Genomic DNA, 72089 nt, shown 5'->3' on the forward strand with positions numbered 1-72089 from the left:
GGACTGAGAGAGCAAGCAAGGTGTTACATTGGTTTTCCTTGTGTATATCAGATGCTATGGTTATACAAATTATTAGATACAATTTCCTAAAGGATACATGGGACATAGTCATGAAGAATTATGGAAATGTAACACATGCAAGAAAGATTCAACTGAAGCAACAGTTCAATAACATGTCTAGGAATGGCAAAAGCATTCAAGGCTACACTACAGAGATCAAGAACATAGCAGATTAGCTTGCCACCATTGAATCTTCAGTGTCTGAGGATGACATGATTGCAATGACATTGAATGGACTTGGCAAAGAGTATAAAGCATTTGATACGTCTATTTCTGTGAGAGCTGAATCCCCTGATTGGGATGAGCTTATTGTTTTGCTGCTACATGAGGAACTTAAGCTTGTTTGAATACAAGTTCTATTACACGTCTCAAAGCAAAGACATTGTTCTTTACTCTAGCCAGTGTGGCAGAGGCAACAGAGGCCGTGGTTCTTTTCAAGGTCAAGGAGACACTCGAAACACTTATGGATAGCAACAACAAAATGCCTAGCATGGCACGAATACACAGAGCCAGTGTGTATTTTGGTGGTTTTTGAGGCAAGGGGATATTCCCTATAGGCACAAGAGGATCCTGGTAGTCAAATGATCAGTCTAACAGGGCCAAGGAATGTCATTATTACGATAGATATGGACATATAGCCAAAGATTGTCATAAGAAGCAAGTTGACATGAAAGCCAAGGGTAGACAGCATGGAGATTATGCTTCATCTATCTTAGTTCCTGATGATCAGGGTGACAGGTTGTTTACCATGTAGCATGTGTCTAAGAATGCATCTAGGCAGAACAGAGATGAGAGATGGTACATTGATTCAGAGGCTTCAAATCATATGACACCCCATGGAGAATGGATTGATGATATGGTTGCAATTTTGCATGGACATGTTTGTACTTGGGATGACACCCAACATACTATTCAGCATAAAGGAGTTGTACCTTTGTTGATGCCTGATGGCAAGAAAAAGAGCCTACATGATGTACTACATGTACCTACAATAACCAAGAATCTTTTGTCAATTGGACAAATGATAGAATAGAATCTGCAGGTGAGATTTAATAGAGATTGATGCTTTGTTGAAGAATATGGTAATGGTTACAAATTGATTGCTAGAGGCCGAAGAGATGGCAGAATGTTTACTCTTGATGCGTCAATTTCAGAATTGAAAGCAGCCATGTTTGCACATGAGGGTGGTGCTATACGGGATGTTGAGATATGGCATAAGTGGATTGGCCATGTGAATGTACAAAAGTTGAAATTTATGCAGTGGAAGGAGATTGTGCTTGGACTACTTAAGTTCAAGTATCATGACTTTGGACATGTATGTGATGCATGTCAGTTTGGAAAGCAGACACAATTTCCATTTATAAGACATGTACGGAATAGATTATGACCCTTGCAGTTGATACATTCAGATATATGGGGTCCATCTCATAATGCTCTGTTTGGTAGTGCTCCTTACTATGTATCATTCATTGTGAAAGGTGAGAAGGATCGAAGCTTGCACTCGAGAGCTATGGCAGGAGAGCAAGAGCAAGAAAGAGAGAGATAAGAAATGGGAACTCCAACAATCACCATGTGTGACTAGACCTTCCTTTATTCAAACTGTCACTAAAAGAATAAATAATAAAGTGACGGTGATGGGCGCCCACCACCTGTAGTGTGCAGTGGCAGTGTGACTGTCAATGTAATAATACATAGGCGGCTAGGCGGAGGCACCTTTACCTCAACAGCCTCCCACTTAAAGGGAATCTGCCCTAGTGAAGAGTGAAAAGAAAAAGAAAAAAGACAGTACAACATGTACAATAGGATAAGGAACGACGTCATCTCATCCCACGCCCATCAACCTCCTGAGGAAGGCAAAGCGCTCTATAGAGAGGCTTTTCATGAGCAGATCTGCAGGATTCTGGTCAGTTGAGATCTTGACAAGGTCAACAGACTTGTCCTCAACGACCCCACGTATAAAGTGATACCTCATCTCAATGTGTTTCATCTTCGCATGGAAGATCAGGATTCTTGGCTAACTAAATAGCACTCATAGAATCCGAATGCAGTGTAGGGATAGCATCAATACCAAGGTCAGCACAACCAAATGGCCTCCTTGCAAGCCTCAGTGGTTGCAACATACTCGGCCTCTGTAGTAGAAAGAGTTGTGCGTTTCTGCACCCCGAATATCCAAGAAACAGCACCTCCAGCATAGGTGAATACATAGCCGGAAGTGGACTTCCTACTATTTGCATGTCCTGCATAATCAGAGTCAGCGTACCCCACGACTCCTGTATCCTGGCTGCCATAGCATATGCACATATCTACAGTGCCCTTCAGGTACCTCATGATACCCTTCACGGCATCCCAATGCTTCTTGCTAGGTGTAGCCATATAGCGTGCCACAACACCAACTGCAAAGGCAATATCTGGACGAGTGGCTATCATGGCATACATAAGACTACCCATTGCGGATGCATAGGGAATCTTGGCCATCTCAGCCCTCTGCTCATCTGTCTACGAACAATCAGCCTGTGATACCTTCACATAAGAAGGCAATGGACAACCAATAGGCTTTACATCCTACATGCGGAAGCACTTAAGAACTTTATGAATGTACTCCCTCTGTGACAACTAGAGGAGTCTCTGATGCCTGTTGCATCTAATGCGCATACCAAGTATGTGAGAGGCATGTCCCAGATCTTTCATCTCAAAGCTCTTCTTGAGCTGAGCCTTAAGAGCATCTAGCTCATCATGAGTTTTCCCTGCTATCAGCATATCATCCACATAGAGTACCAAAATCAATAAAGAACCATCACGGGCTTTCTTCTTGTAAAGACACGGATCCATAGCACTCCTGATGTAGCCCTGTGACTGCATAAAGGCATCAAACTTATGATACCACTCCCTAGGTGCCTGCTTCAAGCCATAAAGACTTTTCTTCAATTTGCACACTAGGTGCTCCTTGCCAGGTTCTGCAAAGCCCTTAGGCTGCTCCATATAAATCTCATCATGCAAGTCCCCATGTAAGAAAGTAGTCTTGACATCCATCTGGTATAAATCCAAGTCAAGCTAAGCAACCAAAGCCAAGACTAAGCACAGGGTGGTCATCTTAACCACAGGAGAAAAGACCTCATCAAAGTCCACACCATGCTCTTGCTTAAAACCCTTTGCTACCAATCTAGCCTTGTATGCTAGCTTGGGGTGTCCAGGGGTACTTTTCAGCTTGTATACCCACTTGCATGGCAATGCCTTCTTTGCCTCAGGCAAGGAAACTAAATCCCAAGTCTCATTCTTATACAAGGAGTCTATCTCAGACTGCATAGCCCTCTCCCAAGAGTGACTGTCACACCTGCGCATAGCCTCATCATAAGTGAAAGGCTCTCCTACATCTGTAACCAAGACATAATGCATTGAGGGCTGAAATCTATCATGTGGATGTTTGTCTCTAGTAGACCGCCGTCTCATGGCAGGCTCTGTTGCCTGCCCAACTGCCTGTCCAATACCCTGACCATGAGCATCTGCCGTAGTTGTAGGTTGTCCAACTGGCTGTGCGGGAGCTCTCAGCTCCTCCTGAAATATGACCCTGCAGATCTCAACAACTCTCTCAGGCTGCCAATGCATCTTGTCTTCATGAAAGACTACATCATGACTGCGGATGATTTTCCGTGCCTGCGGATCCCAGAGATGGTAACCCATCTCGCCTGCATCCCCATAACCAAGGAAAATGCATTTGACACTCTTAGGATCCAGCTTACTTATCTTGTCCATGGGCACATGGCAAAATGCCTCATATCCAAAGACACGGGGATGCGCATAAGAGGGAGGTTTTCCAGTCCATACCTCCTCTACAACCTGGAAATCCAAACCACTAGAGGGTGATCTGTTTATGACATGCACAGCTGTACTAACTGCATCAGCCCAAAAGCTCTATGGTAGACCTGCATGGCTAAGCATACTGCATACACGCTCTTGGATGGTTCTAAAACCTGGAAATCCTGGAAATCCAAACCACTAGAGGGTGATCTGTTTATGACATGCACAGCTATACTAACTGCCTCAGCCCAAAAGCTCTATGGTAGACTTGCATGGCTAAGCATACTGCATACACGCTCTTGGATGGTTCTATTCATCCGCTCAGCCAAACCATTCTGGGGGGGGTGTAGGGGGTGGTCAACTGACGCTTAATACCCCTCTCATCACATAACTACTCAAAAGCATGTGAGACATACTCACCCCATTATCTGTTCTTAGGCATTTTAGCCTATACTTAGACTGGTTCTCAACCAATGCAAGCCATCTCTGAAACGCAGCTAAGACATCGGATTTCAGCTTAATGGGATAAGCCCAAACTTTCAGCTTAATGGGACAAGTCTGCCACGAGTGATCTTCCATGCAGAGTCTCCAAAAGATACATGATAGCCTGCATCATCAAGCTGTCCAACTGACATGAGACTTCGTGTCAAAGCAGGTACACAATGTACAACCTGCATAACAAAACTGCTACCAAAAGGAAACTGCAACGTAACATCACCAATGCCCATGATATCAAGAGAGTTGTCATCACCCAAGCGCACAGAACTTGAAACAATATGGTATGAATGAAACCACTCTCGGCAAGGTGCCACATGAAAGGATGCATCTGAGTCCAAGAGCCAACACTGGGCATACATTGAGTGTATCTCCGTCATCTACGAAGCACTAGAAGAAGCTGCAAGGATATAATCATCATCAACATCCTTAGGCTGCATAACATTGATCTCTTCAATTTTAACACCTCTAAATATGTTGAATTTTGATTATCATACTTACGAATAGGGGAGTTCCTGATGGCTGGCTATGTAAACCCATTGTGGATGTACATGTTATACTTTGATGGAGTGTCCCGGGGGCCTAATAGAAAAGGGAGTGTTAGAGTAGTTATCTGAGATCCTCGATGTAGAGTTACCATGAAATTACCTGCTTATCTCAGGGGCCTAATAGAAAAGGGAGTGTTAGAGTAGTTATCTGAGATCCTCGACGTAGAGTTACCATGAAATTACCTGCTTATCTCAGGGTGGGATTCACTAACAACATGGTGGAGTATAAAGCCCTGATTATGGGATTGAATATTGCCAAGAAAGGTGGCATTTGGCGGTTGTTAGTAAAAGGGGATTCCCAACTGATCTTAAATCAACTTAATGGGACATATACAATCTGGAATCCTATCCTTCGCATGTATCATCGAACTACTGTAACCCTACTTGATGAATTTGAGAGCATATCTCTTCAGCTCATTCCACGTTATTGGAATCAGTTTGCGGATTCATTAGCCAATTTTGCTTATGAGGAGGACCTTTTTTTCAATTGTGGTCCTAGTTCAGATATTGTTATTGATAATGAGACAGGACATGGTCGCTTATGGGGAATGTTATTAGACCATGCGTTATATGGCAGGCGATGGTTGATATGGGTAATGAGGAGAGTAGCCGAGACCCATCTACCACTATTATCTTGTACCCATAGGTTGACTCGATGACATGTTATGTATACGCCTCTTGCTGTATATACAGGAGGTATGGGTTATAACTTGATGCATTTAGTTTAGGACTGAGCGCCCTGTCTTTCCCCTTGGAGTGGAGCGTGTGTTTGTATATCTGCCTTCTTCCAAGAAGGGATCTATATGAGTAGGTTTTCTTGATTTCTTTAGGCCAAGAGGGCCAGTTGTTTTTAGGTTTTAATGATCTATTTCCTTAGGCCAAGAGGGCCAACTAGTTTGTAGTGAAATGTGCTATCTCTTTAGGCCAAGAGGGCCATTCGTCTATTTGGTGTGGATATAGTTAATGGTTTTTTGTTGTAGTGATTGCATCATATAGGTTAACGAAGTCGTTGGAGGGAGCCTTTGCTATGAAAGAGCTTCTTATGCCATTCTAGGTGGTTTCGTCCCCTTTTCGAATCTTTTTCCTTAAGAAATTAATGATATATGTATATATGAGGGCTACTTTCATTTGTTTGTTGAGGACCAACAATCAAGGCATGAAGTCCCAGGTTTAGGCTCTGTATGTCTGGGGGAGGTTTGAGTAGCCATTGCCTCCTGCAAGGCATTGTCAGGCATTGTAAGAACTGTTTAGATGGGAATTCTAGTGACCCTATTCTGTTGACATGCTAGGCAGCCGTTCTCGGAGTTCTTGTTAGTTGTGAGGCAATTAGAGAAGCCTACTAAAATAATGATGGAAATAGAAAAAACCCTAAATATCTGAAAGACCATATATGAATATACGGAGGTGTGTCAAAAGGGGTTTTAACCCCTATAAAAATAGAAATGGAAAGAAAGAAATATCTTTGAGCAGTTGTTCATTGCCTTGCGAAGGCTGGGTAGGTTCCTGGGGACAAGTTAGACCCAAGGCCAATGCCTTGTCTTCCTAGGGGTGGCATCTAGCTGAAAAATAAGAATAAAAGAAGATTGGAGTGAAAATAAAAGTGAGTGTTAGAAAAGGATTAAGTGTCACCTTGCACGGGCTTGGTAGGTTCTTGGGTACCGAGACAGGACCTAAGGCCGATGCCTTGCTCTCCTTAGGTCACTATGCTCAGCTCCCTCCTTTTTACACACCTGAGTATGGAAAATAAGAGGCTAAAAATCCAATGTACTAAAAGATAATATTTGTTGATCAGGCTATAGGAGTTCTTGCCTGGTAGGAGCTCCTAGTTGCATTGTCCTTAGTTAGGTAGGTAGTTCAGACCACCACTGAGGATGACCTCTTTGATGGTTCTTTTTAGCTTGACTGTGTTGGAGCGGTTGGTTAGTGACTAGCTTTCAACTTTCTGTCAGATTATGCTAGGCTTACTCCTCGTGGATTTCATGCCTTGGTTTTGACAAGGGGGTAGGGTGAGAGCTATGTTGTGTTTTGTTGTGTATCTATTTTGTATCAGCTTGATCCTCTTTGTGGTTGTGGTTTTGTACAGATTTTGTTTGTAGGATTCGACGGGCTGAGTCGCCCTATCCCATGGTCACCAATGACATATGATTTTTGATACAGAGAAGTGCTTAAAAATAGCCAAAATTTCCGAATTTCAAGGGAAAAATAGACTTCGTCGAAGGCGGCGATGGCAATCAGTACGATTTTAAGCGGCAATGCCCGGTAAAGGCTTAAAAGACCCACTTGAAGACAGTTGGTGAATTTTGATAAATTTTTGGCGTGTCAGACGAGACTCTGGGAAATGCCCGGCAGTGGAGGACTTCAAGATGGACGCCCAGGATTTTTCAGACTTCGAAACGGACATCGGACGCGGAAATGGGAGTGCCCGGAAGGCCAAGGACCAAATGCCAAGTGTGAATAGGCTTTAGGGAGCCCAAGAGATGTGACTTTTGGGGGCTCCCTTTGGGGCCCCCTCATTTTTGAAAAATCATGATCAAGAAGGTGGCCGTTTTTTCCACGCCATGAGGAAGAAGGCGCCATCATTTTAATGAAGAGGAGGGGCTATGGGGACTGTAAACAACCCCCCCAACTGATCTTAGGCCTGATCTACACTCTATCTACGCTTCCTATTGCCAGTCTCTGCTCCTCCATTGGCTGCCTGGTTATGGAGATCAGATTTCAATCTTTCTCTCTCCTCCCTCTCTCTCCTGCAAGGGGCTATTCCTGCGTGTGAAGAAGAATGAAGCTGGGTTGGTGAATGCTCGTCCGACGTCGTACCGAATTGCTTCCAAACTGAAGGTGGGCTGAAGATGGCAGTGTGGAGGCAGGCTGAGCATCAAATGGGCCCTGGTTTGCAGACCCGCAACAAGTTTCAAAGCCCGAAATAATAAAAAATACACAGTAATGACATTTTTACAAAGAAAATGGCTCTTTTTTCGCATTTGAGGAGGTTAGCAATGTTCATATGGGCTGAAAATTGATGGACATGTTGTGTGCTACTGGTTTTAGTCTTTCATAATAAAAAAATCAAAAGATATACACTTAAAGTGTGGAAAATAAATGGAAAAAACTCGAAAAACATGGTTCTTTGAGTAAAAATGGGATTTTTGGGCTTAAAATGGAAAAAGCATGAAACAAAATACCAATAAAATCTACATGGTTGCTGTTTAAAGACTCAAGAGCCACAGCTCTGAAATAATCCTAATTTTCTTCCATTTCTATTGATAATAAATAAGAAAAAATAAGGAAAAATAGGAAAATTTGCTTTTTAAAATGGGAAAAAATAGAGAATGGATGAGAAAAATTATGGATGTGTCTGTGAGTGTATAATGAGGATAAAGCATAAGGGTTTGCCTTAGGTTATCCCCATTTATATGTTTTTGGTAGTATTTACTGCTTATTTCATGCGAAGTACATGAAATCGCCTCTTTACCTATGCAACGAGGCAAAACCTTAAACGGTAGGGGAGGAGAGAAGTTTGAGTGCTGAAATATAATATAAAATTTGATGTATTTGTTGCATTATTCATATAGGATGACGTTAAGTTAAATAAAGGGAAGTACAGCACGAGTGTAAGGCTCGGTGTCTTCTCTCATCACAACAATTACGCGTTAGTGTATGGAAACATGAAAAGAATGGATTTGCACAATGCATAAGGCTATTTTTCAATTATTTGAGCACTTAATCATATACACATTTGCATAGCATCGTTAAATGGTATCAATGACAAGCTCCTGGATGCATGGCACTTTGTTTCTTTAGGACTTGACCCACGTAGAGAGAGTGAGCAACCTGGCTGTAGGCCTAGACAGTGGGTCAAAGGGGATGGATAAGTGAGAATCAATACATTCCTGGAACGTTAAATATATTGACACTAAGAGGGGAGTTTGTTTTGAATGTGTCTATGTGTGGAAGCAGCACATCGAGGGGCCAATTCCCAAAATGTAAAAGAGCTGCAGTAGGGCCACGCCAATCAGCCCGTGGGGTGCCCTTGTGTCTGTGATGAGTGGCATTTATTGCCAATATATGTATAATCTCCCTCTGAGGAGACAGGAAAAAGGGAACATCCATTGGATTACAGACTATAAATGCGCGGTAATTAGTGTTTAGGATAGTGTATCCCTTGACAGACGCTCCTGGCCCGTGAGGCCGTGTGGTGTGGTGGGGTTGTCTGTTGAGTGCATGAGGTCCAGTTAGTGCCTTAGCTAGTGCCAGCCCATTTTAGGTCCCATCACTTCTTCCCCTTGTTCAGCTCAGCAAGTGTGGGAATGCCTAGGAAGCCTCTAATCAAAGGCAAGTCACCATTGAGGGTTCCTAGATTGTCTCAGATAGCAGAGGTTTCTCTCTAAAAAAGGCTCTTAGACTTTCTTCTTCAAAATGGCATGGAGTTATCTTACTATGGAACTGCAAAGGATATTTTCAACCCTGATTGGGATATTGACCATGTCTTGAACTCTTGCAATGAGTTTTTTCTAGATGAGTTTGCTGAGTTTGAAGGTCTTGCATTTCCTGTGGTTGAAAAGGATGCAAAGGAATATGTTCATATACCTATTGGGAGCTCACCTTTAGAGAAGGATTTGTTTTCAAGAAAGTGCACATCTCATTCTCTTGATAGGTTTTGTGCACTAGATTTGTTTTGTTCTGCTCGTTCTAGGAAATGTAGGATAATGTCAAAAGCAACTACATTCACTGAGCATACTCTTGTTAAATATCCTATCAAATATGATGAACAACAATTAGAGGTTCCAAAATGTTCCATCAAAGTTGAGACCATTATTGAAGAAAACCATGCAAATGCAAATATTATATGTGACTCTTCTTTCTATATTGTTCCTTCACTTCCAACTTTTCCTATCAAGGACAAGGAATGCATACTGCTATCAAACATCCAAAAGCTCTTCAATCTTAGGGAGGAGGATTATTGTTTAGTAATCATTGCAGAGCCTTCTAATGCTGCAAATGGCATTGTTAACGTCGAGAATGAATCGATGGAAGAGTTACTTAAACTTGATACTAAAATTACGGATGACAAATTTATTAAAGCAGGGGATGCCCTTTCTCTTTGTTTTAATAAGGCAAAGAACGCTGAGAAAGAGTATGGGATTACTAAAGAGGAGTTCCACGGCCTTCAAGACCAACTTGGAATTTCCAATTTTGGAAGAGAGAAGTTGGAGTGTGTTAAAGAATTGGAAGATACCAATGAGGCACAATCATCAATTAACATATGGAATCCAACTAAGCTAGAGAATGATGAAAATCAATTGGTTGTTATCTTAAATTTTGTAAGATACATTAATATGTTTGATTTCAACATTCATTTGACATTCATCCTTTTTTGCAGTTGGAGATTGAAGATTTTGATAACTTCTTGGGACGGTGGGGTAAAGGGATGAGAGCTAGTATTAGTTCATTGAAAGATATTGCACTTGGCCATTACTTAGCAAGGATTGATCTGCATGTTTTCCTGGTATTTCATAACATCTTCTCAAAGGAAGCAACATGGCCTATACTGTGAATCAAGGCACTTACAAGGCTACTTGGTTTCTCTGGGTATAGTACAATGCACACAAGGTGATGTTTTTGGAGAAGATTGCAGCAATTAGGATTTTTGGTTATGGTCCTAGTTTCTTTGCTTCTAGAGTAATATACTTTCTGGCCCTCTCATCTTATGCTTTGGTAGCAAATCGAACTAATATAAAATCAATAGTTGGCTACAAGAGAAGAAAATTTCTATGTTATAGAGGAAAGATCCCGGAGGGGAAGGAAGATGTAAAGGCTCTTGAGAGCTAGCTTTGTACTTTTCTTTCTTGAAATTTACTATGAATTCTCAAGTTTCATTGTCATCTTTAGTATTCATTCTTTGAAGCTGTCGTCGAAAAAACCAATTGAATAGCTCCTCAAGAGCATTGCTTTTTGTAACTCCTCCTCCATGTCTTGTGCTTCGAAAAAAACATATGCGTGCTTAATAGTGAGATTTTTCCATGTCTTGGCCGCTATAAGTTGCTAGGGAACCTTGCTTCTCCACAAAGTAAGGCCCATGGATATGAGGATATGTTGCAAATTCAAAAGAGTAACGATCATTTTATGCCATTGGAAATTTTATCATGGATTAAATATTCTCTCTTACCAAATAAAATGTGATATCTTTTTCTTCCCATGCCTCCTTTATTGCTTGAACAAGATTTGTAATCGAACATTTGAACTCTTCTGGATACGTGTAGGTTGTCTTTTGTTGCTTGAGGAGCTTTAGGAAGACATCGAGATGTCTCCAAACCTCCATCCTTAGAAATGCAAGTCGTGGTGTGCTTGCAATGTTTTTCGTTATCCCACACAGCTCTCTCCAATGCTCCCAAGTAATGCTCACATGTTTTCCTGTATGGTTTCCTAAAAGCGTCTAGCTTTTGAGCCTCCCATTGAGACATCAACCAAGACATCTCTTGTTTTCCCCGAAAGTGTTGGATATTTTCTTAAGTGAATTTGACCTCCATGAAAACCCATTCTAGAGAGTAATGCCTCACATTTGTCAATATACTCATCCGATAAAGACAATGGCTTAATTGAGTATGCATAGTTGAGATGCAACTTGAGAAGTTTATCAATGATTCTAATCTCTACATGAAAAGTACATATATGAACATTTGTAAGAGGAATTGAAAGAATGGGATCTCATATATCTTCCTTGTTTTCATTTTTACTCAGATCTATAGAGTCTCTAGTTGGGGCTCTTCTTGTAGGATGCAAGTCTTTAGACCCAACACTTTCCATACAATAAATACAATGATATTTTACATTTATCCCATTACATATTCCAACTATACATTTGATAGTTTTTAAGTCAGCGCTCATGTGCCATTCCACATTAAAATTACCAACCCCATCAACAACCAACATTTCTCCTTCACTTTGAGACTTAATAATGTTTGGAATACTTGTATGAGTGAACAACCATTTCAGTATTTGATGATTCTCAATTCATACCTGAGTTGCATCAACCCACCAATAAGGGCTCAAGATAACCCAAATGCAGTTATTCTGTTATATTTAAGATTTTTAAACCATAATCTTGAGATAGCACGATAAAATTTTTGACTAATACCCATAGTATCACATGTCTCTACAATTTCGGTTGGTTTTACTATGTCCTTTAAATCCTTGACTAATTCTTTGAGAGTTGGGCCTCTTAAATCCATATTTTGAGGTGACTTAAGAATCCTCAAAATATCATTCTTATTCATGGTTTCTTTTAAAAGACCGATTCTCTCCTCACTCTCTTGAATATGATGCATGACATGTTAGATACATATTTCTTTGCAAGATTCAATCTTCTTTTCTTTACTCTCTCACACAAGCTAGTTTTATTTTTTTAATGGTCTCCTTCTCTCTCTGAATCCTATTGGATTTTTTTTTAAATGTGCTAGCTTGTCTTGTAATGACTTATTAGCATTTTCTAGAACGTTAATCTTATTTGTAAGCTCAAAAATGCTTGTCTGTGCAATAAGTAATGCTTTTCTCATTTCATTCATTTGAGCCATGCATGTGTAAGTTACAGAGTATAACCTTTTACAATAGCTAAGCATCCTATTATAACCTTCCCCAACATATCTCATGTAGTCATGAATATTTAAAAATTTAGAAAGTTTACCTATTGAAGGATCCTTGGGATAAATATTTCCATCCACCCACAAATCTATATGTTTATTTCCTTGAGTTCACAATCTGTTGGCCTCCATCTCATATGTTAGTACTCGATGATGTATACTTTTCCAAGATGAATAAATTGGATTTAGTTGGATGATAAGTTTGTACTTGCATGTGCTTGCATCTATATTACTTGCAAAGATATTGCTAAACATTTTAGTACATCAACGACAAATGAATCTCACAATGATAAGAAAGTGAGCACAAAGAAGAGAATGGCAAAAGAGAATGGAAAAAGAGCGTGTGAAAAGAAGATGCGGGAGTAGATAAATGCGATATAGGTGGACATTTCTCAAAAATACAAATTCTCCCAAGTTCCAAGACAAAAACGGCCGAAAAGGTGACCTGGACATAAATTAAAGACGAGGGACAATTAATGCTAACCTCTTCAATGTATTCAATATTCTCTCATTAATCACATCTGAGCAACCAAATTTGGCGGTTTCATTCTTCCAAAATCTCAACTAATTAGCAACTTAATCATTTTCTTACAAGCACCTTTTTTGAAGCATTTTTAGCCCTAATGTGCAAACAGTCTAAGGGCTTTGAGAAAAAGGGAAAGGAATACCTAGTATGTAAGTTAAGGAATATCATTTATGGACTTAAGCAAGCACCTAGGGAATGATATCATAAGTTTAATGTATTTATGTATTCACAAGGTTATTCTCATAGTGACATGGATCCATGTCTTTATACAAAGGATGGAAATGTTATCATTTTGGTGCTATATATTGATGATATGATGATTGTTGGGAGTGTTTATGATGAGTTGGATGCTTTGAAGACTAGTTCAAGAAGAGCTTTGAGATAAAGGACATGGGATATGCCTCTCACATACTTGACGTGTGCATATATGCGAATCATTAAAGGACTCCTCTACCTATCACCACAAAGGGAGTGCATTCATAAAGTCCTTGAGCGGTTTCATATGTAGGATGATAAGCCTATTAACATCCCACTACCTTCTCATGTGGAGGTCAATTCGATAGATTGTCCCTAGTCAAATGATGAGAAAGCTAAGATGGCCAAGATCTCATATGCACCCATAGTGGGCAGCTTAATGTATGCCATGATAGCCAGTAGACCTAACATAGCATTTGTAGTGGGAGTTGTGGCTTGTTATATGACGACACCTCTAGCATGCAACATTGGGATATCGTTATGGGTATCATGAGATACCTTAAGGAAACTATAAATGTGTGCATATGGTGGCCAAGTTACTAAAGTCATGGTCTATACAGACTTTGACTATGCATGACATACAAATAGTAGGAACTCTAACTCTGGTTATGTCTTCACTTTTGTTGGAGGTGCTATTTCTTGGATGTCTAGGGTGTAGAAATGCATGGCCTTATCTATGACTGAGACTAAGTACATTTTAGCTACCACTAAGGCTTGCAAATGAAGCCTTATTTTAGGCCATCTAGTGGCAGATCTTGGTATGACTATGACTCCTACGTTGCATTTAGACTCTATGGTGCTATTTAGTTGGAACATAATCTAATCTTTAATGTGAAGACCAAGCTCATTGAGGTCCATTATCCATTTATCAAAGAGGTGGTTGAGGATAAGTAGATAGAGGGAGCTTGTCAAGATCTCGATTGATGAGAATCCTACAAATCTATTCACTAAAAGTCTCCTAGTGGAATGTTATACCTTTCTTAGAAAGATGATGGGTATAGCATGAGATGACATCTATTCATTATCCTATTGTACTCATATATACATATTATACTTTATCACTTTTCTCTTATTTTCTCCATACTTAGGCACATTTGGCTTTTAAGAGTGGGAGGTTGTTGGGGATTAAAGGCTGCATCTATCTAATCACCTACACTTACTTGTACTTACCACCCATATATATATATATATACATTGTAAGTGGCAATTGTCAATCACTATCACTTTATTCTTTATTCTTTACATGACAATAAGATAAGGAAAGGTAGGTCACACATTGTGACTCTTGTAGTTTCCACATACTGTCTTGTGCACTCTTGCTTGAACCTCCATAGCTTTTGCTTCCACTATTACTCCACCTTCTCTCTCTCTCTCTCTCTCTCTCTCTCTCTCTCTCTCTCTCTCTCTCTCTCTCTCTCTCTCTCTCTCTCTCTCTCTCTCTCTCTCTCTCTCAGACTCATTATATCTTCCTCTCGTTTTTTTATTTTCTTTTTATTTTTCTCTCCCTCTTCATTTCCATCTCCATCTCTCTCTCCCCAACTTTCTAATCCTCTCTCTCTCTCCCCTTTCCCTTTCCCTCCCTCTCTCTTTTGTTTTTGATCTCTAACTTTGTATTTTCCAAACTTCTTAATTTTCTCTCTCCCTCTCCCTTTCCATCAATCTCCCTCTCTGCCCCCCTCCCCTCCCCCCTCTCTCTATACCCCTCTTCCTCTTTCTATTTTTTAAAATTTTTAATTTGTTATGTTCCTCTCTCTCTTTTCTTTTATGATCTCCATATTCCTCTATCTCTTTCTCTCCCCTCTTCATCCCCCCTCTCCCTTTCCTTCTCTCTCTCTCTCTCTCTCTCTCTCTCTCTCTCTCTCTCTCTCTCTCTCTCTCTCTCTCTAAGAAAACTCAAGAAGGCAAGGACGAAAGGACTTACCTCAATGCTCGAAAACAGACAGGTGCTCCTTTGAAGCTCTTCTTCGTGATCTTCTTTTTCTCCTTTGCGGTCTCCTCTTTTCTTTCTCCTTTCTTAAGCTCTCAATCTCTTCCTATCTTTCACACACACACACACACACACTCACTCACTCACTCTCTCTCTCTCTCTCTCTCTCTCTCTCTCTCTCTTCCACTTTCTCCTTCTCCTTCATGTTCTCTCTCTCTCTCTCTCTCTCTCTCTCTCTCTCCACGGCATTCTAACATCGGCAATAAAAAGACCGCAAACTCTTTTGGTTTTTTTTTCCATAGTAGATGTCACTATTAGCATCGCTATATAAAAACGCCATTAGAGATGCAAATAGTGATGCACATAGCAACATGAATAGTGATGCTAAAAAAAACATTACTAATTTAGATCGCTATTATGCCAATTCCATGAAAGGTGGAGCAAGAGTGGAAGCACAAGTAGAAGCAATAGCTATGGAGGTTCAAGTAAGAGAGAGCAAGACGGTATGTGGAAACTCCAATAGCCATAATGTTTGACCTACCTTTCCATATTCTATTTTCATATAAAGAATAAAGAATAAAGTGATAGTTGGGCAATCACCACCTGCAATATATAGGTGTACAGGCAATAAGTACAAGTAAGTGTAGATGGCTAGGCACAAGTGGCCTTTAATCACCAACAACCTCCCACTTAAAGGCGAATGTGTCTAAGTATGGAGAAAACAAAGGAAAAGTGAAAAAGTACACTGTGTATATATAAGTACAATATGATGAGGAATAGATGTCATCTCATTCTACACCCATCATCTCCCTAAAAGAAAGGCATAACATTTCACTTTGAGACTTTTAATGAGTAGACCTACAAGATTCTCATCAATAGTCTCACCCATGCGCATAGAACTAGCCTTTTTATGGGAGTAATGAGTCTGCTTGCCATATAAACAATGATCATAAGAGTCAAAACTTTAGTCAAGATGTGGCAAATATTACAAACAAGTGAGTACTTTCATTCCTTTAAGGGATATATGCCCAAGATGATAATGCCAAAGAGATACATGAGAAAGATTAGTCACAGCCAAAATATGATCAACAGACTAGGTAGAATCACCAAAAGAGACATGGTATCTATCATCATCCAACTATTTAGTGGAGATAAGGCTTTTAGTTAAAACTGGGACATGACATACATCATAAAGCACAAGTGAAACACTAATACCAAACTGCAATCTCACATCACCTATGCCAATAATGTCACATACATGATCATCACCTAGTCTGACTGAACCTGCAATAGTGTGGTAAGTATTAAACCACTGATGATACAAGGTAATACGGAAAGGTCCCTGAATCAAGAATCCAACAATGAGCATAAGCAGACTCAACATTAAGAAACTAGTTAGAATTAAGTGATGACACGATAAGTATGTAATCATCTAAGCTATACTCCAAGGCATTTTTACTTTTTTGTGCCTATCATTGTGCATCTTATGGCATTGCAGTCTTATGTGACCCTATTGCCCACAATGATGACAAGTAAGAGAGGGCTTAAGACTAGGGGATTTACTATGTTATTACCCATGAGACTTAGATTTGGGCTGTAAGACTCTACCATTATTATTATTCCTAGTACCACCTTATCTGCCTCTCACTATAAGTGCATGAGAAGTATGGGCTACATCAACATTCTTTCTCCTTCTGTAAGAAAAGCATCCTCTAAATCCTTGAGTTGAAAGGCACCTTTAGGAGGGTTTGTACTCATAGCAGTACGAAAGGTATCCTAAGACTCAAGCAATGTGACAAGCAAGAAAAGAGACTTAGCATTCTCCTTAAACTTGAGACCTCGTGAAGCAAGATGACTCGAAATGGAATGAAACTCTTTTAAGTGAGAACACATGACATCCCTTCCTTCATGCGATGGTCCATGAGTTTCTTAAGCCAATACAACTACGTTGTATGACTTTGCTTATCATAGAGATCACAAATCTTTTTCCATGATGCATAAGTACCACCCTCAATCTCAATGACATTGAAATATACCTATTTTGACAATGACAGAATGATGGTTGACTCAAAAAGCTCATCAATATTTCCCAATCATCTACATCATAAAATTTTTGCTTTATTTCCTCTCACTTCAATGGCTTGAGTTGCTTCTTTTGCACCAATATCTACAAAATTTGAGTCTTCCAATACTAGAGGTTATTGCCATCTAACTTTTCTATATTGAAGATATCACTTCTGTCATTGGAAGCATTTGAAGCACTTGCCATTATGTCTATCAAACAAAGAGAATATGGGTTGTTGTAATATTAGCAAATCTGGATCATCATTGGCTAAAGAATTAGCAACTAGTACATTAATAGATATGGTTGACATATGGATGGGTAATTTCTTACTATAAACCACCTAAAAAGGTGCTCTACTAGTTTTAGAATAGCCACCTAATCAAGGCTAGATATATAAACACTTAGACTTTTATGCACTAAGACATTTAAACACTTGGATTGAGTTAGTAAGCGTTTTCTTAATAGCAAACACTTACAATACAATAAATAGAAACTCATACTTCTCAAAGCAATGAAGACATAGAGAATGATATTGAATGCAACCATAAAATATACACCACAATATTTTATGTGAACTTTACTTAGAGAGTTCTAATTCTAAATGTTTAAAGTATATTGGCTTGCCTTTATGAAAGATCATGGTATTGTATATTTAGTCAAATAGGAATCCCATTCTCTTTATAGTTAATAGTTTCTAGCGAAAAGTTTATTAAGGTTTTAGATTCTAAATTCATGCAAATTTTCTTTATGTTTATATAGGGAGACAACATAAAATTTATACTTCATGGTTTAGAGCTTAGTGGGTTTAAGTAATTTTATAAAAAGATTGTAATAGTTGTATCTAATGATTGTAAAACTAATCAATGCAATATTTGAATGACCTTATATACTAATTAAGAATTTGTAATGTTTAATCAATTTGGAAATGAAACCTAGAGTTTTGAATGGTTTGAGGAGTTATCCAAGCATTTTTCACTATTGTTGATGATCCCAAAGTTTGTATCCAACTATGTGGATCCATATCTATATTTATTTCAATATCCTTGACCTCTTTTGTTGATCTCCTTGGCCTTTCTTATGTTTGTTTCTCTTGATCTCCTTGCTTGCTTGTGTTTTCTTAGCTTGATCTCCTTAGTATGTTTGTTTCTCTTGATCTCCTTGCTTGCTTTTGTTTTCTTAGCTTGATCTCCTTGGTATGGTTTGATTGTATTCATCCTTGTTGTTGTCAAGGATTAAACCCATGATAGATTATTAGTTTTTTATTTTTTTGAAGATAGAACATGTGTGGGGGAAGGGGCTCTTAGTGAGCACTATAAAGCCTTGTTTGGCAAAAAATGAGTGCTTAAGGATAAAGATCTATTGGGTAATGAGCCATTTCCAAAAAAAGAGTAGCCTTAGTTAAAGGTCTATGGTCTTTGATAGTAGTGGATGAAGACCTTAAGGCCTTCCTTGTGGATTAAAGTAATCAATAATTAGATAAAATAATGAATCTTTTAAACATTCTAAAAGAGGAAAAGTTAAATAAAAATTACCTATAAATGTGGCCGTCAAAGTGGAGACATGCCTATGGCTAGCCATTCAATATGTGCCAATCTTGGAAGAGGGCAGTGATGATGGCTAGCCCACAGCCTACTAGAAAAATTAAAAGACTTTAAAAAAACAATTATTAAGAATAATAATATAGTGGCCCAGAATTAGATGGTTCCTAGTTGTGATGATGAGTGTGCATTGAAACTTAGGATATAAATGGTGATGGAGGGAAGAAGATGGGGAGGAGCGTGATGTAGATGGTGCCCTTTCTCCTATTTTGGTACAAGCTAATTTTTGGGTAACCATGGAAAAGATAGTTCCCTCCTCCCCTTTGATTGGTGACACACCTCCTATAGGTTTGTTCGCTTGTTTGTTAAGAAGACAAGCCACATCCATAGTTTAGGTTGCACTAAGATGAGTATGGTAGGGGTGAGAAGAACAATTATGGTGCCTTTTGATCTCCTTTTAGATGCCGTGAGCAGAAGTGTAAATTTTGATGCCTCCCTCATGATGAAGATGAGATGGAGCTCAACTTATACATTGATTAAGCGAATAAAAAACAAACTACCTATGGTATTCAACGAATTTTATCTACTATGGCTACACATTGAAAAGAGAAGATTGAGATCTATTGAATGCCATCTAAAAAATTGAATTGATTTTAAGGTAATATGGGCTTTTTCAAACAATCTATAAGATTAATGAGAAAGCATTTTGTTTAGGTATTTCACCATATTGGCAAGTATATAACTTGTTTTATACTAGTTTATCGAAACCTTCTAAAGGGACTACTATCTATACTAGTCATGAATATCATAGGGTACTTAGTTAAATATAAGAATCATTCTATTTGACAATCCCCAATGGATTTAGAAGATATGATGTGCCTCTTTGACATATGATTAATCACCTAATATGAGAATGTCCTTCACAAACACATTAAATTCTACCTCAAACATAGATTCACCATGAGGCAGTGTTTGGAAGATCCACTTATCCTTATTTTCATGGTCACTATAGATTCGTGGAATATAATCTCATGATGCATTAAGATTTTTAGTTTTTGTATTTAAATAAGCAAAATTTTAGGTAACAATCACCATATTTGAGCACCTTTATATTAAAAAAATAAAATAATAGAATTTCTTATTTAAATTTGTAAAATGCCATTGTTTTCTTTGCAAGTCCAATCACCAATTTGCCCTAAATAAGTTGGATTTTTGCAAATGAGAAATGTCAATTTTGTAAATAAAAAAGCATAATTTGTTAGGTTGGTGACATTTATATCATCTTATAAAAGACTAGTGTCTACGAAAAACGTTTTTGGTTAGCAGGTACAGAAACCTCTAACTCAAAATTTCAAAGAGGTTATTAAATCAAATTGCGCATTTTTATTATTTTTATAATTATTAAAAAATTCTTTATTTTTTTGGAAATTTTTTACAATTCACTTTATGTGAAACCTCGATTTTTCGTGAGTACAGTGAAAGTGAGAGGGGCAAGCCAAAATCCAGTGAAACCCCAAAACCACCTAAAACGAGCTGTTGGTTTTACGGGTTAACGGACGTGGATCTTTGGCTCTTCTTCTACTTATCTAGTCACTGTCAAAATTTACAAATCGTAGGTATAGAAGACGGTCGACCATCTTTGCAATTTTGGCTCCCGTGACATGCTCTCCGCGACGAGAATCGTGGCCCGCTCGCGCAGTCGAGGCTCGCCTCCATGGCTGGCTCAGCGGCGTATGCTCGCCTCTCCTTCCACTGCTCGCCTTTCCAATGGACCCGAAGCTGGAGCTTCCCTGGAGTCATCAAGCTTCTCAAGTAAACAAATCTGACAAAACTATGACATTCTGTGCTTCAATTCACGTTTCTTTACTTCCGTCTGTAACTGCCATTGACCAGGGGTCACCTTGTTTAGTGGTTGCACGATTACTGCTCGTCGTGTGATGCCAGTGGCATACATAACTTTAGCTGATGCTTTGGCTGTAGCATTAGCAGAATACGGGGTTTACCCTGTCGTTTGGGTATGATACATGAGGACTTTGTGCTTGTTTTGGTAGATTGCAGAATGCTATAAGCGGTGTGACTATTGCTTCTGCACTTTGTGTTAGGTTAGGGTTCTACAGCACATTCACACTCACACACATACCCACAGTGAAGGCAATGCTGAAAGGTCACATCCACTATGTGAGAATGAATGAAAGTGCAATCCGTAAGGTACTAAGTACCACACCCACTAATGGGTATTTGCACGGGAAAAAACCCTTCTTTAGCTAGAAGGTAAAAAATGCCCATGAGATAAGGGAGTGTTCACACCGGAACATAGGAGAAACATGATAAGTATAACAAACCCCCCTTGAGTGAATGACGTGAACCAATATGGGAATGGGCAAATCAATCCCCAAGCGCTATCTAGCCAAGAGTCTTATGAAAGGCTTTGAATTTCTCTTTGGAGAGAGCTTTTGTAAATAGACTGCCAAGTTGTCATGTATAGGGATATAAACCAAGTCAATCTCCCTTGCATGGAGCCTTTCTCTGACATAATTAAAATGCACCTTAATGTGCTTTGTGTGAGCATGAAAAATTGGATTTCTCCCAACTGGTATGGCACTCTGATTGTCAGTGTAGATAGAAGTGGGTGACTATTGTCCTGTACTAAGATCAACCAAAAGGTGTCTAAGCTATACATATTCCAATGTAATCGTAAATGTTGCCTTATATCCAGCTTCATAGTTGGATGTGGCCATTGCAGATTGTTTCTTGCTCAGTCAAGAAATGCATGAATTACCAAGCATGAAACTATTGCCAATAGTGAACACTCTCATGTCAAAACAACTAGCCCAATCACTGTTTGTAAATGCTTGCAAACAAAGAATAGTTCCTTTAGGATAAAAAATGCCCAATGTTTGAGTGTTTTTGAGATAACGAAAGACACGTTTAACTGCTTATAAATGTGTAGCACCAGGGCTATGCATTAAGTGTGCCAACTGAGAGATTCCAAAGTGAATATCCGACAGTGTATTACACAAATATAATAAATAGCCGACAACTTGTTGATAAAGAAAAGCATCAAAAGGTTCTCTTGCATCCTCAAGTGTAAACCTATGGCTTCTGCTGTCACAGTAAACTGTATGCTAAGATAGAGTGCAAGTGGCCAACATCTGTTACATCAAAAGCATGCTGTAATTTAGCTTTCAAAGTTGAAATATATGTCTCATGAGCTCCATTCAATAGTCTGTCATCCACATAAATAATGAGAATTAAGAGGCTATCCTCATCCTTGTGGACATAAAGTGTGTCCTCAATGTGTGAAGTAGTGAAGCCAAGAGCAATTAAGTATGGATGTATCTTCTCATATCATGTCCTAGGTGCCTACTTTGAATCATAGAGGGCCTTATGTAAACGACACACTTTGCTTTCTAACCATTTTTTAACAAAGCCAGGAGATTGAGTGACATAAACCTCCTCATGAATATCACCATTTAAAAAAGTAGTCTTTATATCCAAGTGATGCACATGCTAATCATAATGAGCAGCCAAAGCAATGACATTGCGAATGGTGGTCACATGTGAAGTGAGTGCAAATGTCTCATCATAGTCATGTTAGCAGATTAGTCAGCTCATGGTTGAGTCTAGACTTGTGGTTCAGCAAGCTGGGCACAGAGACATTTTAGGCATTTTATTTTCCATTGTTTATTGTGGATTGGCATTATTTGCAGCTAGTCGGCCAGCATTTTAATGCTGGCCGACTTGTCATGTCATATTTTAGGCATTTATTTTGGCTTATTTATTGTTAGCCTCCCTTCTCCACATTCATTCATCACTTGACAGTTTCTTGGAGAGGGAGCAGGTGCCAGTGCCTCCACATCCGGTGACTCACATTGCTTCTGCACTGTTTCATGTCTTGGTATATGGATTCCATTTCCCGAGCATACATCTGAGTTCTCATCTGTATTGTGTTCTTTCTTTCCCTTTCTCTTTTGTCTTGTGTTTCAGCAGTTTATTACAGCTTATGTTTACGCTTCCATTGCTGCACCACTTCTGACATGGTATCAGATTTCAGGATTTGTGCTACTGCTATGTTTTATTACTGATTTAAGGACTGTTTTCACCCTTGCTGATCAGGCGGCTGTTGCTCCATATAGGCGACCTGGTTGACCTGCGTTTTCTGCAGATTTGCCGTCCTCTGTTGTCCAACATCTCCTGCTGCATGTGTTTTCATCATCAGACTGCTGGCGACAGTACCCTACACCTGTTTATGCAGTGTGCAGTCTGCATTTTGCTGTTTTCAGCACTATTTTGGGCTGGGCGACTGGTAGAACAGGCCGTTTTTGCTGTTTTTGGCAGTTTTGAACTGATTTTTTGACTTTGTGTAGCAAATTTTGGCTTCTTTTGATCAAATTTTGGGTTATACTGTATGTGAACTCTTGCTTTTTGCAGTCTGTGCTCGTAGTTTGGCTGTGTTCCCTCTCCAAATACCTTCTTTTCTCTACTTCTGTTCTACATCCTCTCCAGATGGTTCCTCCATGCACATCCACTGATGATACGCTACATGGAGATTCTAGTGAGGCTTTTGCATCTTTAGAGAGGGCTTTGAAGACAAAGAAGTCAAAGGCCCAGTGTTACCACTGTGGCAAGAAAGGTCATTTAAGGAAGGACTTCAACGAGTTAGCGGCTTCTAGGAAGAAAAAGGAGCAGGAGACGAAGCGGGATGTCGTGACACGGGGTGGGGTGGGTCGAGCGCGGTTTTTGGAGGCGTGGCGGGGTGGTGTGGAGGGAGCGGGGTTTTTTGAGGTGGGGTGCTTGCCACCTAGTATGCTATAGATTGTGCAAATGAAGTGAAAATTGTCTTTGTTGTTGCCGATGAGTCCTTATCTGCCTCATATTCCGATTCCAATCCTTTGGCCAAGGCGAAGTCCAAGGTGCGGTAGGGATCCTCTTCTTCGGATCGTGGGAAGGGCTTAGTGGCCCCTTCCTCAGCTGCTTTCTAGTGGTGGTGATGAGGTCATCCCTCGCGGCTCTCCAATGCCAGAGGGAGTGTGAGAGGGTGGTGAGATGGGGCAGCCGCGCCTCATCTATATTTCTATACAGGTGCACAGGATCCAAAGAGAGACGCATCGACCGAAGTCTGGCAGGTACAAATCCTGGAGCTGGGATTGACATCCAGGTTCATGATGGGCTAGTTATTTGACAGAGAGCGAGTGGCTTTCGTTTGGAGCTCACATGAGGGGATACTTTGGCGGTCTAGCCAAAGAAGGGGAATTCATGGTCATTTATGCGCTGTGGCATTGATAATAGGATAGTCACATATGCTACATTAGAGGCATTGTTGACAAACATTGAGAGCTACTATGATCTTCTCTATCTTCAGGAGCTGGTACGATCGACATCAACATGGGTTCTCTTGGAGGCATCTTGGCAGTGGCTTGTGCACCCACTACTTGGGTATCCATGGTTCTACTATGATGGACATTGTTGTATGTACTATGATGGGACATTATCATTGTATATTGTATTGTATCAGATCACCCATGATCTGAGAGAGGGTGTTAGTAGATTAGTCAGCTCATGGTTGAGTTTGGACTTGTGGTTCAGCAGACTAGGCACAGAGACATTTTAGGCATTTTATTTGCCATTGTTTATTGTGGATTGGCATTATTTGTAGGACCTGTCATGTCATATTTTAGGCATTTATTTTGGCCTATTTATTGTCAGCCTCCCTCCTCCACATTCATTCATCACTTGATAGTTTCTTGGAGAGGGAGTAGATGCCAGTGCCTCCATAGTCGGTGACTCACATTGCTTCTGTACTGTCTCATGTCTTGGTATATGGATTCCGTTTCCCGAGCATACATCTGAGTTCTCATTTGTATTGTGTTCTTTTTTTCCCTTTCTCTTTTTTCTTGTGTTTCAGCAGTTTATTACAGCTTATGTTTACGCTTCCATTGCTAGCACCACTTCTGACAAGTCAATCCCATGCTGTTGGGCATACCCTTTCGCAACAAGACGTGCCTTGTAGCGATCAATGCTACCATCAGATTTGTGTTTTAATTTGTAAACTTACTACTTGCTAGCAGGCAAGTCACATAACTCCCATGTGCCATTTTTATCGATAGAGTTAAACTCATATTGCATAGTTGCTATGCAATGTTCGTTTTGTAAGGCATTATGTAAAGAAACATGTTCTTAATTGCATGCAATAACTACAAGTGCATGCGCAACCAAGTTACCTTGTGTATGACGAGTGATTGCTCTAGCTCTATTGGGAAGAGGAACAGGTTGTTTGCTGTCCCGTAATGTATCTAACAGTCATCTAGGGACTGTTTTAGCTTCCTAAATAGCAGCCCTCTTATTGGTCACTTCATACTCAGCAATGCCTTGATCAATGGGTTGAAAAGTAGGCTGCTGTTCAGCATGTGTTTGCTGCTGATTTTGTTTTTGTAACCCCTCAATAGATTGCTGAAATTGACTAAAATCAGGTCTATTTTGTTGAAATAAAGACAGCAAACTATCAAACATGTCCATAGTGTCAGAAGTGGTGTAGCAATGGAAGCATAGACAAGTGCTGAAATAAATAGTTGAACACAAGATAGAAGAGAAAGAAAACAAAAGAACATTGCAAAAGAAGAGAATTCGGAGATATGCTTGGGAAATGGAATCCACATACCAAATACGAGAATGATACATATAACAATGAGTCTTTTGCTCCAAGGCATTGTCACTGGCTCCCTCTCTCCATAGAACGTGTAGGTGATGGTATAATTGAATGAGAAGAGAGCCGGGTATATAAAGAAGAAAGTAATGTCAAAATAGTGATAGGTCGGCCATCATAAAATGCCGCGAATAAGCATCGTAATAACCATAATAAAATGCCTAAATAACCTAGCCATGCCCAGACTCACACATAAGCTGTTTGGATTGCTAACATCCTCTCTCAGATGATGGGTGATTTGATACAATGTAATGATACTATGATAAAGGCTAATCATAGTCCATATAACAAAGAACCTCCAAAGTAGAAACATGGATACCCAAGCAATGGGTGATCAAGCCACCACCAAGGTGTCTCGGAGAGAATTGAATGTTGATGTTGATCGTACCAGCTCCTGAAAATAAGGAAGAGTCATACCAAATCTTTATGTTTGTCAACAATGTCTTGCAGTAGCATACAAGACCATCTTGCCAAAAATGCCTTTGAATATATGTGACCATGGATTCCCCGCCTTTGTCCAAGACCGTCAAAGTGTCCCATTTTTTGTTAAAGAAACAGCCCATCATGAACCTAGATATCAATCTCAGCACCAAGGTTTGTACCTACAAGACTTTGATCAATGTGTTAGGGATGCTCCTGTTGGAAACCTATGCACCTGTACACTTGTATAGATGAGATTCATTGACCCTATCTCACCATCCTCTCACACTCCCTCTTTGGCATTGGAGAGTCGTGAGGGATGGCCGCATCACCTAGAGTAGAAAGCAATAGAGGAAGTGGTAGTCAAGCCCTTTTCTCCATATGAAGAAGTGGATTTCTTTTGTATCTTTGACTTCTTTTTGGTCGGAGAATTGGAGTTGGAGTTTGAGGAAGAGGATGACTTGTTGGAGGAGTTCGTATCCTGCTTCTTTTGCTTCTCCTTCTTCTTGTGTGAGGTTAACTCCTTACAGTTATTCTACAAGTGTCCCTTCTTACCATAGTGATAACATTGAGCCTTCGACTTCTTCTTCCAGTCACTCCTTTATGAAGCTGTAAAGGTCTCATTGGAACCTTCATAATGAGACGAAAGTCTCCCTTGTAAATGCAAAGATGCCTCATGCTTAAGCAACATCGAGGACATATATGTGAAGCTTGTAGCTATAGATGATGTTTGGCCCTCAAAGCATTTGCCACTCCATCTAACTCTGGGGGAAGCTTGTAGAGTATTGTTCCCACGAGATATGCCTTTGGAAGGACAGACTACATGTGTCAAAGTTGGTCCTGTACCTGTGTAACACAGAGCAAAAATGACTGAACAGTGTCCGTAGACTCAAACTTCGTTTGTTGAAGTTGTCCATAAAGGGTCACGGCACGCATGGGGAAAGGTGCCTTGTACAACATATGAAGCTTCGACCATATTTTTGGGGATGTCCTACAGGAGGTAACCACTAGTAGAATTTCTTTAGAAATACACCGAAGCAGTGTAGAATACGCCCGTGCATCGTTTGAATCCCATGTGAGCACAACTTCCTCATGGTTGTTCTCATCAAAATCTTCGAGAAGAGGAAAAGGACATTGAGGCCAAGGAAAAGATCCACATACAATGTACCGAATCCGCTTCTGCACAAACTAGGCTTTCATCACAACACTACATGTAAGATAGTGAGGTCCATGTACCTTGTCATATATTGTAGATGATTACAACAGGATGACATGGGCCTATTTCTTGAAGCTAAAGTCGAAGGCGTTCTCCCACTTCAAGGATTGGTTGCTTTTTGAGGAGAACCAGTCGGGGCGAAAGCTAAAGATCTTATGATTGGATAAGGGCGGAGAATTTGTTTCTAATGAGTTTACTCAGTTTTGTGCAGATCGTGGCATACACTAGGAGTTTGCCAATACAAACACCTCTCAGGAGAATGGCATTTTGGAGTGAAAGAATCGCAGTGTGATCAAGATGGCCCGTACCACCATGGAGTGTCGTCAAACACCTCAGTGTCTATGAGCTGAGGCTGTGGCTACTTTAGTTCACATCCTTAATTGTTCCCATACTTCTGCTGTTGTTGGTATGACTCCTTTTGGGGCGTACTTTGGATCAAAAGCCCGACGCTTCTTATTTTAGGGTTTTTTGGGTGTGCTGCGTATGTTCACATCTCGAAGACACAACGTGACAAATTTGAAGCGACTTCCGAAAGCCAGGTGTTTGTGGGCTATAGCTTGCAATCTCAAGGCTACTGATTGTATGATCTTGTTAAGCGGGATGTCTACACGAGCCATGATGTTCGGTTCGTGGAGATTCCAACCCCAGAGGTGGGGTGAGGATTACCTTGTACTTGGAGATCCCGGTGATAGCTGGATCCCAGCGACTGTTCCTCTCGATCCTGTGTCTCTTGAGGACTCTTCTTTAGATGAGGAGCTTACTTTCTAGCCACCGGATTCATCGATTGGTCCTCCATTGATGGTGGACCTTCTAGAAACTTTAGCAGATGGTGAGCATCGAGGCGAGATTCGGTCTTCTCCTTGTTGGGCCTGTGACATGCTCTGAGATTCAGGGATCGAGGGGGTCCCTGAGGAGTGGCAATTGCAAGATGGACCGCGAAGGGCACGGCGGCACCAGGCACATACTATGGAGCTTCTTTGCTCTAACTACTGTTTGATGTCCTGTGTTATGCAGGATAGAGAGCCTACATCAGTGAAGGAGGCTTTACAGTGTGATCATTGGCAGTAAGCGACGAGAGCCGAGTTAGAGGCTATTGAGCGGAATGGCACTTGGTACCTTGTGTCTCGTTCCTCTCATAAAAAGGTAATTGGTGTCAAATGGGTCTTCAAGACCAAGTACCATAGTGATGGCTCTTTGGATAAGCACAAGGCTCGCCTTGTTGCTAAAGGTTTTGCATAGCGCCCAGGTGTAGATTTCCATGATACCTTTGCTCTCCTACTGCTTGTATGGCGACTATTCATGCTATTCTTGCCTTGGCTAGTCATAGGAGATGGCATGTTTTTTAGTTGGATGTGAAGTCGGCCTTCTTGAATGGAGCCTCCTTGCTTTGGTTCCTCAGAGGGGAAGGTTTACAGGTTGAAGAAGGCCTTGTATGGCCTGAAGCAGCCGCGTGCTTGGAACGAGAATATTGATTCGTTTCTCCAGGCCAAGTTGGGATATCAGCGCTCTAGGGGTCAATCCGCAGCTTTATGTGCACACTTTCGAGGGTAGTCGTGTGTTGTTTGTTTTGTATGTTGATGACTTGATTGTTACAGGTGATCATGTCCAGAAGGTCGAAGAGACGAAGGCAGCCCTACATCAGGAGTTCGAGATGACGGATTCAGGACTCGTCAATTTCTTTTTGGGCCACGAGATTTCATTGGAAGTGATGTGATATATGTCTTCGGTCTTGGCTTTTACATCTTGTTGGCGAGCAAGAATTGTAGCCTAGGTTTATTAGTTGGGATTAATGTTGACTCTTTTAGGATTTGTAATGGCTAAATGAAAGCCGTGGTGTGCTAAGGTTCCAAGGAGCATGGCATCTACAAGTTGAAGAATGCACTAGCTTTTTCTTATTATCTCCTTTCTTTTTTAGTCCCAGACCCTTATTGTTTCGGTGAGTTAAACACCATGTGTATCTTGCATTGAAGGAAGTTGTAGTGAAATTTCATCCCCAACAAAGTGTCTTGGAAGGGCAAGAGTCCAATGAAGATATATACATAGAGGAGAAGGAAACACCGATTCCATACGATTCTTCAATCCAATACATTGAATTTTTCGGGATCCTGTAGCTACTTTCTATTGTTGAAGAATGCACCCTCAACCATGAGTACCTTCAAAAGGTGGCTTGTGACAAGATGGTTTGTAGCTTATTGTTTCGGTGAGTTAAACACCATGTGTATCTTGCATTGAAGGAAGTTGTAGTGAAATTTCATCCCCAACAAAGTGTCTTGGAAGGGCAAGAGTCCAATGAAGATATATACATAGAGGAGAAGGAAACACCGATTCCATACGATTCTTCAATCCAATACATTGAATTTTTCGGGATCCTGTAGCTACTTTCTATTGTTTGAGGGCTTGTCTCGTCCAACCACAATTTCTGTGGGTGTTTCTCTTGCAGGATATAGAAGATATCTTATCACCAGTTCTTTGTTGACTTAGAGGATGAGGCCTCTCTATTCCTTCCTTTAAGAGACTGAGAGATTTTTGTGCTAGTTCATGCAACGCACAGAGGTCACCTAGCTTGTTTGTTTTGGAACCCTTTCCTCCTTGTTTTCTTTATGTTTTACAAAAGGCTTGTTTTGCTGGCCTTCATATGCCATTCATGGCACCCTCTATATAGGTGCCCGTTCTCCCTTTTTTACCCAAAGAGGACAGGCTTAATGGTTCAAACTACTCACTCTAGTTGTGTAAGGTGGAGGGATCCTTGATACCTTCGATCTTTGCGAGTTTGTTACCCACCCTATTTCCCGTCTAGTGGAGGATCCCATGGTTGGAACATCGATGGATTGTGTGGCCTCATGGGATCGGCTCAACTCTAGAGCTCAATCCTTCCTCTTTATTAGCTTACAGGATTTTATCCTAGTGCATGTGCACGGGTTGCAAAAAGCAGTGGAAGTGTGGACTATTGGGTGTAAATTCCCTTTATCTTTGTGTATAAAGTTATACGGGTGTGAACACACCCTTATTGTATTCTAACATATGAATACATTCTTTATTCTTTGTGTACCATCACAGTTTGGTACACTTCTCTCTCAACGTTGACTGTCTCTCACTCTAAACATTGCTGCTCTTGCTTCTATCTCACACTTCCATTGTGCATTCTTCCCTTCAAACTGGTATCGGTGGCTGAAATATATTCATCCTTTGTAGTACTCAATGCCATAATTTTCTGCAACCTTGAACACCAAGAGATAGCCCCACCAACCAAAGTAAAGACAAACCCACTGGTAGATTTCCTAGTGTCGATCTCTTGCCATGTTTGAATCACAGAATCCCTACAACTCTAGTGTACCCTTTCCATAGCATATACACTTCTCTTGTGTACCTTTCAAGTATTTGACGATACATTTCACTCCTTCCCAATGTGACTTGCCAGGGTTAGACATGGAATCTACTAACAACTCCCACTACATGAGCAATGCCAGGGTGAGTTGCAACCATAGCATATATCAAAGATCCACAAGTTGATGCATAGGTTATGCCCTTCATAGCACTAGCAGTTGCATCATCCTTTGGGCAATCAACTTTGCTAAGTTTGTATGTGGTGGTAAAGGCACACCAAGAGGCTTAGCATCAACCATATTAAATTTGTCAAGTACTTTGCTAATGTACTTGTCCTGTGAGAGAAACAACAAATGCTGCCCTCTATCTCTTTTAATGCACATGCCCAAAATGTGTTCAGTTGCCCCTAAATCTTTCATTGAGAAGGCTGAACTCAGCTGCCTTTTAAGAGCATTCAAAGTACTCTTATGCTTTCCTGCAATCGGCATGTCATCCACATATAAGACTGGCACAATAAGACTTCCATCATTATCCTTTTTAGTGTATAAGCGGTGATTTGCATGAATGCGTTTAAACCCATGGCCAAGTATGAAGGTATCAAACTTCTTGTATCACTGTCTAGGGGCTTGTTTCAGCCTATATAAGCTGCGTTTCATTTCACAAACCAAATGCTCTTTCCTTGGAATAGCAAAATCTTCGGGCGGTTTCATGTACAGTTTCATCTAGGTCACCATGAAGAAAAACAGTCTTCATATCCATGTGATCCAACTCTAAATCCAAGGATGTAGTGAGAGCAAACAAAACATGGAGCAAAACCTTTGGGCTGTTTCATGTACAACTCTTCATCTAGGTCACCATGAACTTTGAAGAAAAGCAATCTTCATATCCATCTGATCCAACTCTAAATCCAAGGATGTAGTGAGAGCAAACAAAACACGGAGCGTACTCATCTTCACCACTGGTGAAAAGACCCCCCTGGAAGTCTATGCCTTCCTTCTATGTATAGCCCTTAGCAACCAACCATGTCTTGTCCTTGGGCTTCCCATCAATACATTTCACCTCGTAAACCCATTTGTTAGGGATAGCTTTCCTATCCTTGGGCAAAGGTACAAGCTCCCATGTGTTATTTGCATACAAAGACTTCATCTCTTCCTGCATAGCGAGCTCCCACTTTCTCTTGTTTTCACATGATTGTGTCTCTTTGAATGTCAGAGGCTCACCTTCATCGGTCAACAAAATGCAATCCAAAGATGACTGAAACCTCTGTGGCTGCCTTTTGACATGTGTAGACCTTCTGAACCAATGATCTGTATTGTTAGGCAATGGGCCTACATCCTTAGGTATGTGCACACCATCACTTGGTGGTTGATTTTCAGCATTTCCTTGCTGCTGTAACCTGTTTTCAGCATGTTCTTCTTGCTGTCCTATTCCATCGTGTGCATCTATTTGTTGTCCATTATCTTTTGGCTGTAGCACAATGGGTTGCTGCTCATTTTCAGCATCAAAAGGAATAGAATCTTCAGATAATGGCTGCTGAATGGCTGGCTGTTCATACTGAAATTTGACCTTCTTTTTGTCAAGGCCACCCTGTGTAGCATGTTTCAGCAACTTTCCCTCATTAAATACTACATCTCGATTACGTACTATCTTCTTGTCTCGAGGAAGTCGAACTTTATAACCCATCTCTCCCTCATCTCGATATCCCATGAAGATGCCCTTGATGCATTTTATGCCTAGTTTGGTCCTTCGATCTACAGGTATATGCACAAAGGCATCACAACCAAAGACACGCAAATGGTCATATGACGCAGGTTTGCCAGATCAAAACTCTTCAGGAATGCCATTTTCCAATGCATGATTTGGAGAGTGATTGCATACATGAACTACAATTTTAAGAGTCTCTTCCCTGAACTACTGCGAGAGATTGGCTGTGGACAGCATGCATTTGACTCTCACAAAGTGTGCGATTATATCTTTCAGCCACGCCATTTGATGCCGGATTATAAGGGGCTCTCAGCTCTCTCTTAATGCCATGTATCTCACAAAACTTTTTGAACTCATTAGAAACATACTCTTTCCTATTAACCGTTCTTATAGCTTTTAACTTAAGCCCTTTCTGTATAGTAACAAAAGCATGAAACCTTTCAAAAGTATAAAAAACTTCCTTTTTGCTCTTTAACACATACACCCATGACTTTTTGCTGAAATCATCAATAAAAGTGACAAAGTACCGTACACCCCTATATGAATTAACAGGCATAGTGCACTCGTCAAAGTGTACTAAATGAAGAGAATTGGACTTCCTAATGACACTAGAGTAATAAGGAGACTTCACATGTTTCCATATATGCAATCATTATAAAATTCGAGACCAGAGCCTTTTACATCAAATCTCCCTAAAGAGGAGAGAACTTAAAGGCCTTTTTAGCTCATATGGCCGTCTTTTGTGCCAAAGTTCCATTTGTGAATGAACTTTAGCCAAAGCAAAGAACTTGCCAGGTTATGCTTTACAGTGCAAATAATATAAAGTCTCCCTTTTGTTGCCTTTAACAATCAGCATAGAGCCTTGTGGACCTTCCAAGATCCACCACCAAAGGTTGTAAAATACCCTCTTGCATCAAGTTGCCCAACTAGACTTTTCTTTATACCAGGTACATATTTGACATCCTGTAAAATCAACTCTGGGCTGTTTTCAAGGACCAAGTGAATGGTACCTACACCCTCTATCTCACATGCATAGTTGTTACCCAAGTAAACCTTACCTAGGCAACCTGTAGTGTATGTAGAAAATGACTCCAAACAGGAAGTAACATGAAAAGAGGCACCGCCGTCCACTATCCAAGATTGGGACAGCTCATCATGTGTTGAAAGTAAGGCATCAATCACTTCCTTTTTAGTGATGTGCATATCACTTGTTGCTGCCATAACATCTACCTCATTGCATGAGGCTGCAACAAGTACCTCTTCAACGTCAGGAAGTTCTTCAATGATCACACTAGATGCAACATTTGCCTTTGCAACTTCTTTTGAGGAAGTGTTGTCTTCATCTTTCTTGTCATCCTTTTTCTTTCCTTCCCGTTTCTTTCTTTCTTGCTCTTTCTTGTAGTACCGACAATCAGGCTTTTTATGCCCTTTATGCCCACACTGGTGGCAAATAACATCTTGCTGTTTGCCCTTGCTTTTACTCCTACTCTTGCCTTTATTTTTTGCATTACCCCTCTTCTCTGACTTGCCTTTAAGATGACAGGCTTAACCATTGTCTTCTCCACTAGACTTTCGTCTGATCTCCTCATTGAGGATAGAGCCCCTAACACCATCAAAGGTTAAGGCAATATTGTTGCTAAGTGAAACAACCAAAGCCTCCTAGTTATTAGGCAAAGTCATCAACAAGAAAATAGCCTTCAGGGATGCAAACTAGAGTCTTGCAATTGACTCAAAATCCTTGTGAAGGCACTCAAATGCTCAGATGCTGGCTTAGACTCATCTAACTCCATGTTCACAAGCTTGCGTATGCGATGCACTTGATTCACTGAAGTTATATTTTCATAAGTATCAATTAACTTTTTCCATATAGCATAAGCCGTATTAAGACACTTAATGTCTGTAAGTACATCATTAGATACAACCATTTCAATGTATGCAATTGCCTTGTTGAGTCCAGCCCAATCCTCATCTGTCATAGTTGCAAGCTGAGTTTCCAAGAGAGCATCATCACAGTCCTTGAGAAACAAAATGCCTTGTATCTTGTCCTTCCACAGATCAAAGCTAGTGCCATCAAACCTCTTGATTTCAACGAGGGATTTAGTGTCACTGTTGTTAGAAGCATTAGTTGCCATTTTTCAGCAATGCACCAAAAAACCAATGCTGTAATTTATGACAACAAGCAATAAGCTGAATATTCAGCTAACTTCAGTCCAAAATTTCAAGAAACAAGAGCAAGATTTAGTGTCACTGTATTATTGATAGTGTCTAAATACATGTACAATAGTCGATTAGGAGTTGCTATCTGGGCGGCATCCGCTTTGCTTTCTGCCAAGATTTTTTCTTTCTCCACCAAGGCGAGGCGCCGCGCCAGTGCCTTCACCCGTTTCTCATTCTGTGTGGCCCATTCCTCGGCCCTTTTGCTCATTTCTTCCATGCTCTCCCCCTACTTTTGTGCTAGGGTTACGAGCTTCTGCTCCTGGGCTCTGAGTTCTTTGCTCATATTCTCGTGTTCTTTCCTTCCGAGGTGTAGTTGATCGGTCATGGACTCGTCTCTTTTCACTGTTGCTCCCTCTCTTGTATTATCTCCTCTTCTTTGGTACTTAATTCCTCCATCATTTGCTCAATTCTTGATTTTCGTCCTCAAGCCGTTGTTTGTAGCTTTCTTCCATGTCTTCTTTTGCTTTCAATTCTTGCTTGAGGTCAAATATTTGCCATTGTTGCATGGCTATGATGCGGGTTTTCTCCAATTGGAAGGCAGCCACTGACTCTTTCTCTCCCACCAACTCAGCCCCGCCACTCTCTTTTCCTCCTTCGCCCTCTCCAATTGGGAGAGCAGCTCGACAACGTATTCGTCGTAACTCACTGGTGGCGTCATTGTTGCATGGGTGGGGGTGGTTGAGGCCTCCACACACGGACGCTTCTGGTCCTGATCCTACTCGTTTTTTCCATTCAATCTTTATGCCTTGCTCTATAATATTATTCTCTAACAGCTTCTCTAGCTCTAGCTACTATGGAGGGTTCACAGCCTGTAAATTTCAAAAACAAAAGAACTTTCTCTATAAGCAAAGATAATTGCTTTACACTATGTAGTTGATCAAACTTTATCTCAAGCTCTCTTTTTAGCTTTGGAGCTGTGAGGCCCTTTGCAAGTTTATGAATCCACTCTAGAAAAGTTCGCTTGGTTACTCTGTCTACATCCTCTATGAAATATTCCTCTTTTAGGGCTCCCTTGAAACCAACCCATGTATTATCATAATTTGTATAGATGGACTCTATGCAGCTGTAGATTTGATAAGAAACAACCTTGGTAAAATATCTCAGCATATTATCTACCCGTACATTGATTAGCTCTAGCTTTGCTGCATAGAAGCGAAGAAACCTGGAAATATTTCTACTGTCAAACTTTATCTTTGCAATCACTTCTTGTAGAGCCCTGGTAACAACCTCTTCATGTTTAATCAATTCATAAGTTCTCATGAAATCTTTGATATCTGTTGTTTTGACAACAACTTCGCCTTCAATTGGTTCTGCCATCTTGTAGACTTTGAGGTAGGCCTTTCATGTCACGTTCACCAAATGTCGGGGGTTGGAAAGGTCTAGGCTTTTCATGTCACTAAATGTCGGGGGTTGGAAAGGTCTAGGCCTAAATCTGTTGGGGATCAAACAAAAGAGAAGATAGATGAAAGAAAGAAATACTAGAACAAGAACTCTTGAATATATTGTAGAACACAAGAACTAGATAGACCCAACAAGCAATTGTATTACTCTTTTGTACAACTGCAATAAATCCCTTCAAGGTGAATATATTGCGCCTAGGACAATAGCTTAGGCAAACTCTGTCTAAAATGATAGCTTAGTACCACTCTTTCAGCCCGAAAGAAATTACAAAAACAAATATTAAGGAAAACTTTCAGTCCTCACCTATAGTAGTAGGTAATAAAATCTTTAGATTTGTTCCATAACCTCTTACATGTATGCCTCTCTAGGCTAAAGGCACTTGTGAAGAGGTAGAATTACTTGTCCTTTATCTCTATTAATCACAACAGTAAACCACTTGTTTATTTGCCAGGCTTGTAACAATGGCTTAGATATCTATTTATAACCATTTATAGCAGTTCAAGCCTGCTTTTCACTGTTGCTTTTCATGCATTGTGCCTTCCTAACTCTTGCTGTTTGCTTTTCCTGTTCATTTTTTCTGTGTGTGGCTGCAACTTGTTTCGACCATAACTTTTGCATATGAACTCAAAATATAGTCATTTGGGTACTCAAATTGAAGCGAACAAACCTAGTTGATTGGGCAACGCAAGTAAAATTGCGAAAATCCCCTCAGAATTGCTGAAAATGTTTTTTTTTTTTGGGTAAATGTCTCACTTTTTGATATTTTCTTGCTTGGAAGACTTACATCACTCAAAATAAGTCTTGGTACATTGGTAATGGCCTTTGATGCTTAATTTTGGTGACTTGTATGTCTAGCATGTGAATTGATACTTTATACCATATCATACACTGATTTACTCTTGATAGGTCACATAAATCATTGAATAACTCATCCCATAAGCACATACTGAAATCTTGTAGCATTAAAGAACCTATTTGTTTTTACACTTTTGATATGTAGTGTCTTGACACACCATGGGTTTTAGTGACGAAGAAAAAGGGTGAAGAAGTATAAGCGTGTGATGGTAAGAGAGTCACTGGTGGAAACAGCTCAAGATCCGCTTAGGGGTGCTTTGCATGATGGGTTGCATAGATGAATGCTACATAATGAGAGTGTGCATGCATCAGGTGCCAGTTGGGGACCCACTTGGATAGTGTCCCCTGTGGAAAAATTATTCACTTGCCCAAGTATACTTTTACAAAGATGATGATCATGAAATAAGAGTAGATACAATACGAAGGCATGCCGATGTTGAAGACAAATGTTGAAACCTATATAATATTGAGGATAGAAATTTCAAATCCCCTTTCAGCAATGGGTGTTGATGCTAAAGGAGAAAGAGGAACATGATGTCGGTCTATGTGGTCCTAAGAACATAGTAACGTGGAATAGGGATGAGGATGAGGTTGGGGATGGGGTGTTGAGAAACCACTTCTTTAGTTTACACACTTCATTTAGGGTTTTGCACTCATAGCCCCAAAAAGGGTTGGTGTCCATATTTTGGCTATTTTTTAAGTGGCCGTCTACTGCACTATCCTAGACAGCTTATGCCTATAAAAAGGTAGTCACTTCATTCATTCTTCACTCCTATCACATCTCTCTCTTCAGTCATTCTTCACCACCCCACCGCTCTTCAGCCATTCTTGACTCCTTTTCCTTCATCATCAAACACCCTTCCCTTCTCTCATCAGCCCCTTCCATTGCCCTCACACCCTTTCAGGAGGACATTGTAGTACGTGGCTCGAGGCTACTTTCATCCTTCTGCTTCAAGCGCGTTGTTCTAGCATCAGGCCTTGTGTTTGGAGCATCTTCCACTTGGTGTCACCATCATTTTCTTGGCATCAACACCCTTTTCCATCAGGCTCCACCTTTACTTGCGTTTTTCAGTGTGGAGATCTCCTTGCCTGGCATCATCATCTCCAACTTGGCATCAGCATCCTAGCCTTTGGCGACAGTCTACATTATCGAGCGTCAATGATTTCATCACTTGTCTATCACAGGGGTTGTTGGGACCTGCGTTTTTGCAGCCTGGCTTCTCTTCCATCACTTCGTGTCACTCGTCGTCTATCACAGGGGCTATTGGGACCTGCGTTTTTGCAGCATGGCCCCTCCTCCATCACCTGGTGTCACTCCTTTGTGGCAGGTGCTGCTGGGACCCACGTTTTTGCAGCCCGGCTCATCTTCCATCATTTGGCGTAATCATTATCCACATGGCGTCAGCATTTGGGTTGCTCTCCTTGCGTTTGACAACTTTGACATTCTAGGATTTGCGTTTTGCTGCCCAGGTCACTCCCCGGTATCAAAGAATAGCGGTTCGCTTTCTTGATAGTTGGTGATCATCTACCACATCTCCCACATCATCAAAGGACTGCGGTTCGCTCCCTTGATAGCTGTTCTTCACCTTCTAGTGATTACTTGGATAGCCTATTGCTCGAAGGGCTCCGTTTTGCTTCCTTCACTGTGCAGATTCCCACAGGTACTGTCGCTTGATTCAAACAAGACAGTGCAGTTATCTTCTGAGCTTCGGCTTTGTTGTATGAGCTTTTCTTCTCATAGCATGGTTCAGTGTATCATTGTCGTGTTCTTCTTATGTTTCTAAGTTTCTCTTCTCTCTCAGTGTTTTCCATACACACTCTATGTTACTCCCGCAAACCCTGCTGTCTCTTTGCACTGTCGCTTATTTTAATATGGTATTAGAGCATACTTGTTATTTTTGACATGGGGGATAGCCAAAAGTAGGGAATGGGGAACGGGGGTGGGATGGGGGAGGGGACGACATACATAAATAGCATTTATGTATGCATGTGATGTGGTGGGTGGGTGTGGGTGAATGTATACTACCAAATAACATATGCATGTGCATGCATGTATAAATGTATTTTCTATTTTAGAAAAACTATATGTATAACATGGGTTGATTTGATATGACTTCATACAAGAGTAAGCTGATTTTGTATGTGTGTGTAACAAAAGAAAAAGTCCTTAGAAGAAGTCTAAAGAACTCACCCACAAAAAAAGCCACAAAAAATCACCCCCCAAAAGAATCTCAAACCCAATCCAACTACGCAAAAAAAAAGGGGTTCTTTAATAGGGGATGTGACAAGGGGATGGGATTGGGGATGGTCAAGATAGGCAGATAGTTGTTGGGGATGGGGTAGGGGATGTCCCTTGTCCCGTTTTGGCGTCCCCTTTGGCACATCCATCCGGGATGGCCTTTTCGCATCCCGGGGGACTTGGGACAACCATTCCCTATTACTATGCCTAAGAACCATGATGAAGAATGAAGCTGATAGTAAAGGTGGACTTGATACCCCTTAGCAAGAATGGCCAAAGGAAAGTTACTTACTTGATATGTAGAATATACCTGTAGTCGATCTTAGGAGAGAACCCCTATGCTGTGACCAAGTGGCGCAGGCAAGCTTGAATCTCAACCTCTAGAGAGGGCTCCATGCTAGTCAAGAAGTGCCAAGATAGCAGTCTACCATGCAAATGGATTTAATGGATGAAGAAGTAAGACTTGACACTCCCCAATTAAAAGAGTAGTGGAAGAGCTAGTCACTAACGTGGTTGGGATATGTTTGTACTCGATCTTGGGAGATGGCTCCAATGTTGACCAAATGTCGTGGACATGCGTGAAACTCTATCTCGGGAGATGGCTCCTATGCTAGTCAAGAATGTGAAGGCACGACCACCAATCGTAGTAGTCGACTTGAATGGAAAAAAGTATACAAACTAGGAGTATAGTAAATGATGGTTAAATGACACATACCTCGACTAAAAGGAAAGAAAGATGAATGCCAAGAGAAAAAAGGATGTCTAAGACCCGATCATGAGAGAGAAGATACTATTTCTATCTCCATGCTGTCCATGCTAAGGGAGGCAATACTCACCAAGGCAAGAACTGAAAGACCAAACCTTCAGTCTAGGTAGGACCAATAACATACCTGCAATGTTACTCCCAAATAATACAATACCCAACATGAAAGAAACTTACATACTAGATGTTTCATATTGAGATGCTTTAATAAAAATGAGTAAGTGTTAGATGCAGTGGAAGAGAATGAAAGGTAGGTGATTGGGTATGCAACGGAAGACTTGAAAAAATTCTTATTTACAACTAAGCCTATGCTAGGTCTATAGTAGGATTCTAGAGAGTGAATGGAGAGGAATGTTAATGTGAAGTAAAAGTGGGAGGGGGAAGTGGAAAATGTGAAGGTGAATGAGAAGCACCAAACTCATGCTCAAATGAAATAGAGGATGAAGGATTACCTTGTGGAACATCTATGAACATAGAGTTTTCTTCTTATCCATATTGATACCGAACTAGGTCTCCTAGGTGATGTCTAGGCTGTCTCTGCATAAGTTTGCAAAAGAAAACACCGAGTATATGATCACAACTAAAACACAGAGAACTCAAGCACAAATGCAAACTGGAAAAACACAAACTTTAAGAAAGAGAACTTTGAAGTGAATGAACAAATGCTATAAATGAAGGAAAGAGTGCACAAGATGCTTAAGGGCACAGCTGTCCAACAGCCGATAGATCTCATGGGAGTGGGTTGAGGTAGTATAATGTTAATGTGATGTCATGTCCATTGGAGACGGATCCCAAATGCTGTAACCACGAGTTGGAGCTGAGACGAGGCTTGAAGTGGAAGGGCAGCAGGCTGGATACCAAAGCGTAACAATCTCAGGGGTAGAAATTGGTCATCAGCAGCTGGAGTTAGTAGGTGGCAGCACTGGAAAGGGCGTGAGGAGCTGTTGATGGCATGGCAGCAGTTGTGATGGATTGGGCAGCCATTGGAGGGAGAGCTGATGGCTGAAACTTGCAAGACAAGGGATGAGACTGAGTGGTGGGTAGCTTGTCAATTCATAGATGAGTGGATCCTCCCAAATTAGGGTTTTGGCTTATGGGACATGGATACTCTCTAGGACTGCACAATGTTTAATGAAACTTTTTTTAATTAACATGTGCTGGGGCTGTTTTAGAGAGCTAATCAATTTGTAATGCATTTTTTAGCTCAACAAGCTGGCCTATTGTCCTATGAAGGACAATGATGCAGACATCTTCATGAAGGCCTTTCGTTTGCCTCGATATCTCATCACATGCATCTTCTAGACCTCCATCCACTCTCAAGATTTGAGAGGGAGTGCTAGCAGTCATTGCATTTCTGCTGGTCATCTCTTGTTTGTGAGCCCTAGTCAGAGTTTGACAAGGCCCTTTTTGCCAGCAGTTGGAGATTTTGGTGGCTGTGTGGCTATTTATAGCAGCCTCCCAAGCATGCATTGCATTCATTCCAGCATTCACCCTCTTCTTCGTCATCATTCTTCTTCTCATCATGGCCTGTTCTTCTCCATTCCGGCTGCAGCACTTCAGCACCCTTACTGATGTCACATGTGGCCATCCCACCATGTGCAGGGGCTTCTCCTTTGTATGCAGGCTTTGTTCAGATCACTTTGTTTTCTGCTTCTGTTTCCCATTCGTTTTGTGTGTGTATGTGATTGCTTCCATTTGTGCACTCATAGTGAAGTATGCAGTCTAGCATCAAGTATGTCATTTTGAACTGGCCTAGCATTTTAGCACTTTGCTTCTCTCTCACCTTTCTGGTGGTGCACCCACTCTCCCCCAAACACCCCCCCACCAAAAGTGCACAGAGTGCTTTATAGCTCTGCTTGAGATTCCTGACTGTTACATGTACATAGTGCTGTTCAATTTGTTCAGTTTGTGGTTTTTCCATTTCTTCGATTATTCCAGTGCTAATGTCTTTATTAGATTTGCAGCGTGTCTTGTTTTTGCTTCATCGTTTCTTTCTATTCTCTCATTGTGAATTAGATCTTTGCAGGCAAGGAGAAACGGAGGTGGTCTGGGTTGCTTCTCTTTGTTCCAGGACTTGCCACTTTTGGTCTAGGTACATGGCAAATTCTTAGGTGGCAATGGAAGGTAAAGTTTGAACAGTGAAGTATGTAAAGGTGCCTAAGTTTTGTTACATTCCACTGCTTTATGGTCGTATAAAGTTCTCAACTACCATGGTCTGTGTGTAGGTCGAATTACTAGAGCATCAGCGAAACAGGCTTGCTGAAGAAATAATTCCTGTTCATTCGGCACTAGATTTGTCCTCTCAACATCGTTCTGCAAACAATGGCCTTCAGGAAGTTGAAGAAAACATGTTGCAGTCCTTAGAGTATAGAAGAGTTCAGTGTGAAGGAGTTTTTCTTGAGGATAAATCATTATTTCTAGGTCCTCGTGGACGCAGCAATCATGGGGTTACTGAGAGGGGATATTTTTTAATAACACCTCTAATTCCAGTATCAGACAATGGGCATAGGTATGTTTGCAGTTTTTCTGGTGTTTAGATATGAGATTTCCTTTTGCTGTTACCTTTGGTTTGAATTGCCCCTCAAAATGAAAGTAAGAAAGCAAATGCTGTGGGGAGAGTTTGGGAGGTGGGGAGGCAGCAAATGGGAAGGGAGGGTGGCGGGCCGTAGTGTCCTTATTTTAAAATAATTTTACATCCATTTTCCATCAAATGTGATCTTTTGTTGGCATATACAGTTTCATTATTGGATTGTGCAATCGTCTCACTGGCTGTATGACAAGCGAAGAAGCTTTCATTTTTGCTAACTTGGTAACGAAGGGAAGCTATCAATGTCCTAGTAAACATTCTCTCCTAAGGACAGGAGTCATGTCATTCTAGAACTGACGCATTGATATGCCATGAGCAGATTTTTGCTCTTTGCAATAAGGGCCGAATTTGTTTGAGCAAGGGAGGTTATGAAAGCATGTTCAACTATGTTAAGGATATCTTGGGCTGAAACGTATGTGACTTCAGATTCTAGTCAAAACATAGAGAGTTCAAGGAAAGAAAAATATAGCAAGTCCAAGGAAAGAAAGAACATACGTGACTCTAGATTCTAGTCAAATCATAGCAAGTCTAAGAAAAAGAAACATATGTGACTCTAGATTCTAGTCAAAACAAAGCGAGTCCAAGGCAAAAAAAACATAGGAGTCTATTAAAAAAAACGTACGTAACTCTAGATTCTAGTCAAAACATATCCAGTCCAAGGAAAAAAAAAACCTTTTACACTTAATAATTATAACTCATGACCCACATTAAACTTTTGTCACACCATTCAAACAAAAAGCCATATTAAGCTGAAATGTAAAGGTTGGAGATGAATTTGGACAATATTTAAATTTATACAATAATTAAATTTATATCAGCCACATTGTCAAAAAAATCATAGGAGCTTATCATGCCTTTTACTTAGCTTAACAACTTTTGCAAAAGAATCAAAGAGACATATTTTATGCCTCATTCCCTACAATTAGGTTGAGTGTGCATGTTGCACGTCATTATGTCGGCCACTTGGACCAGCCCCACCATTTTAGATTGGACTATTTCAACTTTCTTGCCGCAGTGCCCATGTGTTGTACAATTAGTTCTCATATTTTAGTTTTTTCCGTAGGAGCCCTAGCTTAGGAGCATTGTTTATTTTGCCATCATTCTAGCATTTATTTCTTTGCTGTCCACATTTTTGTTGCACTTGTCACCAAGTGGTGATACTTTTTGCAGTTGCTTTCCTTATTTACTTATATAAATATTTTATTTTTCTTTTTTTAGTTGCTGCTGCTTATTACCCCCAGAGTTCTCTTAGATTAAGCCGAGATCTTTGCATGACCAGAAGAGGCAGCCATTGGGACAAATTGGACTAATGGTTTGTCTGAGCCTTGGGACCAGATTGAATGGGCACTAAAGAATAGAATGCCAGTGTTTTGGGACTATGTGCTTAGCCACTGGAGATGGTGCAGGACAATGAGCTTGGCCAAGACAGAAGACGCACATGTGAGAATGCCCATGGAATAAAAGTCACTATAATTGAGCCACATTATACTTTTTGATGTGGTTGCAATGATAAAAATTGCTCAGAACAACTTGAGGAATGCAGGGGTCACCATCCCTAAAATTTAGGGAGTTACTATTTTTGGACCCCAGAATTTGTTCGTGTCATTATCTTCTTTTTTACACAAGGATTAATTCTTTGGTCTGTGTTGAGGTCAAATTTTGCACCGATCATGGAGAATTTTAGACTGTTTCTACTGGTTGCAATCTCTTATTGCTGGTCACATCCTCCCACTGGTAGCTCACTTCCAGTCCTTCCACTGCCCTTCCACCCCTTAAGGCAGATATTGCAGTTCGTGCTTCACACTGCCCTCACACCCTTTGAGGGGGACATTGCGGTTCGTGGTTCATGGTTGGTGACCTCTTCCTTCTTCAGCAAGGCACATTGGTATCCATGACTTCTTTACCAACAGATGACCAGACTGCTGGGTGCTCCTACTGTGGCATCACCGGACACACCACCAATGCTTGCCGATTTCGACCTTTGCTTCCCACCCCCCCGGAGTATATGCGTCTTCCACCAGGCACTCCTTGTGCCACCTCTCCTTTCAGGGCCACAGAAAATGTTCTACATCGGCTATCAGAGTACTATGCTCAAGGCAATAAGACGCATCCGATGCGTACTAAGTCCTTTCGAGCACATGGAGGATCGATTGGTGTTACGACCTCCTAGAGATCGTCGCAATGCCAGCGGCAATCTTCTCCCATCTATTTTCGGGAACAGCGGCTTCCACGACCTACGGATTTGCAGTCCGCTCCATCGAGAGACAGTGATTGTTTGATACTGTCTCCTTGTCAGTCTGCTCCTTCGAGAGACAATGGCTGCTCAACTCCTTCCTCTTCTTCGGCTACCTAGTCTGCTCCACTGAGAGACGGCCACTGTTGCCTACCTCTTGCTCATTTTGGGCCCCACCCTTCCCTACCCTCGACTACTCCGGTTCGAGAGGCTACCTCTGGGAGCTCTTCGGTACTCCAGATACTTTCTTCGGTACGACCGGTGATACTTCCTTCGTCATCAAACATTTCGGAGTCCGTGATCCATGAGTTTTTGGATTCCCTATCTACTTCAGAGGGGGATTCAGAGGGGGATGTTATTTCTTTGCCCTCAGAGGGGGCATCTACTTCTTGTTTGACTTCAGCAAGGGACCCCTCCACCTCCCACCTTAGAGGGGGAACCTACTCCACATGAAGTTCTTCACCCATCCTCTCCTTTATTGGGGTGGCTATCTTCGACTAGTCATCTCTTCTACTAATACCCAGGATCTTCATGTACCACCTGGATCGGAACCTCAGAGGTTCAGCCACGACTTGGTGACGAGGCCTTCGTATTCCTTCTAGCATGGATGCACGTAGCTAGTGGCTTCTCTCGCGAGGTTGTGTTTCGGGTTCTCCAATTCACTCAGTCTACTGGTCTTTAATGCAGGTTCCCTTTCCGGTGGAAATCTTGGATCTTAGGGATCCTCTACATCTTCTTCCTCCTCTTCTCTTCTTGCCTTGGTCACTTGGTCAGCATGGAGCCACCTCCCGAGATCTAGTACAGGCATATCCTTATGGTTCTCGGCCCACACAAAGTCCGACATTCCTCTTATGCATTGCATGTTTTCATCATCTTTGTACTAGGGCGCTTGGGCAAGTGAACAATTTCCCCACGAGGGACACTGTCCCCCTTCACCCTTCACCTGCAGTTTGCATTTTTTGCATTTCTGCGTTTTGCGTTTAGGGTTTGCAGCCCCAAAAAGGGGCGCCATCCTAGACTGACTGTGCCTATTTATAGGCCACTCTCTCATTCATTCCTCACAGTTGATTCATTCAGTCCGTCACCTCTTCTCTCCAGCCTCTCCACTACCCTCACACCCCTTCAGGAGGACATTGCAGTTCGTGGTTTGTGGCTGTCTTCATCATCTTCCTTGTGCTATGGCACCCTTGGTCCCTTTTATCACATTCACTCCATGATTCAGATCTTCATCATTCCATTCATCAGAGTTTCTTCTCTCTTCTCTTCTCTTCTCCATGTTTGCCGAGTTCACTCCATGTTCCTTCCCGCAAACCCTACTGTCTTGCTGGTACGTCATCTTTTGACATCATCTACAGTAATTTTGGAGCACTTTTGCATCTGCATTTTTGCTGATCTGAGGTTGGCTTGCTGTCCATGGGTTCATAGAGCCTGTTGTCATCAGAGACACGCCTGCATTTTGCTGTTCGGAGGTGGTTTTGCAGCAGGCGATATCATCATGACAGCTGTGGTTCCAGCATTCATAGGCCACTCTGTTGTCATACAGTCTCCTGCCACTGCCTGGAGTGCTGACATCATCATTGACATAGCCTGATCTGTGTTTTTAGCTGTTGGATCTGCATTTACTGCTGCCATCTTCACTGACACTATCAGACCAGTGGTGGATTGCTGCCGTGTTTTGGGGTCCGTCTTGAGTATGTCACACTCCGACATGCCACCTCTGCCCCAGTCCTTTGGATCTGCATTTACTGTTGCCATCTTCACTGACACTATTGGACCAGTGGTGAATTGCTGCTGTGTTTTGGGGTCCGGCTTGAGTATGTCACACTCCAACATGCCACCTCTGCCCCAGTCCTTTTGACACGGAGGTTGGAAGCACGTTGATTGTATCATTTGTATTCTTATTCATTGATTCTCATTCAATGTTCTACAGGTTATGTTCTATGGTGTTGCTGTATACTTTGCATTACCATTTCTTTGCAAAAGGATTGTTTAGAAGAGAGTCCAACATCGGAGAAGCATGAATGTAAGCACTATTGAGAAGAGTTCCCCAATTCAAAGCTCCTAGTTTTGTCTTGGAGGATGAAGAAAGTTCTTGAGGGAAAGTGTCATCTAAATTAACGTAATAATTAATCAATGTGACAGTTACAGAGAAATATTATTAGGTTCATATGGGGTCCAGGAGGCACGGCTAAATGCATACGTGAGATTGAACATATGAACATGGGCTAATGCCAATTAATGAATGGGGCTCAGGCCATTTTGTGTGTGTGAAGAGAGGCCAAAACCAAGTAAGTTGATGATGTGGCAGACGTACTAAACTTACTATGAGATTATTAAATTAATCATGAATAGTGTTGTGCCAAGGCTTGGTGGTTAATCAATAGCTCATTCCCATGTTTTCTCTCTCATGCGCTCTACTGAAGCCTCATTTCTGAAACAAACCAACAATCAGCTATAGGTTACCTTTACAATAGCACTAGGGTGCATATGATGACAAACCCTAAGTTTGACCTAAAATTCTCCCACCTTAACTAAAGTGACCACTATGGACTAAAGTTACCAAATTGATCATAAACAAACTAAAAGTATCAGAGAACTACAATGTCCCCTGTTGTGACTCAACGAGAGGGCTCACAATCAAGAGAGATGTAAACATATATAGCTAACAAGACCTTCAAACTTACATTTTCATCCTAGAAATTAGAAGTTATCAAATTTAGTGACATTTGTCTTCTAGATATCGATCTTAGTGCTCTCTCTGTCCAAATCATCAGTCCTCACAGAATAAAATTCCTTCATCACTCTAGCAAACGTGGGATCATGACAACCCACAATCCAAAACTCACCACTTCTCATCCATTGATAACCAATATGAAAAAGAAGCCAAAAAGCAAGCACATGCTATATATAGGGATAGTGCTAATGCATGTCAGGAAGCTTCTCACTCATCCTAGCTATTAATGTAGGTTGGGGGCTTACAAGCTCGCAAAAAAGCCTAATATTTTTTTTTGCAAATAAAATGTGGCTGATTATATTACTCAAAGAAACTGATTACAACGGAGTGCTCATGCTCAACAGACTAGTTGGAGCTGATGTAGAAACACAAATACATCATGAATACAAGCCTTTCAGGGCGGTTTGGGGGGAATGGGGGCAAGAAGGGGGGTATATCGCCATCTGGGGCTGCCTGCTTGCATCACAAAAAACAGGTCCTGGCCGCCCCAGGTATGCATGAAGTGACCACCGAGCTCCTGACGAGCCCTGGACTCACCCTGCACCTGATCCCAACGGCCGCGGAGGGAGTGGATGATGGAGGTCCAGAGCTCAGCTAGGGTCGCCTATGCTTAAAGTCTCTCTCCACCAAAAGTCTCCTGACACCGCGCCTTCTAGATATGCCATCCAGTAAGACTCCCTATGATCTCCCATACCTTAGAGCGGTCTGCTGTGGGCTCCAGTACCTGGCGGATGGGTAGGGCCTCCAAACCAACCTCTGTGCATGACCCTGTCTCAATGATGAATATCGTGCCCTGCATCCCGGCCTCATACAGAAGGTGACAGCCCTGGCTGATTGTCTGCCAGCAGAAAGCTCCCTATGAGATACATCCAAGGCTGGGTGCTGTACGGCGGAGGATGCGGCATGCTCCTCTCCACACGAGCTGCGCCTCCTCACATGACCAAAGGCAGTGCTTTGGGGTTTCCAGAGGCTGCTGTGTGCAACGCTTACAACCTCCCTCCTTTTGCATCTGGGCAAGTCAACTTCCCACGGCCAAGCCTCCATGTGCCACCAGCCATAAGAAATACGATACCCTCCTTGGCCTCTAGCTATCCCATAGGCGGCGCTAGAAGGTCCGTTGGAACGGCTCCGTGATGCTGTGCTTCGCCCAGTGCCTGCTACGTGACGGCGCCCAATCCATATCCTCCTGCATTAGTACGTGTCTGCCAATCCTGGCAGTGTACTCTAGGAACCTTGGTGGCTTCATGGTGATTGCAGCGGTCGGCCGTAGCCACTCTCCTGGATCCCACTCCAGCTCATCAAGTGGTTTGCCCTCCCAGATCCAAAGGCGCCACTCCCTGAGCTCCTTCCAGAAAACATAGGGGTCCAATCGCCATGTCCTCCCTTGAAGGCCCACCACCCGAATCCTCCTCCATGAAAGGGCAGCTATCCCCTCATCCTGCTGCCCTCTGTCAAGGGCCAGACGCCCCCCCTCCTGAACGGTGAAGAAAGTCCCTTGCAAAAAAGCCTAATATAGCAAGTGACCCCTTAGTATTATGCTCATTTGGCCACAAACATAGCTGTAAGTTAAAGCAATTAGGATTCCCTTTCTTGTGGACACAGATGTAGTACATGTGGTCCATTCATCTTTTCACCACTACTGTAAGCCTAGCAAAAAAACTGTTTTATTGTCTAAGTGTGTAATTATTTTCTCTTCTGCTATAAAGGGCACCATCAAAGTCTCCTAGCTGTTCAATGCCATTGCTTGAACTTATCTACCACTTAAAATGATCCTTCCACTTAGCCGAAGACCAACAGAAAAGGTGTAAAGCCAGCATCACACTTCACTGGAGTCCTGTAAGACTACCTAATACAAGCAACTGCAAATCCCAAGTTTGCCCCGATACTCACTACAACCAGGGTTGGACACCTTAAGCCAAGAAACAAATGAATATCTCATTATAAACTTCAATAGTCCCTTGATTGAGGGTCACAACTGGAGATATGGACACCCATTATTTATAACAGTATTTACTCTATCATTGCATACATGAAGCTAGGCTTGTATTTTTTAATTCTGTGAAAACTTTTTGCCTTTGCTTTTGAAAGCTTGATTATTGATTTTCTCAATGCATACTAGTGATCAAACTGAATGTTCTGGTTCACATTGCATTTGTATTTACTTCATTGTTCTGTTTTGTGTGTGTAAATTTGCATTTTTTGGATGGGATACTATGCAGAGTAAGTGATTTATTCATGAGATTTTTTGCTAGTTTGCAGGTCCCTGTGCTGGTGAATCGTGGCTGGGTTCCTGGAAGCTGGAAAGATGCTCCTTTGAAACAGAAATCAAAACCTAACATCAAGCCAGATAGCTTATCCAGTGAAAAGGAGAAAGAGAAGGGGTTTTTTTCTTGGCTCTGGGGCATGAAACATGAAAATACAAAGGAGGTTGTGGCAGCTTTTTTATGGTGATAAGATAAAACTCTCTGAAAAGTGATTCTCTTGAATTTCCCTTATAGAGCTATCCACCTGTTTTGTCAGGTTTCAGGTACTAAACCAGATACAGTTACGGTAGTTGGTGTAATCAGAAACAGTGAGAATCCCAACATGTTTGTACCATCAAATGAGCCCAGATCTGGTCAATGGTTTTTTGTGGATGTTCCTGCAATGGCTCGAGCTGTTGGCTTTCCTGTCAATACTATTTACATTGAAGCTTTGCAAGGGGAGAAAGATGTTTTTAAGGCCAAAGAATATCCACTTCCTAGAGATCCAGATACACTTGTTCGCTCCTCAGTCATGCCTGTCGATCATATAAGTTATGCAGTTACATGGTATGCTTCTAAGTCAATATCTGGTTTTCTATTGATGTGTAGCTTTTTGTGATTTTTAATGTTGTGTTTTGTGTGCCTCTAAGCTCAGTGAATATGTTTGCCTGGAGAAAACTTTGCTTGCTTTTGAAAGGCATTCCTGCATGTATTAGTGGATTATTGCATGTGACGTGTATGCAGTATGGAGTTTTATACTGTGCACAGACTGTTTAAGGGAGCATGAGGGCATATGAGGGTGGTAGAGGACAGGGCATTTTCTCAAGAATAAAGTTCTTGTGGGTAGGGACATTGTTACTTTCTTCATAATGTTATCTCACATGCATTATTGGAGTTTTGGATGTGATGTGTATATAGTATGGAGTTTTGTACTGTGTGGAGTGTTCAGGGAAGCATGAAGGCATTAGAGGACAAGGCAGTTGGGCAAGAATAAAGTTCTTGTGGGTAGGGAGGGACATTCTTACTTTCTTCAGTGTTATCTAACTCAGTCATCACTACAGCCATCTCTGTTATGCTGCCACTACTGCGGCACAGTCATTGATTTGTTTTTGGGTCATTTTCTGGGTTCTGAGACTACCATTTATGTAGATCAGTTGTTACAAACATTTGGCTTGAATATATGCATCTGTGAATACATGTATTTGCATAAGTTAAATAATCTAAAGACGGTATGTGACTTCCATTAGTACTGTGGCTTGATAATACAGTGGAAAATGCAGAACTAGAAAGACAATCCCTGCATAGTTTTTATAGGTTTGGTTGACCTGCAGACTTAGAGGTGTCTCTGTGATCTGCATTACCTACAGAGTGTCATTTGCAGGATTTAAGCAATGATGCCAATTAACTGATGATACCTCCCATGACTTTCCTCTGGGAAGTGTTTTGCACAAACATTGTTATTTTTGTGTGGCATTAGAACTCCTAATGGAGTAGGGAGGTGTAGGATGTCCTTGTGTCAAGTTTCCCAAACCTGCTAAAATCACTCGTGTAGGAAAGCAAAATATGGACAAGAATTTTACACATCACCCTTGTTTCACTGAATCTGATTGAGAGAACTCATCAAACTTTGATGATCCATCTACCAAAATGTGCTCCCAACATATAACCAAATTCTTCTTTCCATTGTAACTTCTGACCCTGGAAGCCACAATGTATTCTTGGTTCAAGACTGCACCAATGCTGGCAAGCTGATGCTTTCTCCTTCTTAGCATCCGTTTTTATTAGACCCTTGAAAATAATAGGAAACAAACAACTGGTGCTTCCGTAGTTCTTGAAGAATTCTTAGATGCTCATTTGCTCATCTTTACTCTTGGAGTAAACAATTATATCGCTGGAAAGTGCACCTGCATACTCTCGATTGATCGTAGTATCCTATTGATAATCCTCTTAAAGTAGCTGGGGCATCCGTGAGACCAAATGCCATTTAATATAGTCTGAATGTACCTCTGAAATGTGACTCATAGTTATCTTCAGGAGTAACCCTCATCTAATTGTATGCACTCTGATAACTAGACATTCTGAGCAAACTTGTCGTATGGCCTCAATGCGGTAATGTAGTGCAACCAATTCAAATTAATGTTATTGATTTGTACCAGTAAAATTTTGTCACGCTGTTTGTACAGTTCAGCTTCCAAATTTGTGTAGTGCTAATGTTTGCATGTACACTTGCTTGTATCCTTCTAGGTATACCCTTTCTGTTGCAACCACAGTCATGGCATGGAAAAGACTTCAGAAGGGTGTCTCGGGTATAAAGAGATAACAACTTGCAATGGAATAAGATTTTGAAGCAGAACTTTTCCTTTCTTGGTGGGCAGATAATGTTCTATTGTGAGTACTTTGATGTTGAAAGTTTGTCAAGCAGATCTTATGCTTGCTTGAGGTGGAAGGATACTGTTTTGGTGTGGGCAGTTGGACCGGTTAGTAATGGAAGTGAGATCAATTGAATGAGTGAGTAAAACTTGCCTTCACAGTGGATGGTTTTTTTAGTATAACCGTTGAGGGATTGCTGATAGATGGGGAACATTTTGCTGGCATGGAAGTCACTGTCCTCATTTAATACTCTAATTCAATCAAGGATTTTAATAAAAATAGTCAGTCTAATCTTGAGTAATTTTGATATGCTTGCTCTGGGAAGGATCTGTGCCCTCAGCATATTTGCATGTCCAGTACTGCCTGCATCAAATTTGCATTCCTTGTATGTGCCATTCATTTTATGTATAAATGGTAACAACACTAAGCAACAAAGACTTGAGATCACAGGACACTTGCTCGTGGCAAGATGTATGTTCTCAGCATCATTTGCATGTTCAGACATGCCTAGTAAGTTAAAGATATGTGTACTGAGAATTGAGAAGCTGCGGTTTCAATATCTTATGTAGTGTCTATATCAGCAACTGCGGTTAGAGATAAAGATGTTTGGAATCCTCGTCCCATGATGAAAAAGTTGAGCAACTACTCTTTCCTCTTTTCTTCTTTGGTGGGCTAACTCCTAATAGTCCTTAATAATGCGACACTTGTGCTTGGAATAGAAAAGTTTCTTCTTATCATCGTGGTTGCTGGTTTCTGTAGAATTTTATGTAGAATCAGCCGAGAGTTTGAGCCACCAGCAAAGGAGGCCTTTTCCTTGCCTTTTGATCACATGCACAAAAAATTTGCATGATTGGTTATACCCATTATAGCATGACTTTGTTTGATTATTCTTCTTACATGCAGTAAAGTCATCAAATTATGAGGGTAACGTTGTGACTCATCATGAGGCAAAGTGTATACTATAATAAGACCTTCACAAAGTATATCCATTGAGTCATCCTCATTCACATGCTCAGAGTTCAACTGTTTATGCAGGTAAAGCTGGTTGTCTCAAGACACTCCATTGAGATTAATGAGAATAGCCTGAGTCAACTTGGCAGTTTTCATGTGAGGTATAATTACTCTTCTACCAGTTAGGACATTATGTGCTTCATTACATACTTGGAGACTAGAAACTATGAAGTCCACTTGGCAATTTTCATGTGAATGTGAGGTATAGTTGCTGTTTTAACAGACTCACAGTACCCTCCAACATGCTCATTTAGGCAATAGTTGGTGGTTTGCTCAAGAAATGAGGTATAGCTTCGTATTTGTGATATTCCATTGAAATTTGGCGATGAAATACATTTCACATTGTAGAGAATCCGTTAAGCTTGTCCTCATTAGTACGTAATATATTGGATGATCATTATTCTTGTGCATCTTGATATCTTAAATGAATTGCTGAAGTACTCAAAGGGACAACACTAAAGTATCCCTAAAGCATTGAAACAATGCTTCTATGTTATCAAATATAAGGTGGTTTAGAGCAAGAATTGACTATCCTAACAACCTTAAGGAAGTGTTTGCAACAATTAGAGATTATTGGTGTGATTATACAAGAGTTGACCATCATGATGTACCAATGCCATTGACATATGGATAGTATTAATCGTTGGATATGTTGCAAAAAACACTTGAAATTTTCTTATGGATTCCGAACTAGGTTCGCAGCATGGATTTTTGGCAACAAAGGTTGTAGTAACGGTGACTATATAGTCTAAGTCCACCTCGAAGGGCATGACAATTTCATGTGGTTTGCACCTATATGGAAAAAGATTGTAGGAGGGGGTGTTGGAAGCGTGGAGGAATGATGTTGATGTTAGTCATTGAAAAAGTGATGAGAGTAAAACAAGAGTGCAATTAGTGTGAAAGCAGGACAATGCTCACAACTTTGCTATAAAGATCATCATGAAAAGGAAGAGCAAAATAATACACAAGCTTAGAATAAACAAGTGAGATGTATGTATAAGCTTGAGGGACAAAGCTTTAGAGAGAGAAAACTTGGGCAATATTCACCTATCACTACAAATTATTTAGGGCTTTCATATCCAATGTCAACTAAGTGCAACATTATGCTTTGCCATAATGCAACTAAAGAAGTATGCAAATATTTAATCTAATGATATATAGTGGGATTTGAGGGATTAGTGGAAGAGTGAGTTTCTTGTATGTTGTTGACTTACCTCAATAATGATGGTGTTCGTAAAGTATATAGCTCACTTTAGTTGTTGAAATAAAGGTCAATATGGTTAGTTGCTTATCTTATTTGGTAACCCCAACTACACACACACACACACACACATTCTTTATTCTTCGAGTGATAAGACTAAGGTGTTGTTCACAAGAGAGCTATTGAAAGCATCACAAACATAGTGTTTGCTCTCTCTCTCTCTCTCTCTCTCTCTCTCTCTCTCTCTCTCTCTCTCTCTCTCTGCATCTTTCTTCATTTTTGTGCAATCTTATTTCTCATTGCGACTCTAATAACTAGTATCAGAGCAAGAGGGAGTCTTTAGTTAGTGTTTCTAACATAATTTTTCACGGTCTTTGCTTTGCATGAGATTCAATGCATGCAAAGAGATTGACAAATTCTTAGGGAAGGTTGATAAGGGTTTACTGTACTTTGTTTTTCCATTTGAGATTGTTTCGAGCTTTGTTTTTGACTTACAAGTTTTGCACATGCTATTGAGTTATGTTTGCAATTTTGGAGAAGCGATTTAGAATTTGCCAAAATAGATTGAGGCTTGGTCCATTGTAGAAACATGTATATAGGTTATTAGATATTGGCAATTAGTGAATAGATTGCTACAAATAATTAGTTTCAAGTTGTAGATGGTTTGACTTGTAAAGTGCTACACGGGTTGCTTCATTTTTTTTGCAATTTTGTGGAGGTGGTTTAGAACATGTAAAATAGATGGAGGATTATAATTTTTATTGTAGAGACATTTTGTATATATTATGAGGCATTGGTAACCAATGAAAAGATTGCTAGTAACAAGTAGTTTCAGGTTATAGGTTGTTTGCCACAAGTTGTAAATTATAGGTTTCATACTTTTGGAGTTTGCTACCATTGTTATTGTACACACGTTATTGAAATAGAGACCTTGATATACATGTAGGGATTCTTGAGGCATATATTATCATACTGTCCATGTATATTGCTTGCTAATAACATTTTTCTTTGATATATATGTTGAAAGAAATCAACATAGCTTTATCAAAAGTTAAAGAAAATTCATAAACAACTAATTGCCTAATAGTAGAGTTGAGAGAGAAGTATATAAGAAACCAATATGATACAATCATTCCTCTACGTATGGGTGAACACATCTAATATGTATATATTCATTTAATTTTATTCTCTTAGTGCTCAAAAGATAAGACATCCCAAAAATAGATTATACATTTTTTTGTACATCTTTTTAAATTATTTTTTTCAAAGTGAGTTGGTTTTTAAAATGTAAGATCTAAAATATCATTTCCAATTCAATCAAAATATGCATCCATAAAATAATACTTTTAAGCTTTTATAAATTAGATCACAAATAGTTACAAGCACTTGTCTTTATACAATCATCAAGCTAAAGCATATGTATCTATAAAATAATTTTGTGCTATATGAGCACACACTAAATATTCCTCATGCATCATAAGCACTCTTTGATAAGATAATGATCTTTTAATAATCCATTACACCAAACACGAATTGTGTTAATTCTTGTCATTTAATTATTAAGCATGAGCAGTTAGTGTCATGCGTGGGTCGACATACAAAAAGTTTAAAAGATATTAAAATATTTATACAAATAATTTTAATCATTATTTTTATAATATTGATCACATAGATGGGTTAAGGAACAATCATCTTGAGTTGAATAAAATAATTTACAAATAAATACACATGTGATCAATCATATGTTGGTGTTGCTTCAATGGAGTGAATTTGTATTAAATTAATAAGAAGAATACAAGGATTGATGTACTACCTCAATGTGGCAAAATTGACACATACCTCCAAATGAAAATAAGGTAGCTCTATATTTTCATACATCACTGTCTCAATGTGGTGAAACTATGACCTTCAAACTGTTAATGTGATTGTGAATAGTAAATGAAGATTAAAAATTCATAAGTACGAGATAAGTATGATTATTAAACCTACTCAGATTTCTCAATAGAATGATTTTTGTATTTGATTAAATGTTGATGGTATTGATTACTAGCTCTTGTAGTGGTTAAATCATGGTTTGTAATCTTTTCAAGAATTAAAATCTCAGTATCCTTATTTAACAAAGGTGGATCAACTACAAGTGTAATAGGAGATGTACATCAAAAGGGTTTTAATAGATTGATATGAAAGAATATCAATGTGGAGGTATATCTAGTTGAAAAATATTATTATTAATATCGTGTACAATGTTGAATAGGCCATAATAATGAGAAGTTAATTTAATCTTAGAATATTGATCGATAGATTTTAATGAGTGCTTTTGTATATGCAACCATACCAAATGTTTTTCATTAAATTTAATGGCTTGATGTTTCTTATTAGCTTGAATAGTGTAGTGCGATTGAGATTATTTAATATGTTCAAAGGCATCCTCTTAAATTTTCTTATGGGTAAATGCCAAAGCGTCAGTAGTAGGAATATTAGAAGCGATAGTAGTCATAGGAATGGGTAGTTTCTTGCCATGGACAATCTCAAAAGGTGCTCGATCAGTAGTATTGATGTATATTATTATAAGAAAAATTTAATATAGGTAATATTTATTCCAATTATTAGGTTGGTCGATTGTGTAAGATCAAAGGAGATCTAGGATGGTACTAATAGTAGTCTTGGTTTGGCCATTGCTTTTAAGATGAAAAACAAAAATGAAGTCCATTTTAGAAGCTAAGTTCTTGAATAAAGCAATCCAAAATTTGAGAAAATCACAATTGGATAGAAGAATTTGAGAAAAAACATGGTGTGGAAAGATAGTGCTAATGAAAAGCTTGTGGTTTGAGGGGCAATTAGTCTTCTTACATTTAATAAAATAGGCTTGTTTGCTAAATCCATCAACAATGGTTCGAATTATATCATTATGGGCTAAAGTAGTTAACAAAACATTGATAAAATCCATGGAAATATATTTCCATGAATTCCTGATAAAGGTATTAATAAATCAAATATTTTACCATGATGACATTTAAGTCTTTGATAGATAAAGCGTTCAAATATAAATTGAGCTACATCATGTTTTAAGTTAGGCCAATATAAAAATTATTAATAAGCAATTAAAGTGGATTGAATATCTCAGTGGCCCATATAGGGTGAGATATGCATTTTCATTTATAGCCATGATTCTAAATGGCGTAGGTACACATAATTTCTTTTGGAAGTATAAAATTCTATTGACAAAAGTATAAGCATTGAAAATATAAAGGATAAAGTCATGCATATAATGCCACACATCACAAAATTCAAGACTAGAAGAGTAGGTAGAAGTCATGGAATCAAAATATTAAATTGCTACTAAAGACACATGATTTTGATAGACACTTTTTATCTTATCAAAACCAAGAATATGATGAGTAGAACCATAATTATAGGGACGATGACTAAGAGCATCAACTACAACATTAGCACGTCTTGGTTGATATAGAATCATAGGATGCAAATTTTAAATGAAGAAAGCTTCTTTAATGTCTATTAGAAATTAATGACTAAGAAAGAAGATACTTTACTGCTTATTAATTAGTTTTTATTAAAACTTATGAACCCATAAGGTAATGTTTTCAAATGTCTAGAGCATGCACAACTAAAAGTTTTTCATCAGAGATATTATAACTTTGCTTAGATGGTTTCAGTTTACGGCTCTCATTGGCAATGGGATGGTCATTTTATATGAGTACAACTCCAATTCTTGATCCATTGGCATCAATAACAACAAAAAAGAAAAACTAATTAGAATAAGGAAGTTGCAAGATAGGAGCATGAGTCAAAAAGTATTTTAAAGAATTGAAAGGCTTTTGTTGACTAGCCCCCCAATAGAAAACAATATTTTTATGAAGTAAAAACATTAGTGACAAAATAATCAAAGAAAAAGTTCACATAAACTTGCTATGAAAACAAGCTAAGCCAATAAAACATGTGTTTATTTCAAAAAACATACCATTCATTTACAGTACATATGGTCTTTTGATCAATACGGATGCCTTGGGAAGAAACAATATGGCCTAGACATTCAATTTGATCTTGAAAGAATACAATTTTTGCAAGGTTAGCATACAAGTGATTAGCCTTCAGTAAATTGAAAAAGTACATGTGATCCAAATGATGATAAGCTAGGATGGATGAGGTCTTTATCTAGAAGTTTAGTGCCTTAGCATTGAATTTCTTTTTGGTGAAGTGGGCTATGTCTATAAGGTGTCTTATGCAAAGATAAAACTCTACGAAATAGTTCTATGTTGTGGTTCAACTCAACTCTAGATGGTGGCAGTTAAGGTGGATAGTCATTGGTAAAACAACCCTTATAGATAGCTAGTCCACCACATAGAGCTTGCATCATGATGGTAATATGTTTCCACCATTGTGGGATGAACTTCTTATAGAAAGTGGATTTGATAATAAGAATCTCCAACTCTTCAGTGGAAGAAGGAACTTTGCAAACATCCATTGAATTCTTCTCTTCTTGGCAATGCCATTTCCTTCATTTTCAGCCTGTTCTAACAACTTCGATTACAAGGCCTAGCCATGGTAGGGTATGGGACTCCAAATCCATGACCACCAGAGTAAGGGAACTTCTGTCTCCACTATACTCCCACATTGAAAAACTTTTATAGTCTCAAAAAGATAGGATTCTATGTTTGACATGGGATCATGAGAACAACTTCTCCATCCCATAATGAAGGAAGAGGAATGATTCCATCCATCATGTAGCTCCAAAGGCACTTGAGGGGATTTGGTTGTAGATGTGCAAGGAGCATTATTGTAGATGTACCTTCATGGACCTCCAATGTGGGGGTTCATTAGCATAGTTAGTTATGAGGATAAAATTTTAATGGAGGGTTATGCCTGAGGGTTTTTATTTGTCATGAGAGTGATAGATATAAAGGTTCATGACGTTTAAGACTATGTGCTCAAGTGTTTTAAAAAAAATGGATTTGTTTTTATTTTGAATTTTCTTTTCTTTTCTTCCCTTTGAAACATATGTTTTTTTAATTTAAAGGGTTATTTTTCCCTTAAACCTTATATTTGTGCTCTCTTGTGGTCATTTTGGTATGCGCTAGGTGGAGCAATGAGAAAGTGGGAATGGGAAGAACAAGCTTATGGGGAGGGAACGATGTGCATTAGAGGAGCAAAGGAGGGAAAGAAACATGAGAAAAGGTAAATGGTGGCGATCTCCAAAGAAAGAGCTATCCTTGGAGGAGTAGGGCTACAATGCTACTCTTAAGATGTATGGAGGTGGTGCCAAGTGGGTGGAGGCAAAGAACAAACTTTGTGGAGGGGGAAACAAAGGGGCTTAGTACTTAGGACGTTTTTTATTTAAAAAAAATGGTGGTTCAATGAATTAAATATCTATATTAGGGTTTCTAATAAAAATCAAGGGTTAGCATATAGGATGAGGCATTAGGGGAAAATGAGAAGGAGAAATTGTGATGCCTCTTGTGTGGGAGGAAAGCACTGGCATGGCAAACTGCTACCGTATCCCTTAGGGCACTAGGATTTCTTCATGTCAGCCTTCACCTTCTTTGCACTAGACTTCTCTATTATGTTAATCTCTTGTGGGCTTCCAGTTGACTCTGTGTGCTTTAACCATTGTATTTGCTTGCCTCCATGCTCCATGGTACCCTGCATTTTTTAAATGAATATGGGCCGTCTCTATTATGCTGTTGGTGGTGTCTTCTTCTTCTTCATCGTATCCCTATCTTATCCCTATCCTCTCTGCAAGAACCTCCCTTCTTCTTCTTCCTCTCACCTTCATTCTTTCGCTTCTGGCCCTTGCGCATCCTCCTCATATGATTGATAGCCACGGACGACGGCTTTCAGGTATTCGTGTGGATGTTGAAGGATAAGGATTGGAAGTGGTACATGATTCACTTTGACATCATTTTCTTCTTCTGCTGCTTCTCTTTCATTTACTATGAAGGCGGAGAGGAAGCCATGATGGGCTCACTCTCCCTCTTTCTCCTCAAAGATAGTGATGTGGGATGGTGTGCGCCTGCTTGTCAATTTAGGCTTCTTCTTCTTCTTTTAGTTCTCTTTTTGATCTATTCAACCACATTTGCCTCTAGTGTGGCTCAGGAAAATTCATCTATTTGGAGATAGTAAAAGGCTCCCACAGATATGGAGGAGGCCATGCGGTTGATGGAGAAGAGGAGAAGGAGGCTATGGACAATGAGGACAAAGAAAGGGTGAATAACCACCCTGCTACTATTGTTGGCTTTTTCTTATTCTTATGGTTCTTCTTTTAGAGATATGGGGTGGGTGCAACAAAGTCATGGCCTACTTTTTTCTTTGTCTCTTTCATATTATTCTTTGTGTGCTCCAATAAAATTCCTCAGAGCTCCTTTCCCTCCCTTTTGTGAGTCTTGCAGTAGTCATGTAAGGTAGACATTAGTGGTACTTCTTGTTCTTCTATTCCTCCGTTGTTCTTTTGGTGTTGCCTACCACGGCGGTCTTACTCTCCGTAATGTCTCAAATTCTAGACCTTGTTTTAATTCTGGATCTATGGCAGGGTGATAGTGGAAGGTGTAGAGAATGGGCTGTTGGTGGATAGGCCAGGATGATGACTACTAGGAGAGGCATGTTGTCTATGTGGTGGAAAGAGGTAGAGAGGGAAAAGAAAGGTAGAAGATGGTGAGAAGGAGGAGGCCAGAAGTATAGTTTCTCTCAAACTAAAGTATTATCATCTTTTGTTACTTCTTCAATGTTGAAAAATTTTCCCCAACAGAATTTGATGGGTTATTGACAAATAAAGCACAACTGTTTGCATAAAGGATCATGCCCTCATGGTGCTACTCTCCTCTGCCATGGCAAGGGGGAGAAGGAGGTGAGAGTAGATTAGCAGCTACAACAATGACCAAAATCCTCACGCTGTTGCATACTCTCTCTCTCTCTCTCTCTCTCTCTCTCTCTCTCTCTCTCTCTCTTTGTGTTTGTGTGTCTGGAATGTTTATTTTCACTTCCATGAGGTCGAGGGCATGGCCCATGGAGATGCTAGTGAATGCAAAGTTGAGGCAGGAAGACAATATCAGGGAGGTTAGGGTTTCGCAGGCAAGAAAGAGGGATGTAGGCGAGGCAGAAGATTGGCTATTTCTTCCACAGGGCATAAGGGAGCCATGGTTTGATTCTGAAGCGCTCTCTCTCTCTCTCTGTCTTTGTTGCTATGTCTCTCTATGTGTGTGAAACTTCTTCTTGTGATTAAAGCAACCTCAATCCCCCTCCATCAAGCTCCATCCTCCATAGCCGCGCGAGACAAGAGAAGAGCAGTAGAAGAAGAGAAGATGAAGAGGGGAGATGGGGAGCTTCTTCTCTTTGATTCCTCGCTCTCACACACACTCACTCCCTCACTCTCTCTAATGACACCCAAAGAAGCATAAAAACAAGCCACAAAAGAATCCAAGCATGCATCATATTCTCATTTTTTGTCAAGAGAATAATACTACATTGTTACAAAATCACTAAAATAATATCCCACATAAGGGGGAGAGGGGCCACATCTATTAAAGTCAATGGTATGCTTTCAAATGGTATGTGCATGCATTTGTAAAGGGTAGAAATACTCAAAATTAAAGGCTAAAGTCCTTATAATATCAAATGTATCAAAGTTTCAAAGAAATAATAAAATACAAAGGGTTGTGCTTTTTGGGCAAGAGGTGGGGTGGAGTGCACGAGTGGTTATGTGTCTCTTTCCCTTCCCTCTCTTCTCCAATCGCATATTCTCCTTTTGGTGGTGCAAAAATTTGTTCTCTCTCCTCTCTCCTCTGTCTTCTGTGTAGAAATTCCTATTTTCCCTTTTGTTCTTGCATAATGATTGAAGTTATGGATGAAGATGACAAATTGGTTCATTATTAAAAGAGAGATTTATGGTTTCTTTTCAGTTTTGAGATTAATGGCACAGTCATACACATAGATTTTGTGTGCTTTGTCCCTAGTTTTGTGGTTAATTATGTTTGTGGGAGGATTGCTGTCATTTTGGTCTGTAGCCGGGGAATAAGCTGATCTCAACAACTAGAGCTTGAGAGGAAGTAAAAGGAAGAAGAACTAGAAAATGCAGCTCCTACCTTGGATGCTTGTGTTGAAAGGGATTTTGCTTATATGTTTTATCAAGTATTTTGATTTACATTAATCAATTGAGCATCTCGTCCTGTTTTGATTTTGGCAATGGTTTTGACTCATTAATCCTCCAAACATGAGAGGTTCATGGACATGCTTGTGTACCTTCTCCGTCAAGGATTTCTCAGTTTGTTGGTTTGATTAGAGGAGGGAAAGGAGCTCTGAATAACTCTTCAAGCATGTTTTGAAATATCCCCTCAAGGCATATAATCCCATTACATCATAGCAAAAGTGGCAAGAGAAGGGTATTGGCCACCCTGTATGAGACAATGGCCATCAGAGAAGATTATTACATCATGTATGAGAACCAGGACGAGATTCGCCCACACTATTAGAGAAGAAGGGGCAGCGTCATTGAAGGGCTTGCCTGAAGGATGGTGGAGCTCCCAAGATGCAAGAGAGAGGAAGCTACTCGATTGAGCATCAAGGTAAGCTCACTACACCCCGTGGGTAGGGATAGCACGTCGGCTATGTGAGAGGTAGCCATGGCCGCTCGGCTTGAAACATTTGACCAGTAAAAAGCGGTCCATGGGACTTGGCAATAGGGCTTGCACTCGCCACTACATTTTGGTTCCATTGCCGAGATCGATGGATTTGAGCCTTGACACCACGCACTTTGAATCGAGCATGGAAGTAGGGTTTCATCCCCATAACCGATGCTTGAGGTAGATAGGAGATTTAGACATTTTAATCTGTGAAACAAGTGAGTATTTTGGGTTTTCAATGTGTAGATGAGTAGGTTGATGCAGCCAAGCATTGTCTTGTGATTTTTGTTTGCATTAAGGTAGGATAGGACCAAGATATTGTGAGAAAATAGTAGGGTTTTGCTACTATAAACAGGGCATAACCAAGAAAGGAGCTGGGGAAAGATGGGTTTCCAGGCCTAAGGACTAAGGAGGGTGATTTGGGAGGTAAGGACTGAGTAAGACATGTCCCTAAAACCCCAAGGATAGATGGAAATAGCTCATTTTTGCACAAAATTGAGAGAGAGAGAGAGAGAGAGAGAGAGAGTTGCAGGTTAGAGAGAGATCACGCCCATTGATTCGGAGTTTTTCGGCCATACCAGGTAGATACAAACCTTCCTGACTGTGTATTGGCTTGATCTAGAAAGTCCTGCAAGTGGCCGCAACCGCTGTGTGGAGAAATCGGCCGAAACGTTGTCAAGCGTTTTTGTGAAAACTAAAAACCCCTAGTCTAACTATAGTTAGGTTTGATTTCTGCTAGCTTAGTTGTTTGCGTGACAGTTTGTTTTGTTGTTTTGTAATTGGATTTCTTGTGTTTGTCTAGCATAGGATTTGTTTATGTCATTTTGTTTGATTTGTTAAGTGTGAAACTTGATAGCCTTGGTCGAGCTTGGTATTTTTTTGAACAGGATGAAGTTTTGCCAATAGCTATAGAACATTGAGGACTCTTGCACATCACAGGGGATAAAGGGTTCACGAGCACTTCACATTGCACTTGTTGATGCACTACACTCAGGGGTCGTCTCGTGTTCCTATCAAATACTTCCATGCCATGGATTGGGATTATGCACGCTTTGCACCATCATTGAGCACTAGCACGACATGAGATCCGCTGCAACTATATGCAGTAAATTTTAGATGCACGCGCACATGAGAGAGCACCTGTCATTGAGCACACACATTTTTACATGCACGATATTTCGGATGTTCATCACAAAGTTAGGAACCTTTGGTTGAGTGTGTAAGGAGGTTGGGTGAGTTAGAGGGTCGTGAAGGACGCCATGAATTGTGAGATGGGTTGTTCTTATTTGGTCAACATCTTGAGAACCATCATTGTCTTGAGAGATTGTGAGATTTTGGATGGGTGGAGCAGAGTATATCATATCTTTTTTATGAGAGTTGAGAGGTGAAGATAAGGAATTTTAAATTAATCAAGAAATTTTGTTTGCATTTTGCATGACGCACGAGCACATCTAGATAGGCTAGGCACAATTTCTTCAATGCATACATTATTTTTGTGTGTAGCATCGATTGATTGGTTGCATATCATGGATCCAACATTGCATATTTTTCCAAAATCATGAATGATTGGGCATGGAGTTCATTTCAAAAAACCATATTCCTGCTAGGACACACTGCATTAAAAAAACAGGTTCATATCTAGAGAATATTTATTTTGAAGACTCAAGGATCAAAGGAAAAGATCGTATGTTTTACATCGTTAGCGAGTATTTCTTGAAGGAAAAGAGGACATGTGTGGTGAAAGTGTGTGCAATTACAAGAACAATAGGCCAAGGAAGGGAATAAGTCGTCCAAGATAAAAGATGGAGAAAAATGATGCGATTTACGAAAATCAGTATTTTTACTCAGTTTTGATGGATTTTCGTAATTCTGCCACGCTAGCTTGTCAACCAGATGTGTTCTGATCGTTTTGAGTACCCGAACAACTATATTCAGAGTTCAAATGACAAAGTTATGATCCAAACAAGTTGCAAACATGCATAAAGCAGAAAAAACGAAAATAGTGAAAAACAGTAGAAAAGCAAAAGCCAAAAGCTGAAAGCAAAAAGCCTAATGTGTGTGAGTGTGTATAGAAAACTATATAAGGAGATGAGAATGGAGAGTTAAGGGCCTTCTCCCTTGTTTACAATTGTATTTTGTGAGAGAGGAGAGTGGAGGGTTGCATGCTAGAGTGAGCTCTTGTCATGCTAATTTGAAAGTCGGAGCCTTTGGATGTTAAAGCGGCGCTGAGTGTCGGATCATGGTTGTTAAGGTACGAGAATATTTTTCACTTGGTTTGTTTTTAAATTTTTGGTATTTTTGTTGTGTTGTGGTTGTGTGATGCTCTACCTGAATTAGGGTTTTAGCTGTTTGAGCTACAAGAGGCAGTTCTTATTTGTTTTGTTTTTTGTGGTGTATTGTCAAATATTTGAATTTTTCAAGTTGTGTTGTGCATCCAACAAAGTCAATTATCCCAACCGGCACTCCTTAACGTCTCGTTATTGGGTTGTGAGTGAGGCTTGTTCTCGATCATCGCTCGCGTAACAATGCATCGCGTTGCGCCATCGAGTCGCAGTCGGCCAATTCCCAAAGTTGGGTAGTTGGATCATCCAACTGGAAGAATCAGACCATTTGACTGCCAGGAGTTGGACCACTAGACCGTCCAGTTGGACACACTTGAAAGTCGGACCACCCCTTTTTGTCCTATCAAACCAACCGTCGATCTTGGACAACCTTCTCCAAGCGGACCGCCCGTCCAGTTGGACACCCCATTTGTCCAACCAGATGATTGTTCGATTAGACCCAGTAGGAATCAGACCAAGTTGTTCGATTGGACCGCCTTTAGTAGTTGGACCCAGTCCAGACGGACCTGGGAGTTGGACCACCCATAATCGGACTGTTCGACCACCCAGACGGACTTGGGAGTTGGACCACCCAGAATTGGACACGTCCAATTTAGGGAATTGGACCAAGTGGGACACATTCTTGAACACCCCTAGAGACTCGAAGCTAGGAACTGGAGAAAGCCAGGGGATCGACTTGAATTAGAGCGAGAGATCAATCTTTACGTGGTAACCCAGCCTTGATAGAGCGAAAAGGGAGTAGCATAGACCCCAAGAGCGACCAGAGACTGTGCTTAGAGCCATACTAGGTCCTAGACACACCAAGGGGGTAGCCATACCTGTAAGATTGTTTTGTTTTGTTTTGTTTGCATACCCCACAATGATTTCTTTTACATATGTGTACCAGAAAGATGGAAAGCCTGAATTTGCACCGTGCACAATAGAGCACCCAGGATTGAGTGTACACAAGTTGAGGACTATTTTCAATAGCAAGGAACACACTCAGACGTAATAACTCAAAGGGACCCACCAGTAGGAGGAGACCTGTGGGTACTCAAAGTCCCATTAATAGGACTCGCAAAGACGACATGGGGACTGAAAGGACATCAAGATTGAGGGCAAAGTGCTACCAAAGCTGCTCGGATTGATTGAAAACGTCGTGAAGCAGGAAGCATGAATGATGTCAGGAGCAAACGTAGACTAGGAAGACGATCAGTTGGACGTGGGTGAATTCCCAGTCGTGGTCCAAAACATGGTCAATGAATATGACCTACTGATCAGTACAGTAATCCACGGTAGACTAGTAGAGGAGGTAGTGGCAAGCCTAGTGGAAGAAAGGAAAGCAGTTAAGAAAGCGCTACAGGGCATAACGACCTACAATCGCACGCAGAGAGCTAGGAAGCCGCAGCAGGATGATGTAGAGGTGCACGAAGTTTGATACATGCTAGCCTTAGTCGGTAAAAGCAAAGCGGGACCAAACGTGGAGAGAGAGAGCACGCTAGAGGTAGACCTCACGCTGAGCAAGCTTGTGACCAAGTGGCTCATGGAAAACACGGCCATAGAACATAGTGCAACAGCACTAGCAGCCTCTCTACTCTCATGCCTAGGAATTACTCAATGGACGAAGAGCCAATCAAAAATCCCTGCACTAGCTAAGCAACTGGACAAGTACCAAGCTAATAGCAACCCATATAGCTTCATAGAGTAGTTTGAGCAAGTTTGCGAGGCCAACGGTCTCGCGAACCTTGCACAACACTCCCAGGTCTTTGGGCTCTGCTTAGGTGATAAAGGTAGGATGTGGTACACTAGCTTAGACGTGGCAGAGTGAGAGAACTTTGTCCAACTAAAAGATCTCTTCATTAAGAGATTCTTGGAAGCGGGATACTTTGACAACCTCATAGTTTGATTGATGAACATTAGTCAAAAGGACAAGGAGGACATAAGAGACTATGTCAGTCATGTGCGCAACCTCTTCAAGAGAATCCCTATGAATGAGCAACCCAATGAAAGAGCGGTCTCCACTGTGTTCATAAGTGGAATTTGCAACGAGGAGTTGTACAAGGCTTTAGCAAGTATCTCTAGCTTGCAGTGAGATGTATTAGCTAGGGTCTTTGATGAAGCAATTAGGGTGGATGACTAGCTAAGAGAGAGAAGCTCTCGAATTTCAAACCACGACAACTCCAGCCAGAGGAGCTCAGAGAGGACCACAGCCTCTAGCAAGGGATCGAACCCTAGTGCACAGGACACAGGGGGAAGAGTGTAGATCAAGGCCAGGAGCTAGCCAAGGTGAGGATGGAGCTAGCACGATTGCAGGAAGAATTGGTGAGGAAACTAGTGCGACCGCACGTCCAATGCATGCATTGCAGCGGTAGACACCTCCCAGCTGAGTGTCGGGATCCTAGATCTAGGCCATGTGCAAATTGTGAAAGATTCGGCCACGATGCCATGCTCTGTAGGTTACCCAAGAGATCCCCCTATGTCCAGTAGTACACCTCGCCGTTGCTAGGGAATATACCCTCCAAATTTCTTTGGAAGAGGAGCCCATCTGGTACTTCCAGCACCACACGACACAAAACCCATCACCCCTAGGATGGAGAGGTAGGGGAAGAGGATTTGCAAGGCCCAATCTTGTGTTGGACTTGTAGTCATCCGGGCCACATCTCATCACAGTGCCTAGAGAGAGAACAAGTGAATAAGGAAAAAGTCAACCCTAGATGTGTTGAGTGCGGCATCACTCATCTCTTTGCTGATTGCCCTAGACAAAAGACATCCCCTAGCTCACCATCAGTACCCTTGGGGCTGTTTGGAGTCGAGACATTCGACAGTGAAGATACACCCATCCCGCTGCATGTCATGACCAGAGCACAGACAAAGTAGGCAAATATATCACTGCCAGGTCCAAGCAATTTAGATATAGCCTCAATAGAAAAGAAGAGCCAAAGAAGAAGGAAGAAAAAGACTGACACAAAGGTCATGCTTAAGATTGAGGATGCGATAACGCTAGAGACGTAAGAAGGTCACACATGTAAAGACAGAGACCACCTCTCCAAAGATGGTAGAGAAAGGGAGTGCCAAGGTAGGGGAGTATCCCCACCCTAGGCGCCAACTCGAGGCAAAAGCCAAAGTCAAGGAGTGGGTAAAGGAAGCCCAGGAGCACCTCAAGGACGCTGAGCCTATCTTAGAGGACGAGATCAAGGACCTCTCTATTGTGAGCATGCCACTCTCACCTACACGACCAAGGTCGAGAGATGCACCCATGCCACATGCGGTGCCACACCCAGGCCACGTTTAGATGCCACGGGCCAACTAGTCAGTCAAGACCAATGGCCAAGAGGCATGAACCTGGGAGAGAGGCAAGCAACCAGCAATCTCCTCGCCACATTAGTAACCACCCAAGTGACTCTTAGTTTAGGAGACTTTCTTAGAAAACATCCCATGCTATGGCAGGAGTTGAAACATTGGGTAGAAGAATTGATGGAGCATGCTGCTGCTGACTTGCAAGACCACAATGCAGTCACCCAGACACCCAGCTTGACACTACACTGAGTGCCGAAGTCACTACATGTTAACGCCTTTTGGAAAGGCACTGAGACGCACACAGTTCTACCTATCCTAGCCCTAGGAGACGCAATGCAGAAGGGAATTGTAAATATTGGGGTAGGAGTGAGTGTATTGAGCCACACTATGGTCCAAGCTTGGGGAAAACCACCTGTCAAAACTACTAGGTTCATTGTCACTCTAGCCAACGGAATGAAGGTAAGGCCATTTGGAGTCTTGAAGAAATGGCCAGTGAAGATTGTGGGCGTTCAGTTCTCTACGAACTTCATCGTCATGAAGGGAGTGGATGATGACATTCTGCTAGGTTGACCCTGGATGAGGAATGCCCGAGTCATTGAAGACTGGGGAAATGGTCTAATCTTCCTAGGAAACCGCATGGAAGCAGTAAGGGTCAAGATGGACATGTGGAAGACGACCCCCGTTGACCTGGATGCCATCTTTGCCATGCTCAAGGGTGATGAGCCAGTAAACTAATCGTATACGCCATTAACTAAGTACATCCCTTGCCCTGAGGATGAGCGAGATTGGATGCACATCCTAGCGACCATCGATCTCCCATTCTTAGACGAAGACGAGATGTACAAACAGGTTGCAAAAACTGCGAGCATGTCAAAGGACCCCATAGTGCCACATTGCATGATGGTCAAGATCTCAAGTAGCCAACCAAAGCCTATCTCTTTCTATATCCCTAGAAATAGGCTAGAACTTCACAAGATCCTCGAGTATCTGACAGGAAAATTGATTGGCAACCTTGATGCTAATCTCAAGCCCCTCAGAGATTTGTTGGACGAGCCTGAGTGGAGATGGACTAGGGTGCATAACCTGAACTTAATGTATAATTGGGCCTTAGTTACCGATGAAGGACATGCTAGAGAGACGGGAGTTCGGGGGGTAATGAAAAAATAGGAGAAGTCAATTCTGATGATGAGTATAAGGATTGCTACTGAAGTAGTGAGAAGACTAGGGAGGAGGTAGACACTATAGAATCCGACACTGAAGGTGAGGGCATAGGCTTCTTTAATGGTAGTCGCGTAAAGAAGTACTATCCTCCCATACACCCACTGCATGAGCCCCCTATGCTGGAAGCACCTATCAATGTTTGGGTAGCCACCATCACTGAACTAGAGGATGAGGATGAAGAGGTAGTAGCATCAGCATACCTATGCATCATGGCATGCATGCTTTTGATGTCTTGATTGACAAGGGAGCTGACTTCAATGTCTTGACCTTCGCTCATTGGACCCTTGTTGGTCAACCATAGTTGTAGCCCACCAACGCTAAAATCAACCCATTCGGGGGCAAGTCGTCCTAGGGAAGTGCAAGATCACAGTCTCTATCGAGTCGGAGAGCCTACCAATCGTCTTTTATGTATTGCCAAATACAAAGGATGCAAGTCAAGAAACGCTATTAGGAGGCACTTTCAAGAAGCAATCACATTGCAACGTGGACTACGATTTGCAGTAGATTCACCTTTCTATTGGCAATTTTCGAATCGTGACAACTTCTAGCAAGGGCAACAAGGCTCCACTAAGGCTTGCGATGCCATTGATAGAGCCACCTAGGACCAAGCCTAAAGAGGGGGGTCACGAGTTATCACAACCCACCCAAACCCCAACACCACTGCTAACTAAGGCCATTCCCAAGGACGTGGAGCCCACACTTAAATGGTGCCAAGGCACCAAAAATGGCCTACGCACAGCAAGGAAACACAACCCCGTAGGGCCAACAACTATCATTCAAAACCTAAGTGATCAATCCGACACTATTGACATAGATGCACAATCAAGCCACAATGGATTCCCAAAGATCTTTTGCGAGCCCAAGGATACTATCAAGGCAACACCTGGATATAGGTGCCCAAGATGAGAGATCCTAGAAGCATAGCCCAAGCATGACCATCGAATGCCATCCCATCCCTAGGAAGCCCCACTCCTATGAAGATAAGGAACACCCAGGAAACCCGAGCTGTAGAACCCACAAAACTCATAATAGTCGTGGTAAAAAAACCCCAACCAATATATCGACCAAAACAACAGCTTTATATCCCGAAATCATCTAAGTCCAGAGAACTTGGCACCCCAGTGGTTGCGCAAGAGGGAAGCAATGCACCATCCATGCCACTGGAGCCACCCTTCGTACCACAAAGAAGCGCTCGACACGCGGATCGGACTATGGAGTTATCCTTAAATCCAACACCACCTAGTCCACTGCCCCTCGGACCATTACTATCTAGCTCCATTCCACCGCAACCACCAACATGTCTTAGGCCTTCCTACGAGCGACGTTCATTCCTATCGGTTGCCAAGGGCCTTATTGAGAATACGGGAGATGACTTGGTGACTTGCATCAAGCTCTTGGATAACACCTTCACCACATTCGCTAGGAGCTACGAAAGACTTGACCTCAGCTTCCTTGATGAACCCCTTGCCTCTGAGGTGCGTTCCTTGCCCTGCACTTGGGAAGAATAGGAGTTCATGACCGAAACCTTCCCCAAGGTCTCAAAGGAGTTGATCGACAATGGTGAAATCTCAAAAGAGCACGCATTCATCAGAAGACTAATAACCTCATACCGCAAGACCCAAAATCCTGTGTCTCCCATTGACCTGGAGGAACTCACTTGCCTTGCTGACTCTAACTCATCGTTCTTACAAAAATGGTGTAACCTATGTCTCCAATGGGAGAAACAGGGTTGCCACTAATGCTGACCAGCGACATGCCATCAAAACAATTGAGTATGATCCGACTTACGTAGCACCAATCTCATTTAGGGTCTTGGCCACCACTCGATCCAAACACCTAGAAAACCAGGTCTTGGACCCATCCTTACATTGATCGTATCCTTATGGAAGAAGAGCTACATGTGGCTAGCTGCATCAACTCCGATGATTTTCTAACCGAGGTCCTAACTTACATTACCCAAGTATGCGTTAGTCCTTGTAATCTCGATCCTCATGCCCACTTGGAATACAACCCTGATTTCTACACTTGGCTTATGCCAAAGTAGATAGCACCCTACGGTGCTTAAATGTCTTTCCTCTCCCATGTCCAGTCCTAGGAAGGATTCTTCTCATTCCCAAGGGGGGAGGGGGTAAGCATGGAGAAAGGTGAAATCAAGGAAAAGTGTCATAACATCTTGGAAATGAATAGAACTACTCAAGGGGAAATTCTTTTTGTTTCTTAAAGCATGTTCTTCTTGCCATAAAAGCATGATCAGTTTCGATTTATTTTCCAACAAGAAAGTGTCTTAGGAATACTAATGGTGAACCATGATATATGACACGAACCTAAAATGGCAGGGCAAGATAAAGGCAGCAAGCTTTCATTCACGAAGGAAGAGCAAGCTAAGTATGGCTTGATGGTAGAAACGAGGGGCTATAGCTAGTTCACATTCAAACATGTCGTGAACCTAGAGGATGTCGTCATGGAAGAGCCACCCATAAAACGACTTGTGGACCAGTGTAGCCTACAAAAGTATGTAGAAAAGGTTGGGCAGGTGGCCAACTACAAAAAATGCGC

The 72089-nt window shown here is 41.0% G+C and overlaps 1 protein-coding gene across 2 annotated transcripts; it reads left to right on the top strand.

Moving 5' to 3' along the window:
- Positions 1 to 20433: 20433 nt before the first annotated feature.
- Positions 20434 to 53237, top strand: LOC148030420 (surfeit locus protein 1-like). Of its 2 annotated transcripts, none has more exons than XM_087686737.1 (6): positions 20434 to 20655; positions 41712 to 41809; positions 41911 to 42194; positions 49492 to 49666; positions 49760 to 50049; positions 51727 to 53235. In XM_087686737.1, exons 1-6 carry the CDS (start codon positions 20505 to 20507, stop codon positions 51800 to 51802), a joined length of 1074 nt encoding a protein of 357 aa, XP_087542863.1. In that variant the 5' UTR covers positions 20434 to 20504; the 3' UTR covers positions 51803 to 53235. The 2 variants fall into 2 exon arrangements, with proteins under 2 accessions (XP_087542863.1, XP_087542864.1); XM_087686738.1 differs by having other exon boundaries at positions 20467 to 20655; positions 41702 to 41809; positions 51727 to 53237.
- The last annotated feature ends 18852 nt before the right edge of the window (positions 53238 to 72089 follow it).

Source organism: Lygodium microphyllum, chromosome 10 (assembly GCF_053477565.2).
Source record: "Lygodium microphyllum isolate KBCC chromosome 10, Lygodium_microphyllum_v1.1.10, whole genome shotgun sequence".
NCBI lineage: Eukaryota > Viridiplantae > Streptophyta > Polypodiopsida > Schizaeales > Lygodiaceae > Lygodium > Lygodium microphyllum.

Bases quoted from the DNA above. Each gene is read 5' to 3' on its own strand.
- LOC148030420 (XM_087686737.1), top strand. From the start codon at position 20,505: ATGCTCTCCGCGACGAGAATCGTGGCCCGCTCGCGCAGTCGAGGCTCG. The intron at 20,656-41,711 runs GTAAACAAATCT...AGATCTTTGCAG, and splicing joins GGAGTCATCAAGCTTCTCAA to GCAAGGAGAAACGGAGGTGG. The intron at 42,195-49,491 runs GTATGTTTGCAG...ATTTTTTGCTAG, and splicing joins GTATCAGACAATGGGCATAG to TTTGCAGGTCCCTGTGCTGG.